Genomic DNA, 71,505 nt, shown 5'->3' on the forward strand with positions numbered 1-71,505 from the left:
GGAGTATGGGAAGCAAAGGTATATTTAAACGACAGTGTCGTTGGAACTGTAGAGTTTCTAACAATATCCAGCGAGCCCCTCCTCGCGTGCTACACGTGCACAAAATGTCTTCCAATCAGTATAACAGAAATTGTGGCGAATCAGTGCAAGGTGAGCGAAAGAGATTTGCATTTTCGGCGCGATCCTTATTCGAAAGCTACAGTGGAGCGGCTCTATGAAATCAAACAAGTTTGTGCTGTTTACGAACAACCAATCGAATATACTTTGACAGCAAGATTATTTGAAAATTGTTACGATACAATGTGGAGCAGTTTTGCTCCAGACCCCAAAAGCGATATGCACTATCTTCTGGAACGGAGCCGAAAAAGCACTTAATTGAAAATACAGTCGACTCTCGATAATTCAAACGTTCGATAATTCGAAACTCTCGATAATTCGAAGTATATCAGTAGTCCCTTGGAAAACTCTCACTATTTCGAATAAAAACAATACGATTTGGTACACTCGATAAAGCGAAGTAAAATTCGAAGCTAGGTTGCTCTCTTCACGCGATAATTCGAAGCTGTATCCACTCAACTCGCAACAATACGAAGTTCTGAGCAAGTTAAAACGTAATAGAACGCGTCACATTGCGGCTGCCCTGTAACACTCTGTTGAACGGGGACGAAGATTTTTGCCCGAATTAAACTACATGGTGTAGACGGGCGGACGGACATATTTGGGCACAACTGCTTTGTAGGAAGGTGCACAAAGAAAAGTGAAGAAAAAACAGTTAGCGAAAACGGTGGGTAAAAGCATAGCGTAAATCAATACACGCATACTTATTTCCAGTTCATAACTCAGCAACCGTAGCTGCTTATTTCCTACCACTCTTGATAATTCGAACTCTCGATAAATTTCAACTTTTTTCTGGGTCCCTCCAACTTCGAATTATCGAGAGTCGACAGTATTTTGAAAGCTTATTATAACATTTGTTCAATAAAAAATGTCACAAATTTATGACGCAAATTTGATTGAAATTTGTTTAAGAATTTAGAAGATTGTACACCATTGAGCCGAATTTGATTTCAGAAAGAGTCAAGAAATCGTTGTAATATCTGATTGCAATTTGCAATATAATGGTTTATTAGGTAAGGATGATGAGAAGTTCCATTACTTCGTTCCACACATGTTCCATAGGAAAGGAATGTATTGCTGCACCTGGTGCGGCAAGTCGCTTTCTTTCTCCCGCCAAGAAGAACACTCACACCAATTTCTTGAATGCGTTAATTAAATTACGGGTCATAAAATTTATCTTTCAATTCATTTGACTTAGGATGGCGCGAAGGCGACACTATTGAAGAGTGCAACCATACTCTGCTGCTGCTGGTTAAAGATGACGCGGGACGAAAGAGCGCCACCAGAGGTCGTCCCGGGTGGCAGTCCGTCCGGAAGCTGATGAGGCTGAGATGGTAGTGATGGCAGCATATTGCAGTTCGCTGAGCCTGGCCCGATCTATAGGAAAAGCGTCATGCCTGCCGTGTGCTTTTAAAGGCCTTCCATTCCGGGCAACGGTATATACATCTTTGCCGTTGAACTCTGCTGAGTTGCGTGGGGTGTCTATTTCAGGATCTTTATCCAATCTTCAACGAATTTCACTAGCTCCTGGAGTTCCTCTTAAAGTGCACGAAATGCTTCTTCCACGCAAGAATGGTTTCGCTGTCGAACTTCATCAGCAGCATGTTCGACAATGAAGTATCCCATGTTCCCACAGGTTCCTCCAGCTTCAGAGACTCGACCCTCTCTGAGTGTACTGCCGGAAGAAATTTATGCATCCGCGAAAGCTCTCGAATAAGGATGAGTGAATTGTCGTATCGTTTCAAGAGTGCCTTCCATGTAACCGCATAGTTTTCATTTGTTAACAATGTGTGTTCGAATGACAACGCCGCCTCGCCTTTTAATGATGACAATAGATGTTGAATTTTAGCGATCGATGAGCTCAGCTCTGCTGAGTTTCATTCTTCGAAACAAATCATTCGTACCGAGAGCCATTTTGTGGAGTACCAATCGAACGTAGGAAGTTCAAATTTTGGAAGCCGAAGATTGACTTCAGTCGTCGGCATCGCTCTTCCATATCGATCCTATCGCTGATGCAGGATTCCAATGCTTCATTAGTTCTTGTAGTATCGTCATCACTGCGAAGACATTTTCCCTGTGCTTCTAAAGCCTCTCCAATGTATCTGGAACTTGACCCACTTCATCTCTTTAAAACGTGTTCATAAATCTTATTTACTTATGTGGCGCTACAATTGTTGAGCGGTTGGCCTCCATTCCTTATGCTTCTTTGTCTTTCAGTATTCGATGATACTGGGGCCGAGTGACTGGCCCTGCGACCCTGTGGTAGCTTTGGTTGCGCCTGGTTGGTTTGGATATTAAATTGGATATTACACATTGGAAAAAAGAAGAAGAACATAGAAAAATGGAGATCCGATTTAGCTCCAAAACAATTGCAAAAATCCACATTTTTGTCATCACCCAATTGTTGCAGTGGTGCGGTGTCTTTAGGGTGATGCCGGATTGATTCATGCATGGCTCACACATAACTCAGCAGCAGCTCGGTGCCGCGGTTGAAAGTGGTTGCATACCCTTGTGCGAGTGGAAACAAGAGAGAAAGTGCAGATTTAGAGTGAGAGATCCGAACAGTATCCGATTTTTGCGATTGGGTTCAACACTCCGGAAAACACCGCGTTAACCGAAAATGCATTATACAATGAAGAAGAAAGAATCAGGGCTTAGCATCAATAGCAGTTATCTCGTTTCTGTCCACGGCAGAAGGTCGTGGAGGTGGATTTCTCCCTACCCCTCGCCTGTAAAATAAACTGATTTGAGCAAAACCACTCGTTGGGGTATTGTATCATGGGATCCTTTTCGACCTTTTTGAGCATCGATAATCAAGCACCGTATCCTAACTTCGATTATATATTACTCTTGCATGCGAAACTCCACGATTAAATCTGATCATTTTAATTTACAAAACATTGTTCAAGGCTTGTTCAACTCCTACATCATTGGAGCAAGTGTTTAAACAGGTGTTTCACTTCTACTTAACATGTGGTAGACGAATATCACATGTTCTCCCACAATGTTAAATTATTCTCTGCAAGTTGAATGGAGGTTCTTCGAAAAAAAATTTCTTCTATTAAAGTAATGTTAACAAAAAGAAGTGTAATAATTGTGCTACTGTCGTTGTTGTGTTTCATACAAATATATTATATATGTTTGTATCCAACCGAGCCTCAACCCAGCATCTGCTCGTTTAAAGCTGCTAATGGAACGGAATACAAATTTCCATGTGTTATTTCGGACCCGGATGCCATCTCGTCCATCGAGCGTGCCGATAGTGACCAGTGTAAAATTGTCATTGGAAATGCCGCTTGCAAAAGTGCCAACGGGAGACTTTTTCCATCATCAATCGAACATCGTTGTCCCAGTGGAAAATATGCTCCATACCGCTCGGTTGGATGTTTTCCATTCAGTACATCGCTATTTGCCCCATTTGTTAAAGAGACTGTGACAAACACTCCCAGGAGTTGTGTCGATATGTGTATGATGATAGGATTTCGATATGCTGGCGTAGTGAATGGGTATGACAGTCAATATCTGAAATCGCTGATTTTATTCATTGTTTTTAGTATAACCTTTGCCATTTTAGAACTGCGTGCTTTTGCGGTGATGTAGAACCTAGTATGACTCAGTTGCAAAGAGCTTCGATGTGTGACAGTGCGTGTTCGGGAAATGCTAAACAGATATGTGGAGGAAACAAACACGTGTCTATTTACGAAACAGGTCTTGCAAGTAAGATTCAAACAATTTTTAAACGGTAACAACTTCCTCTCATCGCACAACGTGTCAACTCAAATGACCTACAAGCTTTTGTTTACTTTTCACCCCATACGGTAATAAGAGCTTCAAAGCCCTGTTTTAGAGTTTAAAATTACTTTAACGAGACAAAATTCGCTATTTTTCTACAAGAGCTCAACATACTTGTTAAATATTGTCATTGTACCAAATTGCCTTTGATTATTTTATAGAGCATCAAATGGCGCCAATAAAACTCAGCCCTACATCTGCAGAAAAACCAGCTAGAATAGCGTTCCTGTTGATGTGTTACAAAAGAAACCCGAGACAAATTCGTCGTCTATTGGGAGCAATCTACGATCCACAGCATTACTACTACATCCACGTGGACGCAGTACGTTTGAATCAAAAATGCAACCATCTGACAAGGTTTCCTAATTATTTATCGTATATTTTCAGCGCCAAAACTATCTATATCGAGAGTTGCTCGATCTGGAGAACATTATACCAAATATGCATGTGACTCGTCAACGATACATTCCCATTTGGGGATGTGACTCACAGCTACAGGTTTTGCTAACCTGCTTAGAAAACTTTCTGGCCATGCCTTCGTGGCAGCCAGACTTCATTGTCAATATGAGTGAAAGTGATTTCCCGGTGAAAAGTGTTTCCAAATTAACACATTTTCTCACAGCTAATAAAGGAAGAAACTTTTTACTGCAGCAGAAAGTTCGTCTTTCACGAAAATATGTCTCAAGTACTTCACTGAACAAAAATTTCGTGGAGTGCTCCGGACGCATGTGGAGCATCGGCGAAAGAAGTCTTCCTGTGGGAATCACCTACCCAAAAGGAAGCGATTGGTTTTGTTTATCGAAACAATTTGCTCAGTATGTTGTCAATACGAACGAGGAATTGGTTGGTGATGTGCGAGAATTAGCCAAATACACCGGCTTTGGTACGGAGACATTTTTCCATACCCTTCTTTACAACTCACGGTTTTGCCAAACACACTACGACAGCAATTTGAAGTACGTAAGCTGGAAAAAGGGACATGGATATATCGAGAAAAGCCAGACGATCGATTGGCATGGACGCAGTCCTGTTGTTATACGAAACGAAGATTGGTCTGAGCTGATTCTGGCGGTAGCTGATGACATCTTTCTAGCGCGCAAGTTTAATCCCATATTTGATCAGACGATTATTTTGAAACTAGAAGAAACGATTCTAGGAAAGTACCCACCAAACACGCCTAACCTAAATTCCTATTGGGAAAATGTTTATCATCATGACGATCGCGATACCAAAAACAACACAGCTGCCCTCATTAGGATCGCATACGCGCTAGTGGGTTCTTATGGTCGTGAACACCACTTTCAGCCTTTTGAAGTGTTGAACATCATGGAAATCACACACTATTTCAATCGGAACATGTTCAGCGGATTTTTGATACGCTTCGAAGCATTTGTAGGTGATCAAATCCTGGACTTAGAGCTATTGGTTAAGCCCAGAAATGCGTTCAAACGAGTTTATTCGCGGAATCTTAGTGATAAAAAGAATGTCCACATGTACGTCACAAACAATTTTGACCAAGCAGAGGTGCTTCCGATTGACTTCGATCGAGTGCTTACGGTTGAGCAAGCTCCGTTTTTAATTATTCATCTACCTGCTGACAATCCATTTCCCGTAAATCACACCGTCAGGGTAGATTGGATAAATCCTCATAGCGAAGTAGCATCTGTTGAGGAATTCACGATAACTGAACACCCTCTGAAATCCCAAAACCATCCCTGGAAAAGTAGTCTTCTCCCTCCACTTGATGAAGGAGTCTGGGAAGCAAAGGTATATTTAAACGACAGTGTCGTTGGAACTGTAGAGTTTCTAACAATATCCAGCGAGCCCCTCCCCGCGTGCTACACGTGCACAAAATGTCTTCCAATCAGTATAACAGAAATTGTGGCGAATCAGTGCAAAGTAAGCGAAAGAGATTTGCATTTTCGGCGCAATCCCTATTCGAAAGCTACAATGGAGCGCCTCTACGAAATCGAACAAGTTTGTGCTGTTTACGAACAACCAATCGAATATAGTTTAGGAGCAAGATTATTTGAAAATTGTTACGATACACTGTGGAGCAGTTTTGCTCCAGACCCCAAAAGCGATATGCGCTATCTTCTGAAACGGAGCCGAAAAATACTTAATTGAATATAATGTGAAGCGTTTTAGTACGTTTGTTTAATAAATAATGTCTGCAACTTCCCGCTAGGCAGTTCGAAATATCGTTTCAAAAACGTCCTACGCGCGGAACAAACGTCCTACTTTTTTGTATGGGGGTGAAACAAATGCATTACGTTTTCGAGCAGCCGTTCTACTTCGTCCTTCTTCTCATACAGTTGCATACAGAGCAGTTTTTGCTCGATGTTTGTTTCATTTTGGGACGTTTTTGGAACGATTGCTCGAAATCGCCTAGCGGGTTATAACACATTCTGTTTCTTCTTGGCGTAAACGACCTCTTGGTCATGCCTGCCCGTTAAGGACTTACGAGACTTGTTTCCCTGTTGTACGTGGATAGCCAGTCCTCTCGTACAGAGGAGGGTCCGGTCTCGGTTGGGATTCGAACCCACGCGGTCGAGGTGGTGAGCCCCGGCGCTCATGGGCCGATTTTCTAACCGGCGCTACCGCTCGGCTGTCGCGGACCCCCGTTATAACGGGGATTACGCGGACCCCCGTTATAACACATTGGTTTGATTGAATTTTTTATTAAAAATTTGATTGTTCATCAATGAACCGTATTTGATTTCAGAAAGAGTAGATATATCATTATAATATGGGATGGATCGGATAATTTATAATATCGGATAGTCTTCTTTCCACACATGTTCTGTAGGAAAGGAATGGAAAGTTTTTAAATATATGAACCGTATGTACAACTATCGGGGATTCGAGACAGCCGAGCGGTAGCGCCGGTTATAAAATCGGCCCATGAGCGCTGGGGCTCACCACCTCGACGGCGTCCGGACTGGACCCTCCCCTGTACGAGAGGACTGACTATCCACGTACAACAGGGAAACAAGTCTCGTAAGCCCTTAACGGGCAAGAATGACCAAGAGGTCGTTAGGCCAAGAAGAAGAAGAAGAAGATGTACAACTAAGAAGTCCTAACTCACATTATTTCGTTATTGTAACCATAATTATTTAAACGGTATCCTGTAAACACATTTTGTCAAAGATAGTTTTCCGTATCAAAACACGTCATGGGATCCTTTTCGACCTTTTTGAGCATCGATAATCAAGCACGGTATCTAAACTTCAATTATATATTACTCTTACATGCAAAACTCCTCGATAAAATCTGATTATTTAAAATTTACAAAACATTCAGAAAAGGCTTGTTCAACTCCTACATCACTGGAGCAAGTGTTTAAACAGGTGTTTCACTTCTGCCTAACATACGGTAGACGAATATCACACGTACTCCCACAATGTTAAATTGTTTTCGTCTAGATAAGGTCAATGGAGCTTCCACGAAAAATCTTTTCTTCTATTAAAGTAATGTTAACGAAAAGAAGTGTAATAATTGTGCTACTGTCATTGCTGTGTTTCGTCGCAATATATTTGTTTTCACTTCATCAAACCGAGCCTCAAACTTACAACACCTCGTTTAGAGCTGCTGATGGAACGGAATTGAAATTTCCATGTGTTATTTCGGACCCGGATGCCATCTCGTCCATCGAGCGTGCCGATAGTGACCAGTGTAAAATTGCCATTGGAAATGCCGCTTGCAAAAGTGCCTACGGGAGACTTTTTCCATCATCAATCGAACATCGTTGTCCCAGTGGAAAATATGCTCCATACCGCTCGGTTGGATGTTTTCCGTTTAGTTCATCGCTATTTGCCCCATTTCATAAAGAGACTGTGACAAACACTCCCAAGAATTGTGTCGATATGTGTATGATGATAGGATTTCGATATGCTGGCGTAGTGAATGGGTATGATATTCAACAACGCAAGAACGTTGACTTAGGTGTTGTTTCTATTCAAACATTTCTATGTTTAGAAATTTGTGCTATTGCGGTGATGTCGAACCAAATATGTCTCAGGTGGAGAAAGATTCAATATGCAACGCTCCATGTTCTGGTAATGGAAGGGAAACGTGTGGCGGAAAGCTAGTGGTGTATATTTACGAAACAGGTCTTGCAAGTAAGTTTCGAACAATTTTTAAAAGGTATCATTTTTCACACAACGCCCCACGTGTTTACTTATTAAGAGCCATAAAATCTTTGATTTAAAAAGATTGTGGTATCTCAAAGTTGTTTTTGAGCCAAGATCTTTGAAACTTCTGTTCGTTTTCATATCCTCTCCCATGCAGAGCCATTTCTTTCAACCAGCATTGCTCCCTGCCTAAAAGTTCTGTCGTCACCAACCTCATGTGTTTAGTCTCACGGGCATCTGTATCGAACGTAACGATACTGACCTCTAATTCGACACCGTCCAAGCTGATTTTAAGGCCCTTTTTTATGTGGCACGACCAACACTAGTGGGACAAGGCCTCTCTCCGAAGAGAGTTTCTGTGACCGAAAGAAGGTATATTATAGATCGATGGTCAGTCGTTCGTAATACCGGAGGGTGCAAAAACTCGAGATACGATCCCTAACCTGTGGCGTGGTGTTTTTTCAAGCTACCTTTGCGCCATCCCCCATTTGTATTAACTCTTTTACCCCTTTATTATTTTATAGAGCATCAAATGGCGCCAATAAAACTCAGTCCTACATCTGAAGAAAAGCCAGCTAGAATAGCGTTCCTGTTGATGTGTTACAAAAGAAACCTGAGACAAATTCGTCGTCTATTGGGAGCAATCTACGATCCACAGCATTACTACTACATCCACGTGGACGCAGTACGTTTGAATCAATAATGCAACAGCTTGTCAAGCATTTCTAATCATTTATTATATAATTTCAGCGCCAAAACTATCTTTATCGGGAGATGATTAAACTGGAGAATAATTTTTCCAACATATATATTGCTCGTCAACGATACATTCCAGTTTGGGGTTGTGACTCACAGCTACAACTTGTGCTAGGCTGCTTTGAAAATATTCTGGCCATGACTTCGTGGCAACCAGACTTCATTATCAATATGAGTGAAAGTGATTTCCCGGTGAAAAGTGTTTCCCAATTGACACATTTTCTCACAGCTAATAAGGGTAGAAATTTTTTAGAAAAGCAGAAAGTTTTTTCTGCTCAAAAATATATCTCAAGTACTGGATTGAACAAAAATTTCGTGGAGTGCTCCGGACGTATGTGGAACATCGGCGAAAGAAGTCTTCCAGTAGGTATCACCTACCAAGGTGGAAGCGATTGGTTTTGTTTATCGAAACAATTTGCTCAGTATGTTGTCAATACAAACGAAGCATTGGTTGGTGATCTGCGAGCATTAGCCAAATACACCGGCTTTGGTACGGAGACATTTTTCCATACCCTTCTTTACAACTCACGGTTTTGCCAAACACACTACGACAGCAATTTGAGGCTCATAAGCTGGAATATGGGACATGGATGTAACGAGAAAAGCCAAACAATCGATTTTGGTGGATGCAGTCCTCTTTCTATTCGGGATGAAAATTGGTCTGAGCTGATGTTGATGGCGACTGACGACATATTACTGGCGCGCAAGTTTAATCCCATATTTGATCAGACGATTATTTTGAAACTGGAAGAGAAGATGCTGGGAAAGTATCCACCAAACACGCCTAACCTAAATTCCTATTGGGAAAATGTTTATCATCATCACGATCGCGTTACCAAAAACAACACAGCTGCCCTCGTAAGGATTGCATACGGGCTAGTGGCTTCTTACGGTCGTGAACACCACTTTCAGCCTTTTGAAGTGTTGAACATCATGGAAATCACACACTATTTCAATCGGAACATGTTTAACGGATTTTTGATACGCTTCGAAGCATTTGTAGGTGATCAAATCCTGTACTTAGAGCTGTTGGTGAAACCAAGAACGACCGTCAAACGGAGACTTGAATGGGAGCTTACTGAGGAAAAGAAAAAGGATATAAACATCTACGTAACTAACAACTTTGATAGGGCAGAAAAACTACCTATTGACTTCGATCGAGTGCTTACGGTTGACCAAGCTCCGTTTTTAATTATTCATCTACCTGCTGATAATCCATTGCCCGTAATTCACACCGTCAGGATAGATTGGATAAATCCTCATAGAGAAGTAGCTTCTGTTGAGGAATTCACGATAACTGAAGATCAACGTAAATCCCAAAACCATCCCTGGAAAAGTAGTCTTCTCCCTCCACTTGATGAAGGAGTATGGGAAGCAAAGGTATATTTAAACGACAGTGTCGTTGGAACTGTAGAGTTTCTAACAATATCCAGCGAGCCCCTCCTCGCGTGCTACACGTGCACAAAATGTCTTCCAATCAGTATAACAGAAATTGTGGCGAATCAGTGCAAGGTGAGCGAAAGAGATTTGCATTTTCGGCGCGATCCTTATTCGAAAGCTACAGTGGAGCGGCTCTATGAAATCAAACAAGTTTGTGCTGTTTACGAACAACCAATCGAATATACTTTGACAGCAAGATTATTTGAAAATTGTTACGATACAATGTGGAGCAGTTTTGCTCCAGACCCCAAAAGCGATATGCACTATCTTCTGGAACGGAGCCGAAAAAGCACTTAATTGAAAATACAGTCGACTCTCGATAATTCAAACGTTCGATAATTCGAAACTCTCGATAATTCGAAGTATATCAGTAGTCCCTTGGAAAACTCTCACTATTTCGAATAAAAACAATACGATTTGGTACACTCGATAAAGCGAAGTAAAATTCGAAGCTAGGTTGCTCTCTTCACGCGATAATTCGAAGCTGTATCCACTCAACTCGCAACAATACGAAGTTCTGAGCAAGTTAAAACGTAATAGAACGCGTCACATTGCGGCTGCCCTGTAACACTCTGTTGAACGGGGACGAAGATTTTTGCCCGAATTAAACTACATGGTGTAGACGGGCGGACGGACATATTTGGGCACAACTGCTTTGTAGGAAGGTGCACAAAGAAAAGTGAAGAAAAAACAGTTAGCGAAAACGGTGGGTAAAAGCATAGCGTAAATCAATACACGCATACTTATTTCCAGTTCATAACTCAGCAACCGTAGCTGCTTATTTCCTACCACTCTTGATAATTCGAACTCTCGATAAATTTCAACTTTTTTCTGGGTCCCTCCAACTTCGAATTATCGAGAGTCGACAGTATTTTGAAAGCTTATTATAACATTTGTTCAATAAAAAATGTCACAAATTTATGACGCAAATTTGATTGAAATTTGTTTAAGAATTTAGAAGATTGTACACCATTGAGCCGAATTTGATTTCAGAAAGAGTCAAGAAATCGTTGTAATATCTGATTGCAATTTGCAATATAATGGTTTATTAGGTAAGGATGATGAGAAGTTCCATTACTTCGTTCCACACATGTTCCATAGGAAAGGAATGTATTGCTGCACCTGGTGCGGCAAGTCGCTTTCTTTCTCCCGCCAAGAAGAACACTCACACCAATTTCTTGAATGCGTTAATTAAATTACGGGTCATAAAATTTATCTTTCAATTCATTTGACTTAGGATGGCGCGAAGGCGACACTATTGAAGAGTGCAACCATACTCTGCTGCTGCTGGTTAAAGATGACGCGGGACGAAAGAGCGCCACCAGAGGTCGTCCCGGGTGGCAGTCCGTCCGGAAGCTGATGAGGCTGAGATGGTAGTGATGGCAGCATATTGCAGTTCGCTGAGCCTGGCCCGATCTATAGGAAAAGCGTCATGCCTGCCGTGTGCTTTTAAAGGCCTTCCATTCCGGGCAACGGTATATACATCTTTGCCGTTGAACTCTGCTGAGTTGCGTGGGGTGTCTATTTCAGGATCTTTATCCAATCTTCAACGAATTTCACTAGCTCCTGGAGTTCCTCTTAAAGTGCACGAAATGCTTCTTCCACGCAAGAATGGTTTCGCTGTCGAACTTCATCAGCAGCATGTTCGACAATGAAGTATCCCATGTTCCCACAGGTTCCTCCAGCTTCAGAGACTCGACCCTCTCTGAGTGTACTGCCGGAAGAAATTTATGCATCCGCGAAAGCTCTCGAATAAGGATGAGTGAATTGTCGTATCGTTTCAAGAGTGCCTTCCATGTAACCGCATAGTTTTCATTTGTTAACAATGTGTGTTCGAATGACAACGCCGCCTCGCCTTTTAATGATGACAATAGATGTTGAATTTTAGCGATCGATGAGCTCAGCTCTGCTGAGTTTCATTCTTCGAAACAAATCATTCGTACCGAGAGCCATTTTGTGGAGTACCAATCGAACGTAGGAAGTTCAAATTTTGGAAGCCGAAGATTGACTTCAGTCGTCGGCATCGCTCTTCCATATCGATCCTATCGCTGATGCAGGATTCCAATGCTTCATTAGTTCTTGTAGTATCGTCATCACTGCGAAGACATTTTCCCTGTGCTTCTAAAGCCTCTCCAATGTATCTGGAACTTGACCCACTTCATCTCTTTAAAACGTGTTCATAAATCTTATTTACTTATGTGGCGCTACAATTGTTGAGCGGTTGGCCTCCATTCCTTATGCTTCTTTGTCTTTCAGTATTCGATGATACTGGGGCCGAGTGACTGGCCCTGCGACCCTGTGGTAGCTTTGGTTGCGCCTGGTTGGTTTGGATATTAAATTGGATATTACACATTGGAAAAAAGAAGAAGAACATAGAAAAATGGAGATCCGATTTAGCTCCAAAACAATTGCAAAAATCCACATTTTTGTCATCACCCAATTGTTGCAGTGGTGCGGTGTCTTTAGGGTGATGCCGGATTGATTCATGCATGGCTCACACATAACTCAGCAGCAGCTCGGTGCCGCGGTTGAAAGTGGTTGCATACCCTTGTGCGAGTGGAAACAAGAGAGAAAGTGCAGATTTAGAGTGAGAGATCCGAACAGTATCCGATTTTTGCGATTGGGTTCAACACTCCGGAAAACACCGCGTTAACCGAAAATGCATTATACAATGAAGAAGAAAGAATCAGGGCTTAGCATCAATAGCAGTTATCTCGTTTCTGTCCACGGCAGAAGGTCGTGGAGGTGGATTTCTCCCTACCCCTCGCCTGTAAAATAAACTGATTTGAGCAAAACCACTCGTTGGGGTATTGTATCATGGGATCCTTTTCGACCTTTTTGAGCATCGATAATCAAGCACCGTATCCTAACTTCGATTATATATTACTCTTGCATGCGAAACTCCACGATTAAATCTGATCATTTTAATTTACAAAACATTGTTCAAGGCTTGTTCAACTCCTACATCATTGGAGCAAGTGTTTAAACAGGTGTTTCACTTCTACTTAACATGTGGTAGACGAATATCACATGTTCTCCCACAATGTTAAATTATTCTCTGCAAGTTGAATGGAGGTTCTTCGAAAAAAAATTTCTTCTATTAAAGTAATGTTAACAAAAAGAAGTGTAATAATTGTGCTACTGTCGTTGTTGTGTTTCATACAAATATATTATATATGTTTGTATCCAACCGAGCCTCAACCCAGCATCTGCTCGTTTAAAGCTGCTAATGGAACGGAATACAAATTTCCATGTGTTATTTCGGACCCGGATGCCATCTCGTCCATCGAGCGTGCCGATAGTGACCAGTGTAAAATTGTCATTGGAAATGCCGCTTGCAAAAGTGCCAACGGGAGACTTTTTCCATCATCAATCGAACATCGTTGTCCCAGTGGAAAATATGCTCCATACCGCTCGGTTGGATGTTTTCCATTCAGTACATCGCTATTTGCCCCATTTGTTAAAGAGACTGTGACAAACACTCCCAGGAGTTGTGTCGATATGTGTATGATGATAGGATTTCGATATGCTGGCGTAGTGAATGGGTATGACAGTCAATATCTGAAATCGCTGATTTTATTCATTGTTTTTAGTATAACCTTTGCCATTTTAGAACTGCGTGCTTTTGCGGTGATGTAGAACCTAGTATGACTCAGTTGCAAAGAGCTTCGATGTGTGACAGTGCGTGTTCGGGAAATGCTAAACAGATATGTGGAGGAAACAAACACGTGTCTATTTACGAAACAGGTCTTGCAAGTAAGATTCAAACAATTTTTAAACGGTAACAACTTCCTCTCATCGCACAACGTGTCAACTCAAATGACCTACAAGCTTTTGTTTACTTTTCACCCCATACGGTAATAAGAGCTTCAAAGCCCTGTTTTAGAGTTTAAAATTACTTTAACGAGACAAAATTCGCTATTTTTCTACAAGAGCTCAACATACTTGTTAAATATTGTCATTGTACCAAATTGCCTTTGATTATTTTATAGAGCATCAAATGGCGCCAATAAAACTCAGCCCTACATCTGCAGAAAAACCAGCTAGAATAGCGTTCCTGTTGATGTGTTACAAAAGAAACCCGAGACAAATTCGTCGTCTATTGGGAGCAATCTACGATCCACAGCATTACTACTACATCCACGTGGACGCAGTACGTTTGAATCAAAAATGCAACCATCTGACAAGGTTTCCTAATTATTTATCGTATATTTTCAGCGCCAAAACTATCTATATCGAGAGTTGCTCGATCTGGAGAACATTATACCAAATATGCATGTGACTCGTCAACGATACATTCCCATTTGGGGATGTGACTCACAGCTACAGGTTTTGCTAACCTGCTTAGAAAACATTCTGGCCATGCCTTCGTGGCAGCCAGACTTCATTGTCAATATGAGTGAAAGTGATTTCCCGGTGAAAAGTGTTTCCAAATTAACACATTTTCTCACAGCTAATAAAGGAAGAAACTTTTTACTGCAGCAGAAAGTTCGTCTTTCACGAAAATATGTCTCAAGTACTTCACTGAACAAAAATTTCGTGGAGTGCTCCGGACGCATGTGGAGCATCGGCGAAAGAAGTCTTCCTGTGGGAATCACCTACCCAAAAGGAAGCGATTGGTTTTGTTTATCGAAACAATTTGCTCAGTATGTTGTCAATACGAACGAGGAATTGGTTGGTGATGTGCGAGAATTAGCCAAATACACCGGCTTTGGTACGGAGACATTTTTCCATACCCTTCTTTACAACTCACGGTTTTGCCAAACACACTACGACAGCAATTTGAAGTACGTAAGCTGGAAAAAGGGACATGGATATATCGAGAAAAGCCAGACGATCGATTGGCATGGACGCAGTCCTGTTGTTATACGAAACGAAGATTGGTCTGAGCTGATTCTGGCGGTAGCTGATGACATCTTTCTAGCGCGCAAGTTTAATCCCATATTTGATCAGACGATTATTTTGAAACTAGAAGAAACGATTCTAGGAAAGTACCCACCAAACACGCCTAACCTAAATTCCTATTGGGAAAATGTTTATCATCATGACGATCGCGATACCAAAAACAACACAGCTGCCCTCATTAGGATCGCATACGCGCTAGTGGGTTCTTATGGTCGTGAACACCACTTTCAGCCTTTTGAAGTGTTGAACATCATGGAAATCACACACTATTTCAATCGGAACATGTTCAGCGGATTTTTGATACGCTTCCAAGCATTTGTAGGTGATCAAATCCTGGACTTAGAGCTATTGGTTAAGCCCAGAAATGCGTTCAAACGAGTTTATTCGCGGAATCTTAGTGATAAAAAGAATGTCCACATGTACGTCACAAACAATTTTGACCAAGCAGAGGTGCTTCCGATTGACTTCGATCGAGTGCTTACGGTTGAGCAAGCTCCGTTTTTAATTATTCATCTACCTGCTGACAATCCATTTCCCGTAAATCACACCGTCAGGGTAGATTGGATAAATCCTCATAGCGAAGTAGCATCTGTTGAGGAATTCACGATAACTGAACACCCTCTGAAATCCCAAAACCATCCCTGGAAAAGTAGTCTTCTCCCTCCACTTGATGAAGGAGTCTGGGAAGCAAAGGTATATTTAAACGACAGTGTCGTTGGAACTGTAGAGTTTCTAACAATATCCAGCGAGCCCCTCCCCGCGTGCTACACGTGCACAAAATGTCTTCCAATCAGTATAACAGAAATTGTGGCGAATCAGTGCAAGGTGAGCGAAAGAGATTTGCATGTTCGGCGCGATCCCTATTCGAAAGCTACAATGGAGCACCTCTACGAAATCGAACAAGTTTGTGCTGTTTACGAACAACTAATCGAATATAGTTCAGGAGCAAGATTATTTGAAAATTGTTACGATACACTGTGGAGCAGTTTTGCTCCAGACCCCAAAAGCGATATGCACTATCTTCTGAAACGGAGCCGAAAAATACTTAATTGAATATAATGTGAAAGCTTATTAGTACATTTGTTCAATAAAAAATGTCACAAACTTATGACGCAAAATTGATTGAAATTTGTTTAAGAATTTAGAAGATATTACACCATTGAGCCGAATTTGATTTCAGAAAGAGTCAAGAAATCTTTGTAATATCTGATTGCAATTTGCAATATAATGGTTTATTAGGTAAGGATGACGAGAAGTTCCATTACTTCGTTCCACACATGTTCTACAGGAAAGGAATGTATTGCTGCACCTGGTGCTTTCTTTCTCTCGCCAAGAAGAACACTCACAGCAATTTCTTGAATGCGTTAATTTAATTAGGGTAACTGTACCAATAGTGGTGCACTTAGTACTGTAAATACCAAAAAGGTGTAATTTATGAGTGTTAAGAACACAATATTCTACATATTTGAATCAATTATGATCGAAACATGACTTTTCTTCTGAAAAACATCTATTTTCACCGTAAACCAAACAAAATTCACGAAAAAAACGTATTTTTCTTCCTAGTTGGTTGCTCCTATTATGGTGGTATGGTTCCTATAGTTGTCGTATCGTGTTCCTATAGTGGTGGTAGTACGAAAAACTTTAATATATTTTGACTATTACTGATTTTTTAAGCATATCTCAAACAGAACGGTAAAATACTCCTTGACCAATGCGTTGACATTGAAAAGACTGTATTGTTTTACCGAAATATGTCCAATTTTAATTCATAAAAATGCTTTGAATATTACAGCTAATACCATAGTATATGCTTTATAGTGTATCCTTCGCCTGCTTTGTCTTTTCTTTCCTCTGCTTCTTCTGCTGAGCCTGTTTTCGCCGTCTAAGTCTTGCTTTTTCGATTCCCTCCAGTTCCGCTTTGTTTAATTTGTAGAAACAGAATAAAATCACTAAATTTACCTGATTATATTGACCAAAAACGGAATAAAACTTAAATATACTCGTTCCTTTCTTCTGTGTGTTACTTGTGAAAAAATCTATGGCTACTATAGGAACAACTCTGGTTTTTGTGCCTATAGTGGCACTATGGTAAGAACTATGAAAATATAATTAAATTAAGCTAAAATGCACTTATTTCGTGTAAATCAATTATATTGGAGTATGTTAGTAGCGAAATCATATGGTTTTAATGATTTTGTAGTGATTTATAGCCTTAAGGAAATCATGATATTCGTTATAGATTCATAAGGAATGCAGCATGTTGGGACAACCTGTTTAAAAAATATGAATTTTGGAGCTTCTATATTACGGAATGGGATGGTTCATCTTTTGAACACTCCGCAGAAGATCAAAGAACATTTCATAGAAGAACAAATAACTCCATTGTATAAATATCGGCGTAGAGCTAGGATTTTATTCCACTACAACCACTATTGGTACTAGCTCCACTATGGGTGCACTTACCCTACGGGTTATAAAATTTACACTGCACTTCTAATCTTGTTGGCGTTCTGAGAGCGAAAGAACGAACGCCCCCACTGCAACCGAAGTTTTCGGATTCGCCACCGGTCATTTACCCGAATCAGCTGGTGCCGGTGCAACTTGGTAACAAAGACCTGTGGTCAGCCGAACAGTACAGTGCGAGCAATCGTCTTCCCTCTTTCTTAGATCTAGTGCCATCTACCGGGATTTCGCGGGACCCACCAACACAACACGAAGTCGTATTAAGTTGAATAAATTGAATCTCATATTAGTATATTTCGAATCGGAATCGCAGTATGCATAGATAATGTACGAGCAATGTATATTCTTTGTTGCATATGATGCCGATTAAGAATGTAATACGATTTTCTTTATGCATACGTATAGATATACGAACAATGTACGGTTGATGTATATCGTAAGTCGTATATGATGCCGACTTAGAAAATATACGACTAAACATGTACATTTTGAACAATGTACGGTTAGCGCCTCCACTTTTGTACGTATAGGCATTATTTTAGCATCATTTACGATTCAATCATATTGCATCGAAGTACGATTATTTCAAGTTGATATTCGATTTACATGCATATGTGTTGTGTGGGCAGCTTATCATCGAACCGTTACTTGATCGTTATCTCTGCTGTGTGTTATCAATCAAAGGTCAATTTTTGATAGCCCATAAAAAACAACGATCAAGCAACAGAATTGAAAGTTACTAAATTTATGAACTGTGTGTACAACTCACATTAGAGGATCACTACCCTAAATAAAGTAGGTATTGTCGTTTTGTGTTTGTTCACCCCACCGGTTACGATTGTTTGATAATGTGCCAAATTTGATGATGCCTTAATCTCGAATTTTGCTTTTTAATGATTACAATATGGTTGAAGTACTATGATTGGAATCTTAATTGAATCTGCCAAGATCGCAAGTCAAAGTCAAACAGGTAATCTGTCATTCTACGTACATTTCAGGCGATGGCTGTATTTAAACGCTACCCTTTAGACACAAGGACACCTTGAACCTTGAGCTACTGTTGTATGCATTCGTCAAATTTATTCATTTCGCTTATCATACAATTCATTTGACTTAGGATGGCGCGATCGCTTCTCTGGAGTGTTTTATGTGTCAACATGGCCACGGAAGTCCCTTGTCAAGCGACTGTTTCCATCCGGAATGATCACAAAAGACACTTCAGTTTGAGTCCGCTATCTGTCCATCCAAGAATTCCATCTGTGTTGAGAACGGTTGTATCTTCGATTGAACCGTTCACCAGCTCCAATGCCATGCCAATGCCAGAGATGGAGACTTGCAATCTTTCGCTAACTGGGCATTGCTAAGACAATTCCAACAATAATACTTCAGTGCCACGATGTTGCGTCGGTATACACATCTTTGCCGTTGAACCCTGCTGAGTTGCGTGGGGTGTCTATTTCAGGATCTTTATCCAATCTTCAACGAATTTCACTAGCTCCTGGTGTTCCTCTTAAAGTGCACGAAATGCTTCTTCCACGCAAGAATGGTTTCGCTGTCGAACTTCATCAGCAGCATGTTCGACAATGAAGTATTCCATGTACCCACAGGTTCCTCCAGCTTCAGAGACTCGACCCTCTCTGAGTGTACCGCCGGAAGAAATTTAAGCATCCGTGAATGCTCTCGAATAAGGACGAGTAAATTGTCGTATCGTTTCAAGAGTGCCTTCCAAGTAACCGCGTAGTTTTCATTTGTTAACAATGTGTGTTCGAATGACAACGCCGCCTCGCCTTTTAATGATGACAATAGATGTTGAATTTTAGCGATCGATGAGCTCAGCTCTGCTGAGTTTCATTCTTCGAAACAAATCATTCGTACCGAGAGCCATTTTGTGGAGTACCAATCGAACGTAGGAAGTTCAAATTTTGGAAGCCGAAGATTGACTTCAGTCGTCGGCATCGCTCTTCCATATCGATCCTATCGCTGATGCAAGATTCCAATGCTTCATCAGTTCTTGTAGTATCATCATCACTGCGAAGACATTTTCCCTGTGCTTCTAAAGCCTCTCCAATGTATCTGGAACTTGACCCACTTCATCTCTTTAAAACCTGTTCATAAATCTTATTTACTTATGTGGCGCTGCTAACCGTTGAGCGGTTGGCCTCCATTCCTTATGCTTCTTTGTCTTTCAGTATTCGATGATACTGGGGCCGAGTGACTGGCCCTGCGGAGATTGGGAAGCTTCCCAGTCACTTGAACACGCGGGTTTTGGATATTAAATTGGATATTACACATAGAAAAATCCGCGGGGTCCGCAACAGCCGAGCGGAGACCGGACCCTCCCCTGTACGAGAGGACTGACTATCCACGTACAACAGGGAAACAAGTCTCGTAAGCCATTAACGGGCAGACATGACCAAGAGGACGTTACAAGAAGAAGAAGAAGAAGAAGAAGAACATTGAAAAATGGAGATCCGATTTAGCTCCAAAACAATTGCCAAAATCCAGATTTTTGGGTGTCGCGATCGAAGTGCGTAGCGTTATACACACACATGAGCATTTGTCATCACCCAATTTTTGCGGTGGTGCGGTGTCTTTAGGGTGATGCCGGATTGATTCATGCATGGCTCACACATAACTCAGCAGTAGCTCGGTGCCGCGGTTGAAAGTGGTTGCGTACCCTTGTGCAAGTGGAAGCATGAGAGAAAGTGCAGATTTAGAGTGAGAGATCCGAACAGTATCCGATTTTTGCGATTGGGTTCAACACTCCGGAAAGCTCTGCGTTAACCGAAAATGCATTATACAATGAAGAAGAAAGAGTCAGGGCTTGGCATCAATAGCAGCTATCTTGTTCCTGTCCACGGCAGAAGGTCGTGGAGGTGGATTTCTCCCTACCCCTCGCCTGTAAAATAAACTGATTTGAGCAAAACCACTCGTTGGGGTATTGTATCATGGGATCCTTTTCGACCTTTTTGGCATCGATAATCAAGCACCGTGTCCTAACTTCGATTATATATTACTCTTGTATACGAAATTCCACGATTGAATCTGATCATTTAAAATTACAAAACATTGTTCAAGGCTTGTTCAACTCCTACATCATTGGAGCAAGTGTTTAACCCTTTCACGACCAAGGAAAATATTTTTCCCATCTACAAAACTCGTTACTGTTTGTTCAACTATTATCAAAACGACACTTTTGAAACGAAACATCAAAGAAAACATTATGTCAAAGGCCTCAAATGTCTTTCTGAACGAATAAACAAAACAGAACTATTAAAATTAATTGCCCAAAAACCAAACCATTCGTGCGTTCAACCAACAATAAAAACTTAATATTTGACAAGTTGATGAATTTATTATTTTGTTCATAGAAGCCGTTAAGATCTGTTTTTTAGATTTTTTATCATTTGTATTTGTATCAATTTGTAGTGGAAAGCAAATAAAAGAAATTCCGATATCATAACTATACTGGTCATTTATTTACTTTTATGGTTTATAGGGTAAAATATATCCCATGAAATTATAAAAAACCTACACATGCTGCTAGGGTTTTCTGGTGATATTCTCTTATTTTACACCGCAAATTGCCAAAATATTGTGTTGTATTGCCAATTTTAGGCCTGAATAGCTTACGGTCGTGAAAGGGTTAAACAGGTGTTTCATGACCATGGATCTTTGATGCTTCATAACTTCGTCAGTTGTTAGACGATTGTGTTGAATTGAGCTATGTTTCAAAGATCTTTAGTAGTACTATACTTTGCCTGAAAGTTACTTTTAGTTACTACTAACCGTTGGTGAGATATTTTGGGTTTATTTCATACATTTATTGAACTCCGCAAACAGTTGCTGTTTGTTTTCCATCCCACACTTCGCCGAACAGAACAGCAAGACGGAAAAGAAACGAAACAAGTGTACATGCGGTCGGGTGTGCACATACAGCGTTCCGCGACACAAGCACGATTACCGTTTCCGAGCGACAATTTGAAAATCGTTCATGGTGCGTTCATTGTTTGTACCCCGCACCAGCCGTGATCACCTTCCGCTTCAACCCACATCCATATGTTCCCCATCCAACACAAAATGAACATTTCTCCATACAAAATGGGTCCCGGTTTTGTCAACGGTTCTCTCAACGATCGTCCAGTTAAACCGGGATAATTCATTCGGAGCAAAGCCGGCAAAAACAAAAAGAGGAGAGCCCTGATGGGCCCCCTTCTCTCTTCTGCCTTCTACAACACTCTCATGCCTCGAGCACACAGCGGGATTCGAACCCAACCTCTCCAACTCCGGTCTGTGTACGCTATCCACTAGACCGGCGCTCTTGCTTGAGAATGGCGCGCTAAATGTACAATATATATCTAGCTACATGCGTTTGCATGCATCGTTAGCGATCGCTAGCGTAGGCCTCAACCAAGAGCAGGCCATTTAAGGCTCTCGCGGGGTCTTCGCGTACACTCTCTGCACTGCCGTACGGTGGAGAGCGTGTAATTGTATGGAGCGAATTGCGCTCTTTGAGGGCTTCGCACTTGTTTGTATCCACGCGTGCTCAGGCTTCATACAAGTTTTGCTCACTCTTCATATAAGTTACGCTCGCGGGCGGGTCGAAAATTGTCGGCCCTGCAGCGCGAATGCGACGGAGCATAAGTCAGTCGCTGCGTCTCGCTCCGATCCACGGGGATAGGCCTGAGTTCATTCAAAATTGGTAGTAGGGTCGCCTTCGAGAACGTTCATCATACTCTCCCCTCACCGCCGGTGAAGCGAACTCCTGTCTTCCGACCTCCTCTGGCCCACATTTCAGCGAATTTCGGAGCGGAAAATGAACTTTTGGTTTGTTGAGTGTTGGGTTTCGACCTTTTTAAGCATCGATAATCAAGCACCGTATCCTAACTTCGATTATATATATAATATATATTACTCTTGCATGCGAAACTCCACGATTAAATCTGATCATTTAAAATTACAAAACATTGTTTAAGGCTTGTTCAACTCCTACATCATTGGAGCAAGTGTTTAAACAGGTGTTTCACTTCTACTTAACATGTGGTAGACGAATATCACATGTTCTCCCACAATGTTAAATTATTCTCTGCTAGATAAGTTGAATTGAGGTTCTTCGAAAAAAAATTTCTTCTATTAAAGTAATGTTAACAAAAAGAAGTGTAATAATTGTGCTACTGTCGTTGTTGTGTTTCATACAAATATGTAATATATTTTTGCTTCCAACCGAGTCTCAACCCAGCACCAGCTCGTTTAAAACTGCTGAAGGAACGGAATTCAAATTTCCATGTATTATTTCGGACCCGGATGCCATCTCGTCCATCGAGCGTGCCGATAGTGACCAGTGTAAAATTGCCATTGGAAATGCCGCTTGCAAAAGTGCCAACGGGAGACTTTTTCCATCATCAATCGAACATCGTTGTCCCAGTGGAAAATATGCTCCATACCGCTCGGTTGGATGTTTTCCATTTAGTTCATCGCTATTTGACCCATTTCATAAAGAGACTGTGACAAACACTCCAAAGAATTGTGTCGATATGTGTATGATGATAGGATTTCGATATGCTGGCGTAGTAAATGGGTATGACAGTCAATATCTGAAAACGCTGATTTATTTATTGTTTTCATTATAACCTTTGCCATTTTAGAACTGCGTGCTTTTGCGGTGATGTAGAACCTAGTATGACTCAGTTGCAAAGAGCTTCGATGTGTGACAGTGCGTGTTCGGGAAATGCTAAACAGATATGTGGAGGAAACAAACACGTGTCTATTTACGAAACAGGTCTTGCAAGTAAGATTCAAACAATTTTTAAACGGTAACAACTTCCACTCATCGTTTGACATGTTAATTCAAATGTCCAAGAAACTGTTAATTACTTTTGAACCAATATGGTTATAAGTGCTTGAAAGTTCTGTTTTAGAGTTTAAAATGCCTTTAATGAGATAAAATTCGCTATTTTTCTAAAGAAGCTTATCATATTGACATTGTAACAGATTATCTCTCATTATTTTATAGAGCATCAAATGGCACCAATAAAACTCAGCCCTAGATCTGAAGAAAAGCCAGCTAGAATAGCGTTCCTGTTGATGTGTTACAAAAGAAATCTGAGACAAATTCGTCGTCTATTGGGAGCAATCTACGATTCACAGCATTACTACTACATCCACGTGGACGCAGTACGTTTGAATCAATAATGCTACCACTTATCAAGTATTTCTAATTATTTATCGTACATTTTCAGCGCCAAAACTATCTATATCGGGAGATGATTAAACTGGAGAAGAATTTTTCCAACATATATATTGCTCGCCAACGTCACACCCCAGTTTGGGGTTGTGACTCACTGCTACAACTTGTGCTCGGCTGCTTTGAAAATATTCTGGCCATGCCTTCGTGGCAACCAGACTTCATTATCAATATGAGTGAAAGTGATTTCCCGGTGAAAAGTGTTTCCAAATTATCACATTTTCTCACAGCTAATAAAGGAAGAAATTTTTTACTGCAGCAGAAAGTTCGCCTTTCACGCAAACATTTCTCAAGTAACTCACTGAACAAAAATTTCGTGGAGTGCTCCGGACGCATGTGGAGCATCGGCGAAAGAAGTCTTCCAGTAGGAATCACCTACCCAAGTGGAAGCGATTGGTTTTGTTTATCGAAACAATTTGCTCAGTATGTTGTCAATACGAACGAGGAATTGGTTGGTGATGTGCGAGAATTAGCGAAATACACCGGCTTTAATACGGAGATATTTTTCCATACCCTTCTTTACAACTCACGGTTTTGCCAAACACACTACGACAACAGTTTGAGGCATGTTAGCTGGAAAGTGGGACATGGATATACCAAGAAAAGCCAGACGATCGATTGGCATGGACGCAGCCCAGTTGTCATACGAAACGAAGATTGGCCTCAGCTGATGCTGGTGTTAGCTGATGACATCTTTCTGGCGCGCAAGTTTAATCCCATATTTGACCAGACGATTATTTTGAAATTGGAAGAAACGATGCTGGGAAAGTACCCACCAAACACGCCTAACCTAAATTCCTATTGGGAAAATGTTTATCATCATGACGATCGCGATACCAAAAACAACACAGCTGCCCTCGTAAGGATCGCATACGCGCTAGTGATTTCTTATGGTCGTGAACACCACTTTCAGCCTTTTGAAGTGTTGAACATCATGGAAATCACACACTATTTCAATCGGAACATGTTCAGCGGATTTTTGATACGCTTTGATGCACTGATAGGTGAACAAATCCTGGACTTAGAGCTATTGATCAAGCCCAGAAATGCGTTCAAACGAGTTTATTCGCGGAATCTTAGTGATAAAAAGAATGTCCACATGTACGTCACAAACAATTTTGACCAAGCAGAGTTGCTTCCGATTGACTTCGATCGAGTGCTTACGGTTGAGCAAGCTCCGTTTTTAATTATTCATCTACCTGCTGACAATCCTTTGCCCATAAATCACACCGTCAGGGTAGATTGGATAAATCCTCGTAGCGAAGTAGCTTCTGTTGAGGAATTTATAATAACTGAACATCCTCGCAAATCCATAAACCATTCCTGGAAAAGTAGTCTTCTCCCTCCACTTGATGAAGGAGTCTGGAAAGCAAAGGTATCTTTAAACGATAGTGTCGTTGGAACTGTAGAGTTTCTAACAACATCTAGCGAACCCGTTCCCGCGTGCTACACGTGCACAAAATGTCTTCCAATCAGTATAACAGAAATTGTTGCGAATCAGTGTAAGGTGAGCGAAAGAGATTTGCATTTTTGGCGCGATCTCTATTCGAAAGCTACAATGGAGCGCCTTTATGAAATCGAACAAGCTTGTGCTGTTTACGAACAACCAATCGAATATACTTTGACAGCAAGATTATTTGAAAATTGTTACGATACAATGTGGAGCAGTTTTGCTCCAGACCCCAAAAGCGATATGCACTATCTTCTGGAACGGAGCCGAAAAAGCACTTAATTGAAAATATTGTGAAAGCTTATTTATACATTTGTTCAATAAAAAATGTCAGAAATTTAAGACACAAATTGGATTGAGTTTTTTTAAATTTGATGGTTTGTTATAGTGTATTTGATTTCAGAAAGAATCAAGAAATTTTTGTAATTTCTTATTACATTTCTCATATGATAATTATGAGGCCCACCTCCCCTGCAAAGAGGGGAACAGCCGAAAAGATTATGTCAAAAACTTTTCAGCTTCGTTAGCTGAAAACTGCACCTGCAAAGTTTTTGGCAGCTAACCGCAAACTCAAATGCGCCAGAAGAAGAAGGTGAAGAAGAAATAAATGTAAACATAACATATCTCAAAAACTAAATAAACGGACATACGGTGATAAATTTACTTGTTTATTTTGCAGCTACGGTAATATTTTGTCATTTTACAGCTAGAATATCAATTATAAATTCACTATAGATGTACTTGTTTGCGATTTATTTCCCTGTGATGAAACTAAATTACATTTCCATTTGATTTTCCAAGTTTGTTCTAAGTTTTGGATACACACCTCGATGACCCGTGCTAGGGTAGTTAGCCACACTTCGCTTACCATCAGATTATCCATCTTTTACTTTTTGTGTGAACTGAAATAAGATCTTGTTTGCTTTGAAGGAAGCTTCTTGAGTTAACTGAAACATAAAAACAAAAACAGCAGAGAATGACGCGTGCATAGAATGTCAGGAACTTTGCGCTTGCATTGACTGGCGACAGCGTTGGTACCGCAAAACGCGGCTACACGAACCGCAAAGATTTTGTCGTAAACTTATACGGTTTTTAAAAATTGCGCTTGCAGTTTGTCGTGTAGCGGGGTTTATATACCTTGCTGACAGAAATTTAAATTGTTGCTGGTACTATGTAGTTCCAGCAAGAGTCCCAGCAATCTGCCATGGAAAAACTTGCTGTAACTACATGACAGCTGCAAAAAATTTGAAATTTTGTCAACTGGGTACTTTTATATATTATGTTACCTTGTAAATTCCCAAGTAGAACCGTGATGCAGTTTCCTACCAAAGGTGTACGCGTCTACACCTTGCCAAGTATATTTTTCCGCGTGACTACATTAGGCGTACCATACCAAAAAACTGGTACCATAGAAGCACCATACTTGGCGCGGGTCCAAACTTGGCGCACTTTCTAATATTTTTTTCGATATTAGACTATTTCCGGTAAAAGAGTAAATGAGGCCCCGGCCGCCATGTTTTCGATCGTGGCTACACCTCTTGTGGACGTTTAAACTGAATGTATGCAATTGGTGATACATTAATTCGTTAAATTCAACCTACGAGTATTTGAACCGTAATGTGTACCGTTAATTTCGGCTACGCAATCAACCTAGGGGTGCGGTATGAGGGGGGCCCACGGGCCCCCCTTATTTCTCAAAACTATAACAAACTCTCTTTTTCGGTAGACCTAGCGCAGTCCGCTCGCTGCGCTCGCTGCGGGCGCGCCGCCGTTTCCAACTCATTTCTTCGACTAAACTCATTGTTTCATGCTGTCCATCGTGTGTGGTATAGTTTACTTACTAGTAACTTAACATGTAAAAGTATATTAATCCGCATTCAACCTCCACTGCGTGATTAGTTTAAACCGTTATGTTCTTTTAAGCGAACCGTTAGCGTTCAAAAATTCGAAACGAATGCATGTGTCGCGCTTTGCATAGCTTCAGGCGCTTAATGTGAACCAATAGGAAGAGGAGAATCTAGCCCGGGGCCTCATTTACTCTTTTACCCTATTTCCAAATAATTTCAGCCTAAAATATGGAGTTAAATATTTGTTTATGTTTGTACAATACATCCGCATCAAAACATGTTATTGGTTTTTAGTTATTGAATGTATATATAATTAAATGAAAAATTCCATCTCACAAGTGCGCCAATTTTTACTCGCGTTAGCAACGCTGCTAAGAAGTGGGTTCAACTGTTTTCAATAATTTATACGCAAAGGAAAAATTATTAGGGATTTTATTTATCAGAAACTGTTAAAAAGTAAGTATTTTCAATGAATCGTGGTTAGATTCGGCGCTTTTTGAGATTTTTATGCTAATTTTGAAGCGAACAATTTTGCGCCAAGTTTGGCTCACAGTGTTCCTAATTACTCACCGTGGAGAATATCGGGTAGAGCACGGACTACGATCGGATAAAATCCGTTCGACGGTCGGTGAAAAATGAACTCTCTCTGCGTTTATACCTTATATGTTCAAAGGTTCCTTTGAAGCCTCCAGCTTCGTTTATACCGAATGCGTTGAAGTGTTTCCATGTAATGGATGATTGTTTCTTTTCAAACGAAGTCGTTGGTAATCATTTCAATAATTATACAATAAGATAATTAATTCATAAAAACTACAAATAGCATCCTCAGAAAAGCGATTAACACTCTTTTTTTAAATAAGAACCCTCAAATGTGCGAATTCGTTGAGAATCCGCGGCTTAAAACCTCGCGGATTTCTTCTCATACAAACGGGAACGACCCTACTACCAATTTTGAATGAACTCAGGCCTATCCCCGTGGATCGGAGCGAGACGCAGCGACTGACTTATGCTCCGTCGCATTCGCGCTGCAGGGCCGACAATTTTCGACCCGCCCGCGAGCGTAACTTATATGAAGAGTGAGCAAAACTTGTATGAAGCCTGAGCACGCGTCGATACAAACAAGTGCGAAGCCCTCAAAGAGCGCAATTCGCTCCATACAATTACACGCTCTCCACCGTACGGCAGTGCAGAGAGTGTACGCGAAGACCCCGCGAGAGCCTTAAATGGCCTGCTCTTGGTTGAGGCCTACGCTAGCGATCGCTAACGATGCATGCAAACGCATGTAGCTAGATATATATTGTACATTTAGCGCGCCATTCTCAAGCAAGAGCGCCGGTCTAGTGGTTAGCGTACACAGACCGGAGTTGGAGAGGTTGGGTTCGAATCCCGCTGTGTGCTCGAGGCATGAGAGTGTTGTAGAAGGCAGAAGAGAGAAGGGGGCCCATCAGGGCTCTCCTCTTTTTCGTTTTTGCCGGCTTTGCTCCGAATGAATTATCCCGGTTTAACTGGACGATCGTTGAGAGAACCGTTGACAAAACCGGGACCCATTTTGTATGGAGAAATGTTCATTTTGTGTTGGATGGGGAACGGATTTGCCCAAAGAGTTCATTTCGTTCACATTCAAAATGGCAGGTAAAATGAACATATTTAAGGGGAGATGAGTGAAAATTTTCCCGCGCTTTTTCACTTGAGTGACCTTTGACAACTCGATTCGAACGTATATTTTTCGATCGTAGTCCGTGCTCGACGCGTATGACTGTTTGCGCTGCTAGATATTTTTGAATCATAGAAGGCTTTGATGAATGAGATAATAAAAGTTAGCGATGAGATAGTTTTATTTCCACGAGAGAAGCCAAAGTCCGCTGCAAAAAAAGCTAAATTGTTTTTTAAATTGCTGTTGAAAAGTGTTTCTATTGTTTTAAGTTGACTTTTGAATATACAGTGACCGGCAGGAAAAAGTGCCCACTTCGAATTTTGTTGATTTTCGCCCAATAATTTTTCCTCAATCCAACTAAATATACTGCAAGTATTTTTCGTATATTGATTTACATATTTCACATAAAATCCACTAATGAGTAAGCGAAAACAAACATATTTTGGGTAAAATCCCAAATGAAGCCCCCCTGCCGAAATCGCTGTCGTGGCTACACCATTTGTGAGCGGATGTACCTAAAAGGTATGCAATGGGTGAAACAAATGCCGTTGTGTGAACCGTTTGAATTGAATGTCTCGTTAAATTAAAGATTATAGTTATACTGAAAAGGATGTACAACATGAACTCCCTCATGCATTACTTGCATGAGGTTATGAAAATTCGGCTACGCAATGAAACTAGGGGTGTGGTATGAGGGGGGCCCACGGGCCCCCCTTATTTCACAAGTTTATAACAAACTCCCTTTTTCGGTAGACCTAGCGCAGTCCGCTCGCTGCGCTCGCTGCGGGCGCGCCGCCGTTTCAAACTCATTTCTTCAGTCCGACTCATTGGTTTATGATGTCCATCTTGCTCAATTTAACCGATTAGTTCAAATCATTACAGCTTCTAACGGAAAATCAACGGTTCAAATATTCAAACTGAATTGATGTACCACCTATTGCATAACTTTCAGGCGCAAACGTGGAAAAAATGAAGACGATGCGGCGCCGGGGGGGCTTCATTTGGGATTTTACCAACTTTTCCATTGAGGGCTAACCAATTTATTGCGTTTTAATATTTTTTAGGTTTGTTAGCACCATTTCTGATATTTATACATGTATGATCACGTGTTTAATTAATATTTGGTTGTAGATATACAATATACAGATATATTTGGTTGTAGATATATTTGCGGGAATAAATGAAAGGCACCAGCTTTTCTTGCCTTTTGAAACTAACTTTATTAAGGTCGTTCGATACGCCAAAAAATTGTCCGGCTTCTCACTGTTTCGCCTTGCAAAGAGATCGAAGGCGCGTCCTTCGATCCTTTTTATGCTTATCTAAAAAACATCGCCGTCGCGGCGACGTTTCTGTTCGGGCAGCTTCGTTGGACCGAAACGTTTCCAACACCTTGCATAGAATATGTTTTATGACACTCATTTACATTGAAGTAATTCATTCAAAGCACGAAATCCACAAGGCAGCGGTAGGAAAAATCACAATGAAATTTTAAACATAGGCGGATCGCCCTGGTAGGGGAGACATGTGCAAAACAGATGCACGCATGGACACTAAGATCATTCGTGAGATCAAAAAAATCCAAAAGTAACTGTCAGAGAGGTCATGGAAACACTTCACTCATCAGTTTTCGAAAGAACTATCCGTCGTCGGCTTGTTGCATACGGGTTACAGAGCAGACTTGCTAGGAGTGTCGTGGAGTAATAATTGTAAGACACACTGTAACTCACTGAATTAGTTCCTAAGTTAGTTTCGTTAAGCTAGATAGGGAGTACCCGAGCGGGGCACTCACGTTAGGATATTATTTAAGTGCGCATACGGTGGGTTTCCGGCCTCTTTGGCTCTTTGCCTCCAATAAGGCCAAGCGTCTTAAGCTCGCTGAGGAACATGCTGCTATGCCTCTAGAGTCCTGGTAAACGGTTCTGTGGTCTAACCAATCAAAATTTGAACTTTTTAATCGAAGATGGCATGAACGTATACAGTGCAGATCGAAGGAGGCAATGCTGTAGGTTCGCCACATCCAGGGCACAGTATGCCATGAAGGAGGCAATATGGTGGTCTGGTGTTGTTTTTCGTCCAGTGGAGTGGGGAGCCTTGGGAACATTAACGGTGTTAAAATTTTAACGATAAACATCCTGCAACAAAATCTGGAGATTTCACTGATCCTGACGGGCCTTGAAGAGAAGTTCGTTCTCCCGGCGTGGGCAAGTTCCACGCAGCCCGGCGGGGCCAAGTTCGACATACTGCCAAGAAGACGAAGTCTTTCTTCCCGTCTTGTCGGACAAAACTGTTGAAATGGCCGCCTCAGAGCCCGGAGATTAAGAATTTGTGGGCAGTTCTCGATGCCAGGGTGGACAAAACTGATGTATCGAATAAAAACGACAATTTTGAAGCTCTAATGCGCGCTTGAGAAGAATAAAATCCCCAAAAACTAAAAATCCTAGTAGAAAGCATGCCAAAGCACCTTCAGCAGGTTCTTAAAGCTAAAAGAGAACATATAAAATATGAAAATGCATTTATTATTTCTTATTTTTATGTATAATAATGAATAACTGAAGTGGGCCCTTTTTCTTGTCACGGTTTTTTTAGATACTTTTTTTATTATTTTTTTCTCAAAATCAAAATATGTTTGTTTTCGCTTACTCATAAGTGGATCTTATATGAAATATGTAAATCAATATACGAAAAATACTTCCAGTATATTTGAATGGATTGAGAAAAAAATATTGAGCGAAAATCAACAAAATTCGAAGTGGGCACTTTTTCCTGCCGGTCACTGTAGCTGTTGAATTCAATGAACTACATCCATTTTGTTTTAAGTGCGCCAAATTAGGAACACATCGCGCCAAGTAAGGAACATTGCAAAAACCATGCGCCAAGTTAGGAACATAATGTGCCACACAAAGAGTTTCTGAAACTTGAAGAAATAACAATTTAAGAGTTTCTCACTTATTTTTCTTATATTCTATGGTAGTTAGGCTAGCACTGTGCAAAAAATGGTATGATTTGACCAAACATTTTTTTTGTTATTCAACTTTTTATGCAGAATTTCCTTAACCGCGCCAAATATGGTACATCTACGGTACGTTCCTAGCGTCAAAAACCGATTTTTCTGTCAGAATCGAGCGATGCAAGTGTAGTCACAAAACCTCTCACTCCAACCCCATGCTTTGTCCTGCTCACCTTATGTATTCAAACTGAATCCAGCAGTTTACGGTTACAAATGGTAATTACAGGCAAATGAAAACAATAAGATTCGTTTTACCACATTGTTTCACGACTTAGAAAAGATGAGAATAATTTTATCAACGGATTGAATGCTGTATAACTTCTTTCAAAACGAAATAGTTGATGCTCTCCACAAATTAACTGATAACTGCTCCAAGTTCTTACCAATATGAAAAGTCGAGTACTTCATCGAGCTCTTTCGAGCACACCATCGTCAGCCAACCCAGAAGTGCTGGGTTGAATTTGGTATGGTACGCTGGAGCTAGACCGTACCAAGTTTTTGGTATGGTACGCCTAATGTAGTCACGCGATTTGGTAGGCTTTTTTGACTTGTACACATGTGTGCGTTTGTTTTGGTTTGTAAACAGCCTCTCGAATGTAAACGCACCCGAATTTGAAATTTATAAGCCCCGCTACACGAGCCGCTGAAAAACTCCGTAGTGTAGACAATTTCTAATCAAGTTGATGTTTACTTCGAAAAAGAACGGTCGAACCCAGCCAAGTGATCGTAACAGATGAGGTAGCTCTTTCGCACATGGCACAACGCCAGCACCTCGTTGTTTACATTTTGGTTCGGTCAAAATTGAAAATTAGTATAGAATTACATTATAATATTTCAACTAGTCAACGCTAGGAAAGGTAGTTTAATTGCTTAAAACAATTGCGCTATTGGCAATTTTTCAGTTCAAAAGAGGCGCTTCAATCGCGATTAACTTTCCGATACCGAATACATGTAAAACATGTAAATAAAAAACATAAACAATTCCATCATCGCAGTGTAGCATACAATTTTGCTGCGTTCCTTTCACTTTACGCAGTGGGATTGCTATCTGGAGTACCGCTGATGTTGTTGGTTAATTGAATATAATTTGATTCTTCCAACCGGTTCACGTAATCCGAGTACGTCGTATGCACACGGTCGCAAGGTGCGTACGTCAGCATAAGTCGGTGAAGAATTTTTTGGGGACAGTGTACGATGTTGGCACACCAGCATTCTGCCGAGTGAAAGGATAGCGGAAGTTTTATTTCATTTTTAATTGAATTCGAACCAGTTTTCGGGGTGCGTTCACCTGGTGACGCCGGTAAGACGATCCAATGGTAGTCAGGCTGTGTTCTCGCACGGTAGCAAGTTCAGCATTTTCCAGCGTTCAACGATCAACAACTGTTAGCAACGACGCCGAGCTGATTTTCTACCCTCCACCGCGACCATGCAGAAGCTTGCCCTTCGCCTAATGTGGCGCTACAGAGTGTTTGTCCTTATCGGGCTTCTCATCGTGGCCGCGCAGCTATTTCTTGCCTACAAACTGCTCCGCATACCGCTGTCCGGTAACGAAACGACGGAGGAGCGTGATCTCAGTCGGAAGTTGTACGAAAAGTATGTGAAAAAACCGTCCACCGATGGTGCAGCTGGGATGAACCTTTCGGCGGCTAGCAACGATGCGGCAAAAGGGAAACAATCGGACACGGATCGGAACCACCGGGAGGTTGCCGGGGGTAAGGAGAACGGCCCGGCACAATCGAGCCTCAGGCTAGAAGAGCTCGATTTTGTGCCACCGTGCGAACTAACTCGCAAGGAAACCGTGTCCGCCATCCATCGGGCCAAGAGTCAGAGCTGCAAGGCAAAGATTGTCGATGTGGCATGCAAGATCAAGGAAGGCACCTTCTATCCCGACCAGTTGCCGAATTCCTGCCCCCGAGGTACCCATTTGCCGAACCGTGCGCTAGGGTGTTTCCGGGATGAGAAAGATTTCCGATTACTCTCCGGATATTTTACCACCTTCAAGACAGCAAACTCACCGGAAAAGTGTATCCGACTGTGCCTACAGTCCGGGTATCCTTTTGCTGGGGTCCAGTATGGGTACGTGTGTGTGTATGTTTGTTATCTTTTAACAACATAATCTGTTGCAATATTTACTCTACTTCAGTTACGAATGTTTCTGCGGCGATGATGAACCGAAGGTATCGGTAAAACTTCCCGATTCCAGCTGCAACATAAAGTGTCCCGGAGACCCAAAGGAAGCCTGCGGAGGGTTCTTTACCATGAACGTGTACGAAACTGGCATACGAAGTGCGTTTTCTAACGGGTTTGCGTATGTCCCTTAGCGTTCTCTCATTGCTTTCCTTGTACGTTGTAGAGTTTGCGGCCAAAATAACCGAAGCGGTACCAAACCCTGACGAAGAGTCGGTGCGAATCGTCTTCCTGTTAACACTGAATGGAAGAGCCGTACGGCAGGTGCACCGTTTGCTGAAGGCATTATATAGTCCCCGACACTTTTACTACATACATATCGATGCGGTAAGTTGAATGTGTTTAAAGAACATGTTTAAAACGTTTACATAAAAAAAAAATGGACATATACTCTTGACCACCAAAGCGATTTATGTTGGCATGTTTTATGTTCTTTTTCGGAATTCACGAGCACATGCTATTACACACATTAAAGTGGTTAGAATGGATCATACGTTTAAGGCTTATATTTTTTTTTTAATTCAAATGTTTTCTTCTCGCTGATAGCCATATATAGTATGAGCTTATTTGGAAAGTTTGGGTCTTCAACATATTTGATGTATGTTGTAACTTATTTTAGAAGAGCAGCACAAGACTTCCAAATAAATATTTAACCTTTCTTCTTAAGCCATAAAATACTTAAAAATCCACATCAGTTGAGTTCGGCAGACCTGAAGTGTCTAACAACATAAAACAAGTTCGTACCTTGATAAAACTAGAAGCACGAACAAGTAATAAAACTTAATTAGTTTACTGTTTTGCCCACTTGCTCTGAACCCAAAAGAAGTTCTTCTCTTGATGATGCTTACAAAGGGGAGGATGAAAAATCGGTGAAACGACGGCACTCGACCGCGAGGTACGCGATGAATGTTTTGGGGACAGTGTACAATGCTGGCACACCAGCGTTCTGCCGGGTGAAAGGATAACGGAAGTTTTATTCCATTTTTTTAATTGATTTCGAACCAGTTTTCGGCGTACGTTCACCTGGTGAACGAAAAGGCGCCGAGAAACAATAAGCCACTCTTTTTTGTTGCAAGTATCGTAAGGTATCTCAATTTCGGTGGTAATTCCTTCAAGCAAAAATATTCTGTTCCATGCTAAACCATCCAAAGTAACAAATATCCAAACAACACCATATTCATTATTTACCCTCCGTTGTTTTTTTTTTCTTCCAGCGCCAGGAATATCTGTACCGCGAACTGCTCAAGCTTGAATCGCGCTTTCCCAACATCCGCCTAGCTCGCAAACGCTTCTCATCAATCTGGGGTGGTGCGTCACTGCTCCAAATGTTGCTTGCCTCGATGGAGCACCTTCTGCGCGAATCCAGCTGGCAGTGGGACTTTGTACTGAACCTCAGCGAAAGCGACTTCCCGCTGAAAACGGTCGATCAGCTGGCCACCTTTCTGACCGCCAATCGGGAGCAAAACTTTGTGCGCAATCATGGCCGCGAGGTGCAGCGATTCATACAGAAGCAAGGCCTCGATATGACGTTCGTGGAGTGCGACAATCGTATGTGGCGCATCGGAGATCGTTCCCTGCCGGCCGGCATCGTCATCGACGGTGGAAGCGATTGGGTGTGTTTGTCGCGGGAGTTCGCCAAGTACGTCACGGCCGGCGATGGGGAGGAGGGTAGAGACGCGCTTATCAAGGGACTGATGCGAGTGTTTGAGTACACGATCCTGCCGGCGGAATCGTTCTTCCATACGGCACTGCGAAACTCGCGCTTCTGTCATACGTACACCAACAACAATCTGCACATGACGAACTGGAAGCGGCAGCTGGGTTGCAAGTGCCAGTACCGGCACATTGTGGACTGGTGCGGGTGCAGCCCGAACAACTTCCGGGGGGAAGATTGGGACCGGCTGCAGGGCAGTCAGCAGAAGAAACTTTTCTTCGCACGCAAGTTCGAAGCACTGGTCAATCAGGCGATCGTGCTGCAGCTCGAGGAGTGGATCTTCGGCCCGTACCCGGCCGACTATCCGAGTTTGCATGCGTACTGGCAGAACGTGTATCACCACGAGGACAGCTCCACCCCGGATGGTGCACTGTTGAACGTGGTGGATAGTTTGCTGCGGTTAAATGTCCACTCGAATGGGGTTCAGTTTTATGAACCGTACCGCGTACGCCAGCTTACGCACTATCTCGAACGAGACACCTACCGGGGACTGCTCGTGCGGCACGAGGCACTGCTCGTCGATTCCGGGCTGCGGGTCGAGTTGGAAACCTGGGTATCGCCTTCGACGACCGCAAAAGTTACCCACGGCGCGTATCTCGCCCGCCGGCTGACGCACCTCGAGGTGAGCACGGAGTACGACGAAAAGGAACAGTTGTCGCGCAACTTTCCCCGCATCGTAGGGACAAATGCCGAACCGGCGCTAATATTTCGACTGGCGCCACCGACCGGCGAGTTGGAAAAACATAAACGAAACGCCACCAACTACTCGCTCACGGTGGAATGGATCGACCCGCTGGGGGTGGTGGCCAGCAGCAATCATTTCACGGTGGAAGATAATCCCACCGGACCGGCGCATAGCTTCAACCACTTCCAGAAGGGAAACAAGCTAAAAACGCCCCTACTGGCGGGGGTTTGGAGTGCACGGCTTCTGCACGAGAACGTCCTACTCGGTGTGACCCGGTTTCTGGTTGCCTCGTCGACCTACCGAGGGATGACCCTACCGGAGCAGCACACCCATCGGCAGATGCTTCCACCTTCTGACCGCCGGAGGTCAACTAATGTGGCCTCGACTAGTCGTAAAACACGCCATGGATCCTCGGTGGGCCACTCCGGTGATCATGGGCGCAACGATCATCAGGATACCGATGATCCACTTCAAGAGCAGCTTGACAAACTCGTTCCGGAATTTTTCAAACTTCGTGAAACCTGTTTGGTCAACGACGGGATGCCGACTGGCAAGGACCAGGACGTTCGCTTCGTTGACTGTGCGTCCACCAGTTGGAGCAGTTTGTCGCCGGATCCGAAAAGTGATCTCGTGTCCGTGGTAGTGTCGGCCAATTAATGGAGATAGGTCAAGAACGGATTGACACAGTGCCATTAGTTGTTTGTGATGATTGATTGTTGTTATATTGGATTGTTATTTTCCCATTCCTCTCAACTGTGTGCTGCTTATTTGTAAAAGTCACGTGTGACGTGAACACTTTCTCTACCAGGCGTTGGTACATATCGAACAAATTATTCCTCTATAACATTGGCCTCCCGGTAGCCTGGCATTGCACGCATCTTCCGTGTTGAGCGCACCTTTAATGCATTTTAATTACAAGTCAATTGCTCATAACGCACCCTTCCTTATATGTTCCTCCTCCCTAAGCCATTTAAAGTCTAGCAGTCGGCGTTAAATGAACAAGCACTGCCAAAAAAGAAAAAAAAACGGAAACCACAAGGATGGTCAGAATGTAACTCGTTAAAAATGTTTGTGAACATGAAATCTCTAGGTAGTCCGTTAGTATAATCAAAGTTAGTCGTCTTAGTGAGGCAGCTGGCAATTGTGAGACCGCGACATAGGCACCTCAGTGTACAGCAATATGTACAGCAGCTATACGAGAACGAAGAATGCAATAATAAAAAAAGGATGTGTCAATTGCTCTATTGAAATATTGCTGCGTATATTGAATATTCCTATATCAACAAATCATCATCCGGGTCCTCTTCGTCTAGGTCATCGTCGGCATCGGGATGGTAGAGAATTTTTCCTCCTTCTGAAGTCGTTTTGTAGCTGAAAACAGAACACAATCAGCTGGAATACCGATTCTGTAAAACACACATTTGGATAAAAATCTTACAATTCAAACGGCAACGTAAGCGCATTCTTCGCCTTAATCTCCTCCTCCTTCAAGTCGATTTTGAACGTTCCAAGAGAGGCCGGATTTGGTGGTGGTTCAACTGCTGCTGCGACGGAAGCCCCTTCCCTTGCTTGCGCCGGTCGGGGCACTTCCGTGACGTGAATCGTTTTCATCGATGGTGGAACCTCGAACTGGTAGTATTTGTTGGTAACTGCTCCGCTTGTTTTCTTCACCAGCAGTGCGATGTGTTCGTGGTCCTCGAAGGTAATCACCGTATCGGCCATATGCTCGAGGTAAGGCAACAGGAACGAATGTTTCAGTTTACTTTCCGTCACCCAAATGCAGAGGTGCGTAACGGTCGCGTTTTGTTTACAGTCAGAAACAAAAGCGAATATCTGTCGAAGCTCGAACCGGCGTTCCAATTTGGAGGCGCATGCGAATAAAAACGGCGTCGATTCTTTTAGACTTTCTACAGGACATGGTTCCACCTTCGTGCCATTGGGAAGCTCTTGTAACCATTGCTGAACGATCGTTTTTGATTGTGATTCTAATCCAATTTTGTCTACAATATAAAAAAAATATAGGAGTTGGATTATTGCTTGAGTGCGCATTTAACCCATTAACTGACCGTTGACCACGATAACTTTTTGTTGAGGAAAAGCCAAAGCGCTGAGCGGCTCTGAGGCTTTGCCCTGTTTATTGTTATTTCGTCTATTGAAGCTCATTTTGAGGGAATCCTTCTAGCAGGATCAACTATTGTACAAAACACTTGCGATGCACAACAGGAGGAATACAAGTTTTAGTTAAAACATTGACGATAAACAAAACACTGCTGATTGATCCCACATGCGGAAGCTGACAGTACTTTGTGTACAAACAAATTTTCTTTTTGTTTCTTTGCGCAAGATACGGCGATAGACTAGGTTGATTTTATCGAAATACGTGAAGAGATAAGAATACGACATGAGCAAAGCTTCTTTTCATGCTTAGGACAGTTGTTGTATATTAAACTCAGTCTCATAAAAGGAACGAAATAAATTATTCGTGTAAATTTAGCCTTGTTCAATTTGTCTAAATGTGTGTTACGCTGAACTCTACGAACATATGGTGTAAACGAAATGACAGCAATCAGCTGAAAATCAGAATATACCAGACGTATTTTGTTATTGTCGACCACAACGCAATAGCTTGTGACGAAGAACGGTTCGAAAGCGATTGTGTCTGTGAATTTCTTTGTAGTTTCTAAATTATCGGTATCATCTCAGTGTATCACCGGCGCAATGTCTCTCCCACGTAACGTAAATACGCTGCTGAAGATCACCCGGGCGCGCAGTGTCCCCGTCGCCCTGTACCACCAGAACGTTCTGGAGCACTACGAAAACCCCCGGAATGTCGGCTCGATGGACAAGAAGGACAAGAACGTCGGCACGGGGCTAGTCGGTGCACCGGCCTGTGGCGATGTGATGAAACTGCAGATTAAGGTGGATGAAAATGGCAAAATCGTCGACGCCAAGTTCAAGACGTTCGGGTGCGGATCAGCGATTGCATCTAGCTCGTTGGCTACCGAATGGGTCAAAGGTAAAACCTTGGATCAGGCGAATCAGCTGAAGAACACAGACATCGCCAAGGAGCTCTCGCTACCGCCGGTTAAGCTGCACTGCTCGATGCTGGCGGAAGATGCGATCAAAGCAGCCCTTGAGGACTACAAGAAGAAACAGAAGAGCAACTAATTCTGTTTGGCTGGCTAGGAGCGGGGCAGGTGAAGGAGATTGTATGATAAGGAGTGATATGTCATAGCTTGTATGTTTGGATTTCTGTACTATTAGTCAATAAAAACCCTGATAGGTGTTGATACCAGTTAACTTGTCATGCGTTTGCTTCTGCGTGGTTTTCGAAAGCAGCAGGAACTCAACATAAGGAAACGAACACTTCCGGCAAGTGAAGATACTTTGATCTATCGTTTACATAACGCCCGGCAGCATGAATCATGTAGTGAAACTATCGATTTAAGGTGCTGTACTGGATTTCACGTGTATCAACATGTAGAAGTTTTTTTTAGAACATAAAAATCAATTTCGTAATGTTGCAAAGGATGCAGGGCCTGCATTTTGTAATTTGTGCATGCAGTTGCCGGTTAGGTGCATTGATGAAACTGCTCGAATAGAGTTGGGTTCATAAATCTGAATCTTGCTGACTCTTTGCTTTGATTTTGAGATTCATGAATTTTTGAATGACAGACTCATGAATCCCAAAGAGGCAAAATTATTTGAATAAGAGATTGATATAGCTCAAAAATTCACTAAAATAGGGGGGAAAACCTCCTCTTTTTGGGTCGCCTAACCTATACTCATCCAAGAATCATGAAGAGACATGAAAGTTTAATTGAAGATTTACCAAGAATTATGCATGTTTCGCAAGATGAATCAATGTCTTGAGATTCATAGCCTGTACGATTCATAGTTTAATCGGAATGAGTCTTTGTTGAAAGATTCACGTGAATGAATCCTGCGTAAAGATTCATAGGGCACAACTCTATGCGCGATTAGTCTGACATTCAGCACTTTTTGACAGCAGCTGTTTGGCGCGACCGTTTTTGTCCGTCAACAAAGAAACTGTTCAGTGAACCGTACAGCGTATCAACTTTGTCCTTCCCATCCCATTTCTGGGGAATATCGATTGAATCCGTTCGGGAGCGGGGGCAAACACCTTTCCAAGGGCTACCTCGCGGACGAGTAGTTGGGATAGTTTTGCTGTTGCAGTGCTTCAAACGACACTGGTGTCATCATGTCGCATCGAGAAATATTGCAGTCGATTCGTGAGGATGATTTTGTGGAATATTTTCTGTTCCCCGCCGGCTCGTCGGACCCGTCCGATGTCGAGCTGGAAAACAGTGAAAGCTCCACCCTGGAGCCCGTGCTGCAAAAGGTGAATCAGCTGGCGGAGGAATTCTGTCGCTCGTACATTTGGCATCGGGATGGATTTCGAGTGGTTTCGCGCTTGATGAACGATTCGAGGATGCTCATTGAGGCGGCCACGGGTGACAACGGTGCGGTCAATGGTAATAACGGTGTTTCGATTCTCGCTTTGCAGGCAACGCAGGGCACTAAAGTTGAACTTTGATCGATCTATTTTTAGCCAAACTACCATCTCATCTGTACGGGATTTCCCACGTCGGTGACAACATTCAAGACGAATGGTTCATCGTCGCACTGCTGTTCCATCTTACGGAACGCATTCCCGGACTGGTGGCTCGGGTGGTCGATGCTGATGGAGAATTTTTGCTCATCGAGGCCGCCGAGCAACTGCCGCACTGGGCAAACCCGGAAAGTTGTGAGGGAAGAGTTTTCATCCTCAACGGATCGCTACGGTTGGTTGAACCCGCTGAGAATGAAAAAAAGGAGACTACGGGCGACATAAAGCATTGTCTTGAACTTGTTCACCGAGCGGACGGAACGCAGTATTGCGTCAGCGAAAGTGTAGATCGCTGCATTCGGGAGAGGATCCAGGATTTTCCCGGAAAAATCGCCGAACATCACCATCGGGCAACGGTGTACGTACCGGTGGGTGTTGCGGCCGTTCTACGCGAGAACCCACAGCTTGTCGCACCGGCCGTATTAGCGTTTTGTAGTCGCGACCCAATTGATTTGAAAGTTTGCCGCGCTATGCGTTATTTCCCGCCGGAGAGCTGCGTTTATACTAGCGTCACATTTACGAAATGCTTGTACGCAATGCTTGCACAAAGCCGATACCTACCGGACCGACGCACGGGCTGGAGTGTTCCGGCAGCATCCGACCCGAACCATAAAGCGCATATCCTCGGCCTGAAGCTGGCTTGTGGCTTTGAAATCCTGGCATCACAGGCCAAGGCAAACCGCACCGATTGGGAAACGGACAAAGGATGGAAGGGATACTACGAGTCGCTCAAGGCGAAGGGCTACTTCCGGGATAATATCGAGGGCTCGCAGGAGCACACGCGATTGCTGGGAATCGCGCAGGATTACTATGCGGACCACAGGGACACGATGCGTACGATGCCAAAGATTGGCGAGGAAATTGTGTCCATTCTTCGGCGCAACGAGTGGGATGTGGAAGAGTTGCGCAAGCAAGGAGCGGACCTACCGGTCCCCGATAGCGACGAGTGGATGAACATTACCCCGGAGGAACTCGACCAGATGCTTACGAAGCGGTACGGTGCGAAGAAACTGTTTTCGCTCAACGGAAATACAAATGCGGCGGAAACGTTCACCTCGATGGTGAGTGATTTTTTGGAACAGAAAAGCGAATTCGACGGTGTCGTCGTACCGGCGGACGAACAGGCCGCCAAGGAGACGCTGGCCAGGTTAGATTTGGGCCCCCTCAAGTCACCCGTCAAACCGAAGCGAACCAAAAGCAAAACTGCACACGATCGACAGGTTAATGGGCAATCGTCCGGTGGGGCGAAGGAACCGACCAAACCGGAGTCGCCCGTTCACCAGTCGGCAACGGTAGACTTCGATGCCGGTGCGTTCGGAATGCACGTGAAGAACATGCTCGATCTGCTGATACCGGAAGATCGCTGGGATTCGTCCGATGAGTCCGACATGAGCGACTACAGCCAGGACGAGTACGATCGGAACATCGAGGACATGTCACCGACGCGCACCGATCGGGCCGTTCAGGGCGAGCTTAAAACGTACATGGATCAAATGGACCGTGAGTTGGCCGGGACAACGATTGGCAAGAGCTTCGAAACGGTTATTGATGGTGAGGAAACACAATCGAACACAGCTGCGGGAGGCACGTCGACCAGCGGTGCCAATCAGGATGATTTCGATGACATCGAATCATTCAAGCCGGTCGACATTGACGTGAACACACTGCGCAACATGATGGAAAGCTATCAGTCACAGATCGGTGGTCCCGGTCCGGCAGCAAACCTGCTCGGTTCGATGGGCGTTCAGATCTCCAAGGCAGCTCAGGATGGATCGAAGGCTGGGAAAGCAGGCAGTACACAACAGACGGATGTCTAATGGCGTCCGCCAGCGCTCAAGTATTTGATACCCCTTTCGTGCCAGAGCGGACATTGCCATAAGTAAATGTCCCTCGCTTATCGATCATCATCATCATCATATCTCCTTACAAGCAGCATTAGCTGGGATGCATTTTACCACTATATCTTAGACAAGGGCACAAACAGAATCCGCTATCGTTGTAACTCGCTAAGCGTATCCCTTTCTCCCTTCCGATCATTTGATCTTCGCGAATAGTTAGGAAAGGATTGAAAAAAGAGTCTCATGATTGTCTCCGTTGCATAGATGAAAAAGAGTTTACCACTTCCCGTGTGTTTGTGTGTTGTAGCGGTACACACCGGGGAGATAGTTGAAATTCAGGATGGTGCTGGCTAGGAACTGTACGTACAAAACTGTGCCGTTGAAGGCGAGACTCTGGGTAGGATTTGGTTTTCCCCTATATTTTTGTTCAAGTGATCCTTCGGCTATTGTCTGTCAATTTTCCCTTTGTGTATCTTGCCCGTGTACGGGATTACATAGTTAGGAGTATCAATCATCACCTACCTTTTAGCTTTACGTTAAGTCAACCTTACCCTTTACGGGAACACATTTACTTATTTGCGAAATAAGGCGACAAAAATCAACGAAAAACGCTCCATTGCGAATGGAACAATTGCGTAGCATTTTGTATTTCCTCCTACGAAGCCATGAAATAAAACAGAAACGGCGTGCTCCGTACTATTAAAAACATTCATTCGTTTATTATTATATTAACGTTTACTGGATTATTTACATACAATTGCAATGGGACGGGAAGGTTGCACACGCATAAACGAAGATCGGGACAGGATTTGGGGAAGGACCGGGACGCATTCGTTACAGTATTAAAATTATTCGTAATCGTAAGCCCTTAGCACGGTTATGATGTCTATCCTTTTGTTTAACTCAAGTTGTTACCAATTATTGCTCTAGTGTCCGCGCGTGTCGTGTTAAAACTAGTTAAAGGTATGTAACCTGCTTCTCACTCGATCGTACTTCGAGAGTAGCATTGGAAACATGATCCTTCTGGCGTTTGCAAATTAAATGCAAAACTTTTCCCTCACCTGTCGTAGGGTCGTTGCCTAATCCTTAGCGAAATCATTTAATTTAAATGGTTAGTAACTTGGTTTTGTGGAGCGTGAGGACATGTGTGAAAGAGGTGTGTAGTTGTAATAAAGTTTATTATAAAAGTCTGTTCCCTGGGGCACAGCGAAAGGAAATGGTGCCGCTTATTGTCGGGGAACGAACTATTGCCAAACCACCTTGTATTGTGTTCCCTCTTACTAAGTTATTGTTCATTAGAATATTACACTGCTGTTGTGAAGTGAGGTGTATGTGTGAGTTTAGGCGGATGTGGTAAAATTCTAGCTGCCGGGGAACCACACCAAGTCCCGCCTAGTAGCGGGTGATGTCGCGGTCCGAGTACTTCCCGCTCATTTTGCTGACCGAAAACCGATCCGAGTAGCGGTCGCGTTCGTCGAACCGGTCCGTCTTGTAGTCGATCTCCTGGGGCGTGTAGCCGATGCTCTTCTGCCAGTGCTTCGTCCAGTAGAGGTCCTCGTTCTTCAGCTGGGACGGTGTCTTCGCATCCCGGCACACGATCACGCAGTAGATCATGCTACCGATGAGCGTTGCAAAGCCGAATATCAGAAACACCATTCCGAGTATCCTGTCGAGGGAAGCAGATGAATGTAGTTTTACTGCTCGGTTAGATCAAACTCTCTACAGGGCCTTTCTGGAGAAACTTACCAAACGAACAGTGGCTCCATGAACTGCAACACGATGACAAACCCGAGCGTTACCAGAATGAGGCCGAGGTTGAGCAGAAGCATCAGGCAGCACACTCCCTTCACGTTCGGGCAGAATGGGTTCGGGGCGGACATTGCCTCCACCTTGGCACCTTGCCGCCTTGAGCTGCGGCCCGTTTTTGCCGTACTGGCCACACTGTAGACGCTTCTTGGTCCGCGGGACTGATGTGTTCTGTGTGCACTGTAACGGCTGTTGGAAAATAAGAATGGTCCGATGAATTAGAACATTTATCAAAATAAGTTTTAAGTTTGTGTAAGGTAAGTGAAGGTATTCAGATCCAGTTTTCTATAACAATTACACAGTAGAAAGAATTTATAGCTTCACAACCTTCACGCAACTAGTTGCTTTATTTGAAGTAGAAATTGACAAATAAACTCGAGGACCTTTCAACGATTTTCCCCACAAGGGTCTTGATTTGTTCCCGGTTCCTTAATTAGATTTCCTAGCATTTGCATTCCTTAATAGGAAATTCTAGAATGGTTTAGGATACTGTTGAATGACATACTCGTACATGAATTGATTTAATTGAAATGTCCACCCAATGATAATAGCTATGTTTGTAACACAATTTTAGTTGATTCGAATTCGAAATATAAATTTGAGTAATTCAGGTAAAAGCGGTTTATAGCTAAAAAAAACCTTATTCGCAAGAAATTACTTGATAAATTATGTTAAAGCTAACGTTTTTGTGAGTAGCCTGGATTCAATGGGCCACATTTTGCTTACACCATTTTATGGGTATAACTGATTTACGCTTGATTGTAAATCCGCTTGGTAGTTTAGGTGATTAGAACCAATATTTAAAATACAAAATAGAGTATCGCGAAGTAAAGCGTTAGTAAAAGTACTATACTTATGAGTCGCTTCAGTTATGCTCCATTGAGTTTAAATCAATTGTCTTGTACGCACAATTAGGGACACTTTATCTTCCATTCTTTTGCCTAGGGAAACTTAATCATATTAACTAATGTTTACTTGACTTCGTTTGATCGATTTATGCCTGGTTTTGTAATTACCTTATTTCCGATGGTGCCTTGTAGGCCGCGGACGTGACGTAGATGTCGCTACCGGTTTCGCCGCCATGGTCGTAGCTGAGCGCGGACGGGGCCCTCGGTGGGGCGCGCGTCGGTGGACTAGAGAGTGGCCGGGGGCCTCCGTTGTTCTGGTATTTGTGCTCGGAGCGTGACTTCCGGGCCGGAGCCGTCGGTGGCGTGGCCCGCTCGTTCGCCACCGTGTACTCGGACAGCGTTCGCTCGGACGGAGCCCGCTGGCTGTCTTCGCCGTCGGTCGAGTAGCCCCGGTTCGCCTGGGCGTACGGCAGGTCTACCGTGTCCCGGCCGTGCGTGGCCACGTAGTGGTTTCCCTTCACTCTGTGTACACAAATCGGTGGATACCGGGAGAGAAAGAAAGCGTGTTACAATTTGCGGATATTAATTCCTCAGGCCAACTCCTGACGCCCCAACCACTTACTTCTTCACCGTTCGTTCGTGAATGTTCTTCAACATTTTGTCCGGCTTTAGCTTATCTGCTTTACTTATCCTAAAACTAAACGCACTAATTTACGAGCACAATTTCTTTTAAGCCACAATTCAATGATGAGCCAGCTGGGCCAAAAGGTTGTTCGAAAAAATTACTACACTTGCGGCGGCGGATGCTTGAATTTGACCCAGTAACTCGCTGTGGCCACTATTTTTCACGATCTTCATTCACTTTCCTCCCATTCATTAGTTCGGCATATATGTGGACCGTTAAAATATGAAAACCGCAACGATCGTGGCTGATTGGATTCGTTCGGCCTGTTTTTTGTTCTTAACACCGCCAATTAGGCACGTTTTAAAGTTTAATCTACCGCCGTGTACGAGTAAAGCAGTGTGCTAGGGCCATAAAAGGCATCTTCAGAATGCCTCATCAAACACACACACACACACATACACAATCGAAGCACAATGAAATAATGATCCCTAAACGCGGACTGTGCGGCCGAAAAACAACGAAAAACTATTCGTATATGAAACGCTACACGATCTGCCTATTCATGTCGATCGTCATTACGGTCAGCGTGATCTGCTGCATCATCATCATCGTGATTTTCTTCGCCAGCATCGTCATTATGGTCAATGGAGACGTCTTCGGACCGGCGCCGCATACACTCTCGCTGTCGTCATGGGAGCGGGGCGGTTATAGCGGTTATACTTTTTGCTCACCACTCTTCAGGATGATCCGTGTCACGAAGAGCCTACGGTCGTGGTTTGGGAATTTCCGAACTGAAAGTGAAAACAGAAGAACAAAAAAAAACAGTTAAACATTAAGAAATTGGTAGCAACACAACAAACACAACGCCGGTGGGTCAAGCGGTCGACGAAGCTGGGACTTTCCGGCGGGTGCGGAAGAAGCAAAACCGGACTGATTACAAAATTGGCCCCTCACCGGCCGGACCTTCGTGGAGCCCAGACAAGATGGGCCGAATTTGTGAGGTTTGGGGTGGTGATTTACCAATCGGAATCGGCCACAGCGCTCCGATCGCCTGAGCGGGATACGGCCGCCGTTTCTGCAGGCGTGAAAGACGGGCCGGGCAAATCGGTTAACGGATGCTGGAGAATCGGTAATTTTCCCGCGGCGCGAAATATCATCGTCCGATTTACATCATCCGTATAATTTGGAGTTATGGAATTGCGTGGCGTTATGAACGATTTCCGTCGGTTGGCTTTGGAGGTTTATTCGGGACCGATTGATTCGTGCGAAAAACAAAGCGCCCAAAAAGAATTTCTGGTAATTGGGCAAACACTTAACCAACCGGCCAAGATGAGGCGAAATGAGTAGTGATTGGAATGGGAAAAAAGTTAAACAAATAAATGACAGCATCAAAAACTCATTTACAGTAAAATAATCGGAGTCAGTTTCTTTTGTTTGATTCTATGAATTTTGGTTTCAAATTTTCATCGTCAATCTTCTGTGAATAATCGCGTCATTTTGCAACTGTAATGGCATCGTAAAATCATTCGAAGCGGAAAGGATACGAAGACAATGTATAACCAAAAAAAATTTACAGAAAGAGCACTCAAAATTAGCTCCCAAATATATAAACCACCGAGCAATTTTCTGTATTTTGGGAGGCAAAAATAGATGAGAATTATAAATAGACGAACCCGCAGATCTAATCAGTTATTCACAGTAAACGATACAAATACCCTCAATACGATACAAATAATGTGACTAACTGAGAATTTGCAAACTCGAGAATTTCGATAATCAGGCCTGTTAAAAGAGAGATCCAACTTCGGATGGGGTTTATCAGGGAACATTTGAACATAAAACTAAATCATAAAAGTTCAGCAACTTTAAATTTACTTTAATAAAAATTGCCATTAGACAATATCCGAACCTATAGCTTAAGAATGATTCGTAGATTAAGTTGATTTATTGGAGAAATGAAAGAAGGAAGGAGGACATTTTCAATGGGTCTCAGCTGCGAAGCTCAGCGTATTGCAATTATACAACTCCATTAATAAATTGCTTCATTTTCAAGCGATAACGTTAGGCGCTGCGATCTTCACCCGAAAAAAAACAGAAAGACAATAGAAAAAATTAATTTGTTTTCATAAATCAACCACCATCATAAGGATTTGTGGATCAAATTGATAACTTTGCAAAGTTTTGGATGATTTGGGTACGCATCGTATTTGTTGTGGGTACCTAAGAGCAATTATTTTGGCATTTGTAGATGAGATGTATTCAATGTTTATGATTAACATAAAGTCCCAGATGGTGTTATTGCTTACGTCTTGCTAAAGTCTTGGTGATTAAGTCTTGGTTCCTACAAACAATTGAAATATTCTTTCTAGCCTGACGAAAAAACTCTACTGTGAAGTCGATGTATGGCTACACAACCACACAAACTGTGGCTAGCGGCGTTGTAGAACCCAAGGCGTTCCGGCAATCGTCCGCATCCAATCAGAGTGGAAGATAAACAGAGCAGCATTTAAAATGCACTGGCAAAAGAAAAGCGAAGAACCCAAACTGCACCCGAAGCCGAGGACAGGCGGAGATTGTGGCAAACGGGCGATCACCCGCCAGACGAACGAAACCGTGTACAAGTATAAATAAGGCAATATCAAGAGCTAATAGAGTGGCACACCCTTTGCGTCCGTTAATCGAATCGCCCGTCGTATGGTTAGTCGCGGCCTTAGTCTGGCCTCCGACCGTCACGCGAAAACCGCCAGACCGTTCCTATGTTAGGGTAGGTCACTGGCGTGGCCTAACGCTACAGCGAACGAAGCAACAGGTACCAGGGTCGGGAGCGGTTCATTCACACCGAACGAATCGCGGCCAACGTTGAAATATATGACACAGTCACAAGAGTAATTGGTTTTGAACCCGGCATCCGAGGCACGGCCAGGACCAGATCAAAGTCGAGACATCGCAGTGGACGAGCTGAAGGGAGGAACGAAAAAATGGCTCCAGGTCGTGACCGTGCTCGGTTGGCGTTCGTCCAATCTTTAGGGCGTTGGTCGCCCGGATGATATCATCCACCACCTCGTAGAGCCCTCGGATCGGGATACTGTTTGTGAAAAGTGAGCTCATAGGGGCGAAGCGTCAAGTCAGCGGAGGAGCATGTTTGTGGACACGCCTTCACGACGACGCCACATCGACAGGATTCTCATTCTTCTCATGTCGACGGGCCCGGCCCACAATGGCGGTAGCCGAAGGTGTGAATTGGCACCGCTTGTCGACGGACCTGCGGCGGTGGCTTACTTCAACGGCGTGGGGCCATATTTCATTGAAAACTTGCGAACCCGGTGCGTGGCTCCAGAACCTCTCCACGTCCACTTTGGAGAAAAGAATGAAAGGATCCTGCGGCGCAAGCGGTCGATTCCGTTGAGATGAGACTCCGATATGACTTGTTGCCGTCTGCGGACTGCAGGAGAAGCAATCAATAAAGTGCCTTTGCTGCTGATCTCATCTCCGTCCGCTTTCTTGCCATACGCGGGTCGTTTGGGGGGTGGAAAATCGTGGGAAAATGGTACGGCATTTGCGCAAACCGGGGCAGAGCCATCATTTTTCCGTGTCCTTCCGCTCAGCACTCAGCGCCAGGGACCTTCGCGGTAGGCGTTTTATTGAGTTGTTGGATGCACGAGCTCGCCGGCCCAGCGTGCTGTCCGATCTCTTGTTCAACAGTTTCTCAAGAAAGAAGTGCACCTTGTACTGCCATCCAGTTTCATCATAAAGCCGATTGCTTTTTTCCATTTCAATTTCATTCGCCATTTGTCAATGGATGAATTTGTTCGAGCTGGTGTTCTTCAATGACTGCAACAGAACTGTGGACTGCTTTACTGATGCTAATATTTATCCACGAGAATATGCGTTGTTTTTCGAACTCTCGCGTAAATATTTACTGGGAGTAGGATTATAATTAATTAAAACGATGTTGATAATTTCTTCGATTATTTTCATTACTTGGGACGTATTAAACATCTTTTGTTTACAGTTTTATTTGTTTTTTGTTTTAAATTTGCTGCATGTGTGAAGTAAGGGCAATTATGTGTATTTTTTTATCTTTTCTATGTCAATTTACTAGTTTGCTCAACTTGTTATCTTATAATGCTTATTCGGGCCAAAGGAAGAATCTTTGTTCAAGAATGCAACTTGCAATATTTGTTCGCACTTCGCATGTTTAAACCTTTTCAATACTATTCGCTTGAAACGTGTTTCGAATTAGTTGTGTTAATAAAATCTCACCAACAGCAAATTAATTTCAGACAATGATTTAACTCAACCTAAATATTGATAAGGTTTTACTGGGTGAACCACAACATCGGAGAATTCTTAGGGCCAAGTGACCAGTTCCGACTTTCATTTAAATTTTCATTTGAATGTAACCAAAACCTTTTTACGATTTTTAATAAAATTTCCTTAGTAAAAATACTTCACTTTTATTTTTCCATCTTCCAATTGTTTCTACACACTATTTTGAAAAATTAACTCAATATGTCTATGATCTACCATTAGTTGAGTTAGACACATTTACCGCATGTACCTGCAGTGTGTTTACTGCGTACCGCAGATCACTTTTTTTTCAATAAATTAATTTAGTTTTGTTTCAATTTAACCCTTTCACATAAAAGTACATAATTAAAATCTGTTTTGATTGTTTGGAACGCACCCGATTAGACAGAAGATTTTTCACGATTTGTTCCATAATGTTGTGGCTTGTAACAAACCGTTCTGCGCGTTTTTGACAAAATGTTTCACACTCACTGTCCGCCCAAATTCAGCCATCGTTTTTCAGCAACCAACAAACTCATTTGTCTAACACAACCAATCCACACTGTCAGCACCAACGAGCCACTGGCCACGGACTGCGGAGCGGAGGTCGCCAAAACCAACAAACTACTCTAGCAAATCGGACGCTTCCTTCGTTTTCGTCCACCTAATTAATCACCGAGCGTCATTTAAAATGCGAAGCAAACCAATGCACCCGTGCGGGTTGGCATTCCGTTGGCAGCATGAGGAAAACTTAACACACCGTTAAATGAACACCGGCACATCCGGCCCAGTTCCGGGGTGGAAGGAGTAGTAGGCAACGCTGAAGGAGATAGATGTGGTGACAAACTGCTCGACGGCCACCAACCAAGCGCCGCGGACTGATTGGCAACTGAATTTATTCATCTTCGACGGATGGCTAACGTCGGATAGATCATATCGAACCACTCCGTCCGTCCGTCCGACGCCATTGTCTTTCGAGTGCGTGCTCCCTATCTTACACTTCACTCCGACACCGCAATGTGTCCTCCGGCAGCAGCGGTGACTTCCTCATTTTACGTCAACCCGGACAACCTTCAGCGCGTCCTTCCTGACGGCAGCGACAGTGCTCCTGTCGCTTCGTTCGCTGCGGGAAAATGGCCGGTATTTAAATGCAAGCCATCGTTCGAGGTTTTTGGTCCACCGTGTGGTCAAGGTCGGGCCTGCCATCAATTCCCGGAGTGCCTTCGGCTAGTGAAACGCGTCCCTTCGACACATTGCTCCCGCGTTGAGGTGGAGATTGTCGTAGCTGGTTGTGTAGTGCGGTTGTGCAATCGGACCGCCATCTTAACGACGGATTTTTAATTTTATTTTCCCCATCCCCAACCGGTGCGGCAAACTTTAAATCTCGCACCGTAACGAGAGATCCCGGACCGGGTGGCTGGCCGGGAGCTACAGAAAAGGCCAAACGCGGCCAGCGCGCACTCTTCGGGAAGCGAACCATTATCAACTCGTTTAGCTTCAATTTCCATTAATTATAATTTTTTAGCCTGCGGGGCGAAATTGTCGGCCCGGCGGACGGATCGCAATGTGCGGCGGTGGCAGAGGCGGCGGCGGCGACTTTAGGATGCCTTTTATCTTCAATCGAGACCGGGTTCGGGCGGTCGAACCACCAGTCGGAGCCTAACCGCCGACTTTTACGATTGTCAAGCTGGTTCCTTCAAAGACAGCACGGCGTCCATCCCCAGTCGTTCTCACTCCGAGCTGGGGTGCTTCTTTTCTGTGCACTTTGTTTTTTTCTTCCGTCCCGCAACGCGAATGGATCCGCTTCTAATGGATTCCCCCGGGAGGATCGGGTACGGGGACCGTGGTAGATGGCATGGATGAAATGGATGCCCAAGATTGAGCAAACCGGCAAACCGCGGGAAAGAAACAATTACATCGAAAAAGGATTGCTTCGGCCTATGGAAGGGTCGTCCCAGACCTGGGCGGTGTGTCCTGCCATTCGGAGGGCGGTCGGAGGACCGGCAGGGATGGGATTCTGCAATCGGAAACGCAATCACCGCGAGCGCTACTTTGTGTGTGAAACTAGAATTCTTTCCCGCCGTGGGTCGACGGCGAATGGGCGAGGACGGACTGGGAGGGATTCGAACGGAAATAGACAGCTTGTGGGTTTTCCCCTTTTTTAGCCGAAAGCACAGAGGGCACATGCGGCAGCAAAACAATCGTTTTAATCGTAAAACCGGGAGGATCAAGAGAGAGGACGCGAGATAGAGGATGGTGATGGCCAGAAGACCCGGGGCCACCCCTTGTGTATGTGATCTTGTATCGCGTGCTCGCGCGACTCCTCTCGGATTCCCTCATTCGGGCACGGACATGCACATGCCGTCCCAGCCATTGGGAGGGTCCTATCTTTGGAAGTGGTTATAACGAGGCGAATGAGTCGGTGTTGTCCTCTAGAAAGGGGCCGCAGAGGAGACATCGCCAGTCCGCGGGACTCGGGACGGATAAGAACATGCCCGTAAGGAATGTCAAGTACTAGAGCCCGAATGCCTACCTTTCGGACGAGTGCCGACCCGGGTGAGGGGGGTGAGATCTTGTAAAATGACAGATAATTGATGTGCCCCTGCGCCTTACCCCATCCGACGGAACCGGAGAAGGGAAAAAGTCTCAGCTCGACGGCACGAAACGAAGCTATTCAAGGCAAAGTGAGGTTAGGGAGCCGTATGTCCCGGGTGGGATAATCACGATGAGGTAAGTATGACTTCAAAAACGTTGTTCTGATCTGGACTAAGCCTCATAAACCGGGTGCATCGACGAGACATCGTTTTGGATTGACAATGCGTGCGTGAGTCGCTCGCGAAGTGAGGTTCGTACAATCGGGAAGCAATCAGGATCAGGAAACCCCTCGGGAAAGGTTCGATGGGGGACAGCAGGATGGTGGAGATTTAATGTCTTCATGAGGTCCAAAGAATTCCGGGAGTCTGTAGCCATGACACGCACGCACTCCATGTCAACAAAGCGAAGCTTAGGGCGTCAGAGGGGGGCCCCAGCAAGGACAAGGATGGTGGCAGATAATGAAAGAAAACCCAGCAAAAACATACACTTCAAAGACAATGCTATGCTGAATGATGACCAGGAGATGGATCGCTTAATTATGGCCGTAAAAGAAATGGATAAGGCCGCACGGTGACGACACCACGGCAGGGCAGGAAGGCCCATGGAGCAACGGGTCGATTCAGCTCATCAGTGGCACGTTTTATGGCCCTTGTATGGCGCTTTGATGGCCGGAACATCAATCCAGCGCCGGAAAGCGGCAAGAGAAAGGTCACCGGTGTGAAGTCAGGTCCTGGGGGCAACGAGGCAGTCCGAGTCCTCGAGGTGGAGAAGTTTACAGTCCCACCGATACGACCGGTGCTATAAATTCGACAACCCGGGACGGGGTTCCCAGAGACGGTGGGTGCTTTCTTCCATCGCCCGGATCCTCTGGATGGAACAAACGGAGGTGAAACTACCGTCTATAAATATTTGCCTATGATAATCTTGTGCAAAGATGTCATCAGTTGGCCAGTCTGAGGCCTCTATGCACTGGGACCTTGAATGAAGACCAACCGGCGGCGACGTCAAGTTGTGGGTCAACCGGACCCGGCACCGGCCGGGCCATAAAAAAGGGTTCGTGTTGGTTTTCGCCAACAGCCGGGGTTTTATAATGGTTGTCTTCATGTCAGCCTGAACTTCGCAGTACGGCGTCTCGAATAATTGTATAATAAATTTGTGCTTTATAGCCATACGATACGTTTCCTCCCCGTTTGGCCAGCATTTTGATGCTTCCGTTTCGTTTTTGTTGTCTCACAAATGGGTTTTCATATATTTTCCACGCCGTCGACCAGCGTGCCCCAAACACGATGGGAAGATTATCGAGACGAGAGCCTCATTGGAAACGGTTTCGAGCAAATGAACCGATCGTAACTGCATGACAACTTCATTAAATTGACATTGGTGCGGTATGAATATTTACGACACAAATCTCATAACATATGCTCATCGATTATATGGCTTTATGATTAAAGTGACACAGAAAAAAAAACCACCGGAACTCATACACACACTCACTTCATCAGTTCAGTAAACAAATCCGCACTGAACCGCGGCGATGTGCGTTTCCTTCCAATCAGAAGTCAGCCGAACATCGGATGCCGCGATGCATAGTTCCGTTGCCAACTGCCGGTTTCAGTATCGGAGACTCCTGCCATAATTCATTTATTCACTCGATAAAACAAATGACGTTTCGCTTGTGGCAATTGTCCATCAATTACACGAACCCCCTTGCCCGGCCCAAAGACCTAGTAAATCCGGCTCCAGGTGTCATGGCGTTGCTGGAATCATATTCATCCACGGAAGGACTCACACGTATGAGTGGTACGATAGGTCGGGCCTGCACACGACGATCACGGTACTCTGAACGGGCTCGCAATAGCCAAGGCGAGGGAAATTTATCATGCTCATGTTCATAAATTGAATGTGATGGAAAATTTGTCGTTTGTTAAAACAACGTGCGCAAGCGAGGGTATCTGGAGAAGCTGGATCGAGCGTTTGAGGCTCACCCCGTGCGACCTCTGGTGGAGACTCTGGTTGGCGTACCGGCGTGCCCGGTTTGCCCGTGATGTTGTAGCTCAAGCTGTGCGATATCAGTGACCATCCCGTAACCCGGGGACGGATGAAGCCCTGCCGGGAAAATGGCCAGGGAGTGGTTGGCACCGGGTTTATAACAAAAAAAAAAAAAACAAACAAGACTAGATTGGACATTTGGACGTGCCCTATTTACTCTACAGCTTGTCCCTCCCCCACTTCCCCACTTCGACCGATGGGTTGACGTACACCCTGGTCTACTTTTTGCACCGATAGGGCGTGTAAGGCTGCTCGCTGGCTCAACCTGGCCGAAAGGTAGATGTTGGACTCGCTCCACCCAGCGCTCGAAGGGACATCGTGGGTGGGGTGGTGCTGTGTTGGGGATGGTAGTAAAATGTAAAATTTATTCCGTTTATCTCACCGGCTCCGACAGCGACCTGGTTGCCTCACTGATTTTTTCTTCCTAACCGGGCGTCCTGCGCGTCCTCTAACGGGTGTGCCTTATCGAGCAGAGGATGGCGGCAAACAAGAACCGAAACACCAACCCGGGTATGTATGTGTGTGTTGCTTGTGTGTGTTGCAAGCAGCCGAGGTTGTTTGCCTTCCATGGGGCTAGACCTCGGTGTAGACGTCGGCACTGCAACTCCTGACACGATATTACACTTTCCTTCCCGGGGAGTCAAAGTCGGTCAGGTCTGGCGATGGTAGAGAGCGGGGGTGGGGAATGGAAGACCAGCCCCGTGTGGCGTGTGACTCGAGCCATTAAAAGGTCAGTTCACTCGGTCGTCGGGCGATTCACGCTCCGACACCTACATGTACTCCGGGTGTTCCGTAAACATTGGCCGTACGTCCAAAAGCGTCTACTCCACACGCTGTTGCTTTCTTCGGGTCGAGTTTGCTGGGTTGAGATTGAGTTGCCCATTAGGAGCAGCGGTAGTGTTTTTACTTCGTTTTTCATTTGCAAAGTCCTGTAAGTCCTCGCCCTGCGGCAATCTGACACCGACCTCCGCGTATCTCGCGTGCATATGGCTTTGGTGATCTGATTTACGCCCGATTGACTTTCGCCTTTGAAGACTGCTTTGTACGAGCGAAGGATGCAGTGCCTTGGGCCACCATTTTACCCTATAATAAATGGTCGTCCTGTGTGCAACACTATAAATTAACGGCATCCTGCGTGTTTAGGGGTTCTCTGAAGCGTAAACTTTGCCGCCGGCGGTCTTGTAGGTGTGCTACACTTATGCTTGCATTATGTGAAACAAAGCACAGCGAACTGGTGAGCCACCCACTGGCCACCACCATCGCAAATTTTCCCATCCTCCACGAACCGGCAACCGACCGAGGTGTTTCGGTACGTAAAGGTAGGTCAGTGCAGGTTGTCGGTTTAGAACTTTGCTCCGCAGGTTTGCACAGCGTATTTCGCGAAATCCAACGAAAGGGGTAGGAATCATTTTTCAACCACTTTCGCCGATGGAAACCTACCCCAGAGTAACGCCTCTTTTCGACTCGGTGCCCTCGAAGCGTGCTATTTCTCACTCCCAAAAGCTTTGTTACATACAAGCGGAAACCGTACCGTCGCCTGGGTGCACTCTTTTCTTTGCTGCCATTTTTCCACCGTCGTGAGAGTAAATCGCGCCAGAATGGTAACAAATTGTGTTCAGCATCAGGTAAATGGTTCGCCAATGTCGCCGTTGTACGTTCCGCGTAATTACTTGCCAGTGCCGAACATCGGTTCCGGTTCCCGCTTCCTGACTACGAAGAATGAGGGGGGAAGGAGGAGGGGAAACTTGTTGAATACGGTACCAAAGGACTTAAAAATATGCGGCACCACGTTTCCTTGAAGGATGAAAGAAGGTTGCCAGAGTGTTGTTATAGCAGAAACTTTCAGTTTTGAACGTTTATAAAGACGGACCGAAATCCAGGTTGTACTCAAAAGGACGAAAAAGCTCCTGTTCGGAAGTTCATCAGAACAAAAGAAACATACATTTCTAAGAATATAAAGATGGTGTATAAATTTGTCTTTCATTTTTTTGAATTTATAACAAATGCATTGCTTTGCATTATTGACTATAATACATCGGAAGAAATGCATTAAGCTGGTGCAAATGTACTGTAAGTAGGGTGCAAACTTATCCATTAATACACAATATCAAACTACAGACCTTGTGTAGTTTGGAAGAAGTACAGCAATTGTATAGCTTATACCTGTTTTAAATTTTAATGGGATTTATAACCGAATGAAACAGTTAAAAAATTATCCATAGAGTATTTTCTGAGAAAACGTTGGCAGTGGTAAGAATATTGTTAGTTAGTTTGTTGTAAATATGTAAAATATAAATTATTGAGTGAAATAATTTTTAATTAGCAAAAAGTTTGTTTGTAGACAACCATAATAAAAGCATGTCATGTATCTACAGATTGCAGAAGAAATCATGCTAATTTCCGGATCGAATTTTCGCTTTCATTGACCAAACATGCATATGGTTCGAAAAATAATACATTCATTTATCAAATTTTCATCATTGTTTATACCTACTGTATACAGGAAACGGTTATTATATCGTTTCCAACACCTCAATCGACTAATGATACAACGACAAACAGTCGGTTCACCTACCCTAGTTGAAATTTAATTCGTTTCTCTGGTCTGCAATGTTAAATGTAAGCTTTTATTTATAACCGCATTTAAAAAAAAAAATAAAAAATTATAACCGCATATAAAAAAACCGTTATAAAATTATAACCGCATTTAAAAAAAAATTAAAAAGTAAAAACAAAAATAAATTTAAATAAATATTTCATAGAATCAGTGTGCATAGAAAATTTAAAGTAAATGCTTAATGTAAATGAGAAACCCAAAGAGACCTACTAAACTTGCGTCTTACCGTTTACAGTTTAATCCTGGCATTTGTGTTTTGTTCGTACGGAAAATTGCGAACAAATATCATCCGTACGGAAGCGAACGCTAATCCATTGCTAAGCCTACGCGCCAGAGGATTTTTTCCTGCTGGGAACCGTTTAGTCTTTCCCTTATTTCCGGATAGTTGCATTTCAACTCTGTGTGCACAAGAACAATCGAGCTTCTTCACCGGCTGTGCAGCCACCCGAGATGTGGGGGGGGGGGGGGGGGGGATTTGTAGAATTAATGTTTCCATCTGCTGACTGAAAACTCTTCTCATCCTTTTGGTGTTCGTCCTTTCTCAATGCAAACTCGCCCCGTTGGAAAATGGGAAAAGACAACAATATAAAGTCAACAGCCTGGCGCTCGGGTATCGCCCTAGAGAGGCTACGTGGACAGTTAATTAGTTAATTGTCTCAGCCCTGCTGGAGGCTGACGTCCGAAAGCAATCTTCCGCCTTTTTCCTTTTCTAGTCACCTTCCACGGCCTCGAGCTTTTTGGGACGGTTTGCTTGGGAGGCGGGCGGTACGAAGAGTTTGTTACTTTTCAGTAAACCCCTTTCTGCTGTCACAACGAGGTCCGGCCGCATGAATTATGAGGTCAACCCAGTGTCTACGCCGGGACCGGTAGAAAGTAAAAACACTGTCACCCACCCGGACTCGGACAAGTCTTGTGCCGACCAGCTGGTAACGGGTGCAATAATAAACCGTTTGCTTTTTTCTTCTGATCGTTCTCTGCCCCAGCGAACAGGAGGGACGGAGAACACTGCTGGACATAGTGGACAAACTTCCACCGTAAATCATCCGGCCGTCGTCATAAGTGCCATGTTGCTCGAGCCGTGGAACATACGGAGCTGCCTTGTAGCGGTGGGCCAAGTTGTAGAACTCGAGTGTCCATCGAAGTGTCGGTCCGGGCGTCAATTTGCTGCTCGTAGTAGACCGCAAAAGAATCGGTTCTGCTTCGGGCATGGAGCCCACATACATTTCGCACCATCGACACCGTGTTTGCCACCCCCGAGGTACCCCCGAGAGCGTGCTATGAGATCCGCGCAGCTCTCGAGTTTGGTCCGATAGACCACCGATTCTTCCTACAGGTGACCACCATAGTGTGCCGCAATGGGTTGCGATCGGATCGTATCGAACCCACTGGGCCTTTTTTTCCTCCCGCTCCCTCCCTTGCAGCCCCCGACACCGAAACCATATACGTACCATATATTATTCCCGGTCACACCGCTGCACCAGGTGCGCCGTTAGAGGTGCATGATTTATTGGATGGTGCATAGCGGTCCATGGCGATTCACAGCGAACCGAGAGCCCGAGGGGACCGGGGGATGCGTAGCGGAACGGGCACGTATATGAGACCATATTTACAAGCGATACAAATATTGTAGTTGTACGCTCCGCGCACCCTGGGAACATGGAAATGGCTGTCATCCGTTCTTTGTCGAGGACCGGAGACATCCCGTTGCGTTACAATCAACTAGCCGGTCATTTCATGATGACCCCTGGGACCGGTATGTAGTTGCAATCGATTTCACTTTCAAACTTGCTACTTTGAAGAAACGGTTTGAGGGTAACACGAGTCGAAAAGGCAAAGAAGAGCATCGCTTTAGCAGCCTCTAGCGAAATGTATAGGAGACATGCTCTGTATGTTTCCAACTCTATAGTAAATTTCTAGCTTGAATCACACAAAATGAAAGAATTGCATTTCAATAGACTTATATTGCAAATGAGTACAAATAGAACAAAGATCTTTTCTGTCAAACCCCGAGTCAAATAGGAAGGTTGACATTTAAAAAAGGAAAAACAAATAAAATCTTTGTATGTATTGTATCCCGATATGTTAAAGGAGTATCAAAATCTTTTAGAAGCAAAACTATATATAAGGGGGTGTATCCAGTTGTAGGCCATCATTTACCGCTTTTGAATCTTAAGGAATACGGCTAATCTAAAACAAGTCGAACTTGTAGTTTGACCCCACGCATAATCAACCCCAATACCAAACGTGAGCGGTTGGTGTCTAACTTCATAGAAAAGTGTATTAAGTGTTTTGTAGGATATCAAGTTCGAATTAAATGTTTCTGTCGTGCAATTTGATCGAACAAAAGAAAAGTTTTTCTAAGAATAAAGTTTTTAAAAGTGTTCCCCGCCTTTCCCTTTTTCCAAAAAGAACATGGCTTCCTTGAACTTGTTGATTTTTGCATGAAAACATGTGCTAGCTCAATAAAGCTGATTAAAAAAGTTATAAGCCTTCTAAAATTAATAGTAATTAATAAACTTAGACAATAATTCCAGTGAGTATTTATCTAAATAAAATTGAAAAATTATCGAAATAAATGGATTACAAATGATGAAGAGTCGCTTTGTAATTTTTTCAAAAACATCATGGAAACTTCGATAGCCTCCTCAATTAAAAATAAAAAAGCTGCTCACCTCTCGAGGAGTATATGGAAACTCGTACGTTATCCAATCGACTCAATCAATTAAAATCAAATCAGTCGACAAAATAGTTTGTCTTTGAAATCGCTTTTATTTGCAATGGACCAGAAAGATTATAACCACATTATGAAGATGTGACGTACAATTAGAGAGAGTCGTTTATTTTCACAAAGCGTTGCGCTAGGCACACACCGTCCGGAAGCCAGAAGAACTAGTCGAATCTCTGCCGACGGGAGTCTATTCATCCGCTTCCGTCCGGTAGACAGGGAAACCATTGCAGCTAATGACTTTCAAAGTGCAGTCTAACAAGAATAATGGGGCTAAAGTTTTTGAAGCTCTTTGAAGTCCTTGTGCCGTGCTCGACTGGAGGCGCTGGTGAACAGTTGAAAAGAAAGGAAGCCACCACTATCATTGGGACTTTGAAACAAATGAACACACCCACACATGAAGGTATGAATTTGACAGCTCCAGAGTTGCTCGGGTTTGGGAGAGGAGACCAGAGAAAAGACCGAACCCAACTTGCAAACAAAACACCTCAATTAAAATGCAGCACTCGTTGCAGCAAAAACCAGTGCAAGGCGGAAGTAAACCGACCCGATTCGAATGCTTCGCCAGACCGAATAATGGACCATTTGGTAAAAACCTCCTCTGTTTCCCCACGGCTCGATTCGGTGTTTTCTTTACTTTCTACTTTCCCCGCTCCCAGAGTCCCATTGGTATTGCGGTGCGGAAATTTAATTGGTGTTAAGTTGCAGTGCTGCCAATTTTGAAAGTAATGAAAACACGCTCAATCCTATGGAATGGTTTCCCATCGTCGAACCCCATGTCTTGTCGCTTTTCCGCCGGCCTCCTGATCCACGGGCAGGTATGGAACCTACACCACGTGCGTGCGGTTCAAAAGGATCCGCTTCACATCGAGTCGGATTAAGTTGCCCTTTGGTTCCCAGGTTAAAAGTAAGCCAGGATAAAAGCGAGGATAGCTATTTGGGTAGCATAGGAAAAAAAAAGAAAGTCCTGCAACTGAATCCCCAAACTTTGGGAGTTTTTTATTCAGCTAGCGCACCCGGATAGTGTAGAATCTAAAGGAAATGGATTTTGTTCTAGCATTTCGAGGTTTTGGGGTTTATCATTTATCTGAAATTGCTTTCTGCAATGCTTTTTTCGAGTTTTCTGTATAAAATTTTATTTATTAATTTAAATAACAGTTAGCGATGATGAAAATGGTTCGATTGATTTTAAATATTGTCATGTTGTGAGTTTAAACCACATTTTTCTGAAAATTGTTTGTTTTCCTCTTAAAATTTTCTTTGCTGGATACGATTAGTACTATAAAATTTTTATAATTACCCTCAAGTTAGTCTCTCTTGTCGGTTTAAGAAAATAAATCACAGGGATGTTGTTTTTATTAAATAAACTTTAGGATTCCCAGTTCAAGTTCATTTTATCCAGATTGGACTGTATGAGTAGTTTTTCTTAATGATTGGACATATATGGAGCGTAAACATTTACCATGAAAAGAAGGATAAGATATAGTTGACCTGTTACTGACATCACAAAATTCAAATAAAAAGGATTAGGGGTAGATGTAATCAAACTGGAAAAGTGAGTTTATATCACAATTTTGCCTCTTTCAAACAGATTTGCTACAGATGATTTTTGTTCGCCAGCGAGTTGTTCGCAACTACATTCCTCGTCACGAATCATCGGTACGAATGGTCTGTTAACATGAAACCCTGATGCCCGTTAACCTGAACCAGAGTCACTTACCCTGTAGCCAATTACACACAGACGCCGTTGCGGAACGATTACGTTTGCACGATAATAAATATCAACAAATCTGTCTCAGGTTCGAGGAAAGGGCGAAAACAACGCAAAATCGCGAATAGTGTGCCCCGGCAAATTGCCCAGCAAATAGTTCATCCGATGGCCTTTCGCGATAGTGCAGGTGGAATCGGTCGCTTAAATGGACAAGAAAAAGATTGCGCTGGAGGATTTCGGTTCCCCGTCGCTTAACCGCACCATTTGACATTCTGACCCAGTGCGGGCCGGGCGTTTCAGACGCCACGGATCGAAGGCGCACCCAAAAAAACGGTTGTTCCACCCGCCCGTGCTTGCGTGCGGTAATGTTTCTTGCCGCTTGGCGCACTCTACTGGAAGAGAACAGTTCGCCCGGGGCCGGAATCGGAAAGATCAGACTGAGGCGTGTTTTCGTTGTCCTTCCCGTTCTCCGTTCCGATGGCCCGATTTTGGTCCGGTGGCGCGCTGATGAGGAGCCGCGTACGGTACCGGAGGTCGGGCTAGATGTGAAACACTGCGAAACGATAATGTTCCAACAGGTTGCGGTGAGATTCGTTCGTGCTGAAGTTATTTCCTTCGAATTTTTGAAGAACACCAACGCCACAATAATGACAGCGCCACTTGACTCCCGGAGCAAACAGCCTTTCTGCACAACCGAAACCGACATGTCGGTCGTTACTGGCGGCTTCGGTACATCTTCCACCGGGGTGGCAAAACGCGCCGGAGCGGAAGATTGTTACCGGGTGTTCCGAGCGGTTCCGCCGCCAGCGGCTCCGGCCCGAAAGGCAGAAAGGTAACCGTGCGTCTCGGAGGTGCTTGAGTTGGACGAAGATGAGTGCGAAAACAAGACAGGCAAACGAGCAAAAAAAAGACTAAACACAATCATGAAGGATGAAGGTAACGGGGAAACGGTATAAGAAGGTGCTTGGTACCACTTTTCACTTAATGATATTTTCATGCTTAAACTTTAACATGATAACATCTCGGGCACGTCAAAACCGCGGAGATGAAGCACGGCCGACCGGCGGGAGGCACGAACGGTCTGGCCTATATCGACCGGGCGGCCTTCTTGTACCGTTTTTACCGACCCGCTTACCCAGCGCCACCCTTCCTCCGCCGACGCCATGCAGCTCATCTAGTTAAGGGTAAGTTTTCACGCCAATCGATTTAAAGACACATAAGCGAGGCTCGGGATGGGTTTAGCCGGGGCGTGATGGAATGGGGGCAGCTTAGATCGAAGTTTATAATTCAATAAATCAATTTTCCCTCACGGTGAAGCGAGTTGCTGGTTGTAATTGTCCAGCGTGATTTATCACGTGCTAAGGAAAATGTCAAACCTGAAGCTGCGAGGGAGGAAGTGGTTATCATTTTCCTTGTTTTATGGGCGTTTGAAACCGTTCGCGAAACGGTTAAGCTATTTTGTAAATGAGCAAAAATAACTAGCAAGAAAGCAAAAAGTGGTTCTAATTCCTGTTATTGTGTGTTCTTCTAAGCTCTTCCCACAAAATGGGGAAATTATTGGACGGAGCGATACGGATCGAAAATATCGCTTGCCACAAAGCGGGAGAAAACCGTGGAAGTGGGTCGAAATTTACATGAAAATCTGGCGAACTTTTCGATTCTCTAATTATGCATCGCTAAAATCAAACTTATAACATGGGAAAAACCACCACCCAGCGCCAGCTGGTGGCTTTCGGGCCCCCTTTCCCGGGGATGTCTTCGGTGTTGTGCCGAAATCGAAACGAAACCGTGGGAAATTACGGACGCTAACGTTTGAAGTTTTCTGTTGATTTCCCGCTTCGCCTGGGTTCGCCTGGACTTGTCTGGCGGAGCCGTTGTTTTTCCTCCAGCTGAAAAGTCCATCCCGTACCGTGCCTGAATGGTCGGTCCGGGGGGCATTCTGGGCGAAAAAACAAAACATCACTTCACTTTCAGCACACTTCAGCATCAACATCCCGATGCCCAGCCGCTGCCGTCCACGGTACGCACCGGTTCGGACACGGAACAGGCAAAACACAACCAAGATTTCGAGCAACTGTTTGATCCAATCCAAAGGGCTCCGTCCGGCCCCCGCGGGGGAAAGTTCCCCGATCTTGTCGTTTTGTTTCGGAACTTTTGCACGCTCGGTACGTGCGGTCTTTGTCGTTTTCTTTTTCCTTCCAAGATCTCCCGGTCTAGATTTTACCACGCGCCACCGTTCCGGCCCATTTACGGCCCATTCTTCTACTGTTCTTTTGGCCGCCCGGAACAATACTAGCCGCGGTAAAACTGGCACACAACTGAAATGCGTCAGCAAGGTGGGGGGAACCCGAAGAAAACGAAAACCGGCGGGAAAGTCCGGCCGATGTTTTCAATGGCGCTTCGGGAGGGGTGGAGCTGGCAATGGAAGGAAAAGTTATAAGAGGAAAAGTTAAAAAGAGAGACACACCGAAAAATTGGAGCACATCGCACGGCTGGACGGCGTTGGTGACGTGCGGACCTGGAACGCAAAGGTGGGGTAGCGCCAGACCAGTCCGGGGGAAAACGAAATGGTGACCGAAAAACTGACGGACAACGCGTCATACGCCCCCTCAACATAAAGGCTCCCATGAATGGGCGAATGGAAAAACAGGAGGAACAATAGAAAAAAAAATAACACAACGCGATGCGCCACGGAGGCTGGACGAAAGGAGCTGTGAAGGGCAAGAAGACTTTAAAAAATAATAGAAAGAGAGAGAGATAGAGAGAGTAAATAAAAAAGGAAACAACGGACATAAAACATTGCCTACATACTTTACGAGTGAACTTCACATACTTCCATACGGGCTGCCATTGTTAATCAGTCACGCTGCCACCAGCACCGCCAGCGCCGCGATCTTGTGGTTTGTTTTTCCCTCCCCCATCCTTTGTTTTGCGAGCTGACCGCTCGATCATGGAAAGAAATCTCGCACCGTCATCCACCGCCTACGCGCGACGAGGTATGAAAGTGCTTTAAACTGGCGTCGCTGAAGGGCGAACCGAAGGTTTTGTCCGAAAAGTGAAACATTCGACAGCAAAACGGTTGGTCAACTGAATGGAGAAGATAGTTTAACGATAAAATTCGGTTAGAAATCGGAATAAAAGATCAAGATGGCTCTCTAACTTACTTTAAAAACTGTTTAAGACCATAAAATATATTCACTTTTGTAAAAGATGGTTGAAAGTTTTGTTTGATGTTTTTACAACCCTGAACTGAAAAGAGTGTAAATTTTCTACAAACTATGAATTATTAGATACATTCCGTTAAAACAGCACTTTTTTCTGCATTGATCGTAAGCACTTCTATCTAAATAATATCATTTTCGTTTACATAAGAACAGACATAGACTGCTGAAGCAGTATCGAGTATTTGATTCACATTTTTAACAATTCTTCTCACAATTTTGTTGCCAACTGCTGAGCAAATGTTAGATATATTTAGTTAGTAGATATTTTCATCTAATTATATTCTTAACAAAGAACTTCGCAAGTAAACATTAGTCAAAATGAATAGAAATCAAGAAATTGGTACACATATGTACTTGCTATACAAACTCCAGAGTGCACTACAAACAATTTTTTTCAAAATGAATTATGGATGAAAAACGTGGAGATAAACACATGGAATCAGGAAGTTCAAATAGCTTGTTTTCAACCAACTTTAAAGTTATTTTAAATTACTTTTGATATGTTTGATCGAAACTTATTTGTTCCATAATTAAATTTACTATATTAGCAATAGTGCGAGTATTTTTCTATAACTCATTCAAAAATTTGGTGAAATAAAATTCAGACGTCGTGTCGCACTGGATTGTCTCAGCATCGAAGAATACGTAAATACTGCACGGCTTGCGTTAAAAAAACAACAAACAAATTATGACGGCTTGAGTATCCCCATGAATCAACCATTTTGTGACTGTGTCAATAATAATAAACTTCTCCTCGTAAAAAAATCAAACGTCATAATCACTGCGAGTATTTTTCCTTTAAACTTTTCTGCCATAAATAACACTGTTTGCCTCTTGACTTTCAATCGTGGCGAAAAAAAACGCCAAAAGATGCGGTGTACTTAAAAGCGAAACTTTTTTCTCCCGAGCGACCCCCGGTTTACGGTGTCCGTTATCTCGCTTACCTTCTGACTGAGTGCCTCCACCACCGTTGAACTCCCGCCGTCTTGTCCCTTTGTCGGTGGGAATCCGCTCAACCCACTGTGAGGAGTACTGAGGTTTTAATGGGCAAAACTTGGGCGCCCTAGAAGCCGTCCACCGGGACTGCGGTAAGGGAGGAAAAAGTTGGCACCGTTGCTGCACCGGGACCCATAAGGCGCGTCATGCTCGATCCACGGGAGAGTGTTCTGCAAATAGGCAAAAGGAGAAGCGAAACATTCGTCATTAGCAATCTTCAATTCGGTCCGTTCCGATTTGCCAGAAGTTCGTTGCGGTCGGGATTAGTTCGGTGCGGGGTGCTGGACGGTCGGGTTGTCATAGTTTCACGAAAGGGCACCTTGCTCGAGAATGGCCAACGGGTAACAGGCGCCACTGGATCGGAACCGTTCAATCATTAGTGCACGGTATCGTTTCGAAGCACGAAGAAAAACGACCCGAGCCGGTCGTGCGGAACGGAAAATCACCGCGCGAGATAATGCGGTGGGAAACACCACCACCGTACCAGCGCGGTGACAATGACGACGATGCTCCGATGGTCCACTGAACCAACGAACATTATCCGCACCCGATCGAGCATTTGCGACAAGTGTGTAATTCAATCTTACAGCCCCGAACACACTGTCGCCGGACGGAACGCGGTGGGAGCCGGAAGTGTCCGCCTGACGATGGACATTTGGAACAACACACGCTCACACCGCACCAATGCGCCCACCCACTTTGTGGGTCCTGATGGTGTGAGCTACAAGTGTAATAAAGGTAGTGTTGTGCGTACTGAGTAAAAATGAATGATTGAGTTGAATCTTACTAATTAATGATTGATTTAAATACTAACGGATAGTTTTTGTAACTCTTTTTCGATTTGAATCTTTCAAGGGATTCGAATCCCAAAAGAGTGAATGAGTGAGTAAAAGATTAGCTAGTCGCCATAGAGAATCGAATCCCAAATCCCAAGTAGGGATTCGGTTCCCAAATAAGAATTTGAATACAAAGAGTGAGTAAAAGAGTTGCTAGTCACCATAGAGAGTCGAATCCGACAAACTGGGACTTAATATACGAGCCATATATGAATACACATACAATTTGGGATTCGAATCCCTATTTTACATTTGAATCTCAAATTGGGATTCAACTTTCTGTGACGACTAGCAACTCTTTTACTCACTCTTAGGATTCGAATTTCTACTTCAGATTCGAATCTCTATGGCGACTAGCAACTCTTTTACTCACTCATTCACTCTTTTGGGATTCGAATCTCTGTTAAGGATTTAAATCTCCCCGACGACTAGTAAATCATTTTACACGTTTTAAATCACAAAAGAGTCACTTAAAGATTCGAATCTTCGAGATGATTGATCACTCTGATTCAAATCCTTTGAAAAGAGTTGTTATTCTCATCACTAAATAAATGGCGGCCGGAAGATTGCTACAGGATGTACTTCCTGCTGGGAGCCGACAAGAACAACAGGCGCAACTCAGCGCAATCAAGCGGCTCTAAGTTCGAATGGAACGGAATGTGCGCCTGTGTTTGTGTTTGTGGAATTTGATTGTTTTTCGATGTTTTTCTTGCACAACACTCTGGCGTGCAGATGTTACAAGATGCTATTGGTTTTTCCTTTGCCCGTGCGAAAAATCTCTCAAACGCAGACTAGACTTTGCCTCCGCCAACGCTCTCTATTACGGGGCCTTCTCGGGAGGTCTTCCGGTTTCCGATGAGACGGCGTCATCTGGAAAGCTTCCCACTGTCCGGGGGTGGGAATAAAAAGTGCACCACCCTCGAAGCCGATTGCGGTATGCGTTCCGGAATTCGATTCCCGGGGAGGACAACGATACCAGCGATCTGGATGGGCGCACTCGAGCTTCCCTCGAAGCCGTCTCGAACGGTTCGTCGTGCGAGTTTCTAATGACTTTCCGCCCGAGCGCGCGCACTTGCTCTCCACGGGACGTGCCCGGAAGCTTGGCGTGCATCAGACGGCGTCCTGCGGCTTGCGAGCTACTCTTATGTGTAGTTACCGAAATGAGATTTCCCCATTTGCATGCAAAATGGCGTCGAGAGCCGCCGACGTCGAGCTCCCAGTAACGCGAAGTTGGCGCCCTTCGGGCCTCCCTGCGAGCCACAAATAACAAGCCGAATACGCATTAACGAGTGAGCACACATGCGGATGGTTACCGGATGGGGGAAAAAAGGCAAAGGAAAGGAATAGAACGCCCCGTGAACAACGTCGTCCTCATTTATCGCATCCGTTACCGTTTTGCGTGCACGATGGAATTCGTTCGGTTTGGTATTGGCGGAGGAAAAAGAAGGAAATCTAAATGCAAAATCGATCTCGGACCTCGATCGATGGGAATCGATAGTGGCCGAAGTCGCGACCGAGCCGATATCCGCCCCCCGGGACCCCCCACACGGTTCGAGCGAGGTCTCATCGATGCTGGGGAATTATCATAATTATGCGCACTTCGAAGGTGAAAAATGATCAGCACAGACCTGGAGGTGAGGGGTTGGTTTTGAGAGGAGGTGGACATCATTGGAACCTCACTGGAGCCTTCGAACCGCTTCGGAAAGGGTCCTAATTGATATCATGCTGCGTTTTCGTGCGAAAGAACGTGCCCTTGCGAAACGGTTAATTATGTGCTTGATGGGGATGCTTAATTCGCTCCAAACTGCCGGCATGTGGGGCAGCCATGTTTCTTTTAGTTTATTCTTTGGATCACGCTTGTGAAACATGAACTGATACAATAGGAATTGAAGCGAACGATAGAAAAATTAAATTAAATCGAATTCCGATAGGCAGATAACAGCAACAACACACAAGCGAATCAGTTCTGTCGACGTCTTTTGTAAAACCCTACATTCGGAGCCGTTACCGATGAATGAAAAATTAACACCGATTATGCCGCGATCTGAAAGCTTACCCCTCCCGATTAGGCACTGCATTTCCCAACCTGAATACCTAATTTGCCTCCATTTGATATGATAATGGGTCGGGTTTAGAGTGGTCGTTGGTTTTTGAAAAGAAATGGCTTGAAAAGCGATAAAATATTAATATAAAAATCCTCGCTTACAGGGAGATCAACCGGTTATAAATAAAATCCAGGAACCTTTGTTAAATCAGAGCAGCAAAAGTGGAAAAGCTGTCCGAAGTAATTTAATGAGCGACGGAAATGGAACATGGGGCATTCTTGAACTGGTTTCGCTGGCTTCTCGAGCATTTGCGCATTACCCGGTTGTCAAATTATGAAAGGAGAAAAACTGACGACACCAATCGATCAGATAACGAACATCTGATATGTCCGTGTCGTTGCTAAAAAGGGCGGTGAAAAATATCATCATCGCATCGTAGCCATTTCCAACCCGTCAGCGAGGATGGTATCGGAATTGAATGATCACTTTCTCCCCGATCGGACACCGATACCGAACCAGATGCCGGCGGAGGATGAACATTGAAAAGACAAGATCTAAAGCAAACAAATTAACGCCAGCGAAATCCAGCGACGATAAGTAAAGGGGGATAAAAAGGCTTTGAAATTCCTACGCCGGATAAACGAGCCATTCACAGTCCGCTAGCTGATAAAAGCTGGCCTTGTCCGAGTTATTTTTAACCTTCCTCTCGTTCGTCGGAAATGGGAGTTATTTTGATTGTGATTTGCTTGTTATTTTATTTTTTCGTTCGTCTGTTTGTCTGCTGGTGGGTTGGTGGATGAAATTAATTTAAATGCCTACACCGCGATCCACGATTTTCATCGACCGAGATTGGCCATTTTTATTGCACTGCCGATGCGTCCATTTTATCAGAGCCACGCCGGGCACGCTTTACCTGCCCGGGCACGCTTTACCTGCCCGGGCACGCCCGTGCCTTCTTTTTCCACGGGCGGTCGGCGTTCGTTTCGATGATCGCACGATCACGCGGCCTCCAAATATCAAAAGTCAATCAGAGCCATGAACTCTCGCGGGGAACCTCGGAACCGCGGACCTGTCACAGCCCTTTTGCGTTGGCCGGCTAATGAAGATTGAAAGGACCCCGCGGACACGGTCCGCGATTGAGCTGCCTATCATCGCGCATTATGCCATCCGTGGACAGTATAGTCCGACTGTCCGACCCGATTCGGAGCGTCTCGGACGAGTTCATTACCGGCGTATCATCATCGTGCTGGGGTTTGATTATCGTGAGTTAAGCGGCATAAATCGTGCGCTAACATATAAAACAAAATCGCGCGATAAAAAGAGAAAAAGGGCCAAGAAGAGTACACAAAAATGGAAAACACACGAAATAAAGTGAAAGAACTCATCCGAGCGCGCCGGAAAAGAGGGCACTTTGGGGAGGGGAACGAAAGCAGAAACCTGTTCCTGCGCCGGTCGGACGCCGTGTCACGACATCACTCCCGCTCCCAAGTTGAATGCGGCGAAAAATGGCGGCCAATCGGTGTCATGACGAATTGGAAGCGTACCTTGCCGGCCATCAATTCGTACCCTCCCAGCCGCGCACTGCACTTGCACTTTTTCCCTGGCTTGTGTTGCACTTCCTTGAAAGATGAACCGAGGCTGGGAGCGTGAGATAAGGTGGGGAGGAAAGCGGGAGAAATAAAACATAACTAAAACCAACCTGATGGGAAAACTCGTTCGCCTGAGCTTTGGCCGAGGAGATGGCGATGATTTTTCTCCCCTTTCCCCGTTCGCCGTTTCGCTGTCGGATGCAATCATTAATAAATGCGTACAAGTGCAGCGGTGCAACGGCTCGGTGGTGGTTTTGTGCACTTGTACTAACTGGTCACGGGCATCGGGGTGTAATTTTGCACCATCGGCCAAGCCTTGGGCCTGGCGGGAAGGAAGGAAACTATCCAACCAGCCCGCCGAACTGGGACACCGGTGGATCCGGTGGTTTTTAATACCGGCAAGTGGAAGATTTTGTTTACTTTGATACCTCCAGACCTCCGCCCAAGCCCCGACCCATCCGACGGGAGGTTTTTGTCTTCATTTCTTGTTTCCTCGACCACGGAATCGTCCCAGTGCGAAAAAGGGTATTTCAATTCGTCTGGTACGGAGGACGGGCAGAATGTGTGTCAACCAGCGATCCCGGGAATCGGTGTCAGCACGTCGCGTGCATGTTGCTCGGGTGCGGGAGGCTGGCCAGCCTTACGACGATAAATCGGCTGTCCTGTGACCGGGCTCGGAAGTAG

At 44.0% G+C, this 71,505-nt stretch overlaps 5 protein-coding genes across 5 annotated transcripts; 3 read left to right on the top strand and 2 right to left on the bottom strand.

Annotated features, from left to right (window-relative positions):
• Positions 1 to 32,997: 32,997 nt before the first annotated feature.
• Positions 32,998 to 37,690, top strand: LOC131282056 (xylosyltransferase oxt). Its single transcript, XM_058311444.1, has 4 exons — positions 32,998 to 33,887; positions 33,955 to 34,097; positions 34,165 to 34,325; positions 35,213 to 37,690. The coding sequence occupies exons 1-4, from the start codon at positions 33,238 to 33,240 to the stop codon at positions 37,052 to 37,054; spliced, it is 2,796 nt and encodes a 931-aa protein (XP_058167427.1). The 5' UTR covers positions 32,998 to 33,237; the 3' UTR covers positions 37,055 to 37,690.
• On the bottom strand, positions 37,497 to 38,604 carry LOC131282058 (uncharacterized). The gene is made up of 3 exons (XM_058311447.1): positions 38,464 to 38,604; positions 37,836 to 38,397; positions 37,497 to 37,768 (listed from the first exon to the last, which is right to left on the bottom strand). Exons 1-3 carry the CDS (start codon positions 38,558 to 38,560, stop codon positions 37,672 to 37,674), a joined length of 756 nt encoding a protein of 251 aa, XP_058167430.1. The 5' UTR covers positions 38,561 to 38,604; the 3' UTR covers positions 37,497 to 37,671.
• Positions 38,605 to 39,033: 429 nt separating this feature from the next.
• LOC131282059 (iron-sulfur cluster assembly scaffold protein IscU) lies at positions 39,034 to 39,689 on the top strand. Its single transcript, XM_058311448.1, has one exon. The coding sequence runs from the start codon at positions 39,116 to 39,118 to the stop codon at positions 39,563 to 39,565; it is 450 nt and encodes a 149-aa protein (XP_058167431.1). The 5' UTR covers positions 39,034 to 39,115; the 3' UTR covers positions 39,566 to 39,689.
• Positions 39,690 to 40,475: 786 nt separating this feature from the next.
• Positions 40,476 to 43,013, top strand: LOC131282057 (protein ecdysoneless). The gene is made up of 2 exons (XM_058311446.1): positions 40,476 to 40,893; positions 40,971 to 43,013. The coding sequence occupies exons 1-2, from the start codon at positions 40,620 to 40,622 to the stop codon at positions 42,842 to 42,844; spliced, it is 2,148 nt and encodes a 715-aa protein (XP_058167429.1). The 5' UTR covers positions 40,476 to 40,619; the 3' UTR covers positions 42,845 to 43,013.
• Positions 43,014 to 44,257: 1,244 nt separating this feature from the next.
• LOC131281617 (uncharacterized) lies at positions 44,258 to 46,176 on the bottom strand. The gene is made up of 4 exons (XM_058310960.1): positions 46,142 to 46,176; positions 45,688 to 46,041; positions 44,612 to 44,860; positions 44,258 to 44,531 (listed from the first exon to the last, which is right to left on the bottom strand). Exons 1-4 carry the CDS (start codon positions 46,174 to 46,176, stop codon positions 44,258 to 44,260), a joined length of 912 nt encoding a protein of 303 aa, XP_058166943.1.
• Positions 46,177 to 71,505: the final 25,329 nt, after the last annotated feature.

This window comes from Anopheles ziemanni, chromosome 2, assembly GCF_943734765.1.
Source record: "Anopheles ziemanni chromosome 2, idAnoZiCoDA_A2_x.2, whole genome shotgun sequence".
In the NCBI taxonomy this organism is placed as follows: domain Eukaryota; kingdom Metazoa; phylum Arthropoda; class Insecta; order Diptera; family Culicidae; genus Anopheles; species Anopheles ziemanni.

Excerpts from the sequence above, each read along its gene's own strand:
- LOC131282056 (XM_058311444.1), top strand. The coding sequence starts at position 33,238 with ATGCAGAAGCTTGCCCTTCGCCTAATGTGGCGCTACAGAGTGTTTGTC. Across the intron at positions 33,888-33,954 it reads TTTGCTGGGGTCCAGTATGG|TTACGAATGTTTCTGCGGCG; the intron begins GTACGTGTGTGT and ends ACTCTACTTCAG. Across the intron at positions 34,098-34,164 it reads GTACGAAACTGGCATACGAA|AGTTTGCGGCCAAAATAACC; the intron begins GTGCGTTTTCTA and ends TGTACGTTGTAG.
- LOC131282058 (XM_058311447.1), bottom strand. The coding sequence starts at position 38,560 with ATGAGCTTCAATAGACGAAATAACAATAAACAGGGCAAAGCCTCAGAG. Across the intron at positions 38,398-38,463 it reads AAAAGTTATCGTGGTCAACG|ACAAAATTGGATTAGAATCA; the intron begins GTCAGTTAATGG and ends TTTATATTGTAG. Across the intron at positions 37,769-37,835 it reads CTTACGTTGCCGTTTGAATT|CTACAAAACGACTTCAGAAG; the intron begins GTAAGATTTTTA and ends TTCTGTTTTCAG.
- LOC131282059 (XM_058311448.1), top strand. The coding sequence starts at position 39,116 with ATGTCTCTCCCACGTAACGTAAATACGCTGCTGAAGATCACCCGGGCG.
- LOC131282057 (XM_058311446.1), top strand. The coding sequence starts at position 40,620 with ATGTCGCATCGAGAAATATTGCAGTCGATTCGTGAGGATGATTTTGTG. Across the intron at positions 40,894-40,970 it reads TGACAACGGTGCGGTCAATG|CCAAACTACCATCTCATCTG; the intron begins GTAATAACGGTG and ends ATCTATTTTTAG.
- LOC131281617 (XM_058310960.1), bottom strand. The coding sequence starts at position 46,176 with ATGTTGAAGAACATTCACGAACGAACGGTGAAGAA. Across the intron at positions 46,042-46,141 it reads CACGAACGAACGGTGAAGAA|AGTGAAGGGAAACCACTACG; the intron begins GTAAGTGGTTGG and ends TTGTGTACACAG. Across the intron at positions 44,861-45,687 it reads AAGGCACCATCGGAAATAAG|CCGTTACAGTGCACACAGAA; the intron begins GTAATTACAAAA and ends ATTTTCCAACAG.